This window comes from Brachycentrus maculatus, unplaced genomic scaffold (assembly GCF_059751285.1).
Source record: "Brachycentrus maculatus isolate JH-2025_06_01 unplaced genomic scaffold, ASM5975128v1 h1tg000324l, whole genome shotgun sequence".
In the NCBI taxonomy this organism is placed as follows: Eukaryota; Metazoa; Arthropoda; class Insecta; order Trichoptera; family Brachycentridae; genus Brachycentrus; species Brachycentrus maculatus.
Window position 1 is genome coordinate 826,926 of NW_028281073.1, and position 72,089 is coordinate 899,014.

Sequence of the window (72,089 nt, forward strand, 5' to 3'; positions counted from 1 at the left end):
TTGTATTAATTTTCTATAAAATCTATCAGCGGAAGCTAAACTGGCAGTACACAATGGAGTTTTGGTTCCAACCCTTATGTATGGAAGCGAAGGATGGAGTTGGCAAAAGAAGGATGAAAGCAGACTGAATGCAGTCGAAATGCGATCCCTCAGACGAATGTGTGGCAAAACGATTTTGATAGATGTTCGAATGATGAAATAACTAAAGAATGTAAGGCTGAGATAAGCATTATCGATAAAATTAAGAAAGGTGTGTTGAGATGGTTTGGACATGTGGAGCGTATGAGTGAAGAAAGAACGGCTGAACAAATTTATGAGGCGAATGACGACCGAGGAAAACTTGGCACAATCAGGAATGTCAAATACTTGAAAGCGGCCGGGTCAGGAGTCGTAATAATCGTCGGGTATGTATGAGGAGATGCATGAATGTAGAAGAGGCAAAGAATGAGTTGAGAATTGCAAAGACAGAGTGGTGTGGCGTTCGATTCTCTCTGCCTACCCCTGCGGGGAAGCGGCGTGATGGTTAGTTGGTTAGTTAGTTTTTAATTTTCTTTATTTTATTTATTGTTTCGGTATTCACTTTGTGGTATGACATGATAAAATTGTAAAAGAAAAACACTTGTTTTTTTAGAAGTATATTATATTGACTTGGTAAAAATGACTAACTGCATTGATGTTTATTTTCTTGCCAAGCAAAAGTGACTTAAATGGCCCTCCTGAACATTTTTAGTTTTGGTAGTTGGTCACTTTCTCCTATACGACTACGATATATTCTAAAAAACCAAAGAAATCAATATACATTCTTAAAAAAAAATCTGGGTATAATTAATTCTGTGTTTGCGAATATCGCCTTAATTAATCCGTATATATTATAGACCTGTAAAAGAGACGAAGAAACTCTGATATTATAAAGGGTGTTCGGGATTATTAAATACATACATACAAGTCACAAAAATCAATTTCTTTTTATTTCATCTTACAAATAATTTAAAATTACAATAAAAGTGAAATTTCCTGTACCGAGGGCACATTTTACGGTACTTTTTTTTTAAACTATTTGAAAGAAAATTGAAAATCATTTGCAAGAAAATTCGTCATGGCTGAATGATGCGATCAGTTTCAGATCTACCCGCTTCCATTATCCAATTTATGAATAGCTCTTTTACACTTGGTTATTTTTTTAATGACTTTATGGATGTTGATAGCAGGTTGTACAACTTTATTGCATAATAATAATAGTTCAAAGTTATTGGGATAATTTTTCCATCAATATCAGGATGGTGAACGTAACATAAGTCTATTATTTCGAGAAATAAAAATACTTTGCGTTTTGATCCACTCACATTTTTATTAACCAACTAGTTTCGGCAACAACCTGTTGCCCTCTTCAGGGTTTAATTTATATATAAATTAAACCCTGAGAAGGCAACAGGTTGTTGCCGAAACTAGTTGGTTAATAAAAATGTGAGTGGATCAAAACACAAATACTTTTTTATTTCTCGAAATAATATATCAATATGATCCACAAAATTAATGCTTTCAATATTCAAAACGTAACATAAGTCACTTACGTCGGCCGATGACAGTTCGTAAGCCTTATAAATGCAGAGAATTCCATTAATGTAAAAAATACTCCATCTACATTTTTTTTTAAAATATTCACATACTTAATTGAATAATTTTTAAATAATAATAATAATAATAAAACCCTTTTCCACACCCCAATGGTGCATAGGGCACTGCGTTATATAAACGCAGTGTTATCTTGATCGATTACAAATGAAGGAAAGGTGATCAGCCCTCCGCTTCAGGTACCAGTCCAGGGTAATATTGAATAAATATGACAGTGAAAAAATAACATATATTTATTTTACCCCCCTTGGGGATCGAACCCGGGACCTCCAGAACAAAAGCTGAGGGTGCTGACCATTACACTACGGAGGCGGACATAATTTTTAATATCTTTAAATTGTATTTCATTGTCCTAGGGGTTAATGGAAATAAAAACATATTTTGCTTCAACAGTAATTTATTTTTGGAGACAAATATTAGGTATATATATTTTTTAATTTTATTTTTTATTCATTTTTGTTGTTGGTTGTAGGAAATAAGTTGTGGCAGAGTGGAGGTCGAATCTAGACCCTCTAAATGTTGTCAATTTTATCTAACCTAACACATATTTAATTTTCATTCATTCAAACCCTTATCCGCACCCCAGTGGTGCTTAGGGCACAGCATCATGTAAACGCAGTGTTCCTTGATCGTTAACACGTGAAGGATAGGTATCAGCCCTCCGCTTCAGGTACCAGTCCAGGGTTATATCGAATAAATTATAAGGGTGAAAATATCTCTTATATTTATTTGACCCCTACCCCCCTGGCAGTCGAACCCGGGACCTCCAGTATGGTAGTCGAGCGTGCTGACCATTACACAACGGAGGTAGACTTAACGGAACACTTACATACGGTACTTAACTATTACTACTTTTCGTATTATTTTTTTGACATCTCATCAAAGATGAAGAAGAATATGGAAGTCTGGGCATTTCGACCGTCATAGGCCGGTTTAAGTGATCATTCACCAATTCATCTTTGACGAGATGTAATTGGAGATAATCCAGATTTCTGAACAAGTATTTATTACACTTTTATTTATAGTTTCGGCATTGACTTTGTGGTAAGATTAATAATGTTACAATGATTAAGGAAACACTTGTTTTTATACCACTTGAGTTTTATTAAAGACTTCTAGTTTCGGAAGCTAAACTTTCATTGCAGGTCTGAATAATAACTAAAATAAAATAAAAATGAAAATGTTATTTTCTGGCGTCTCTCATGTGTGTGATTATAATCCAAGATTCGGACCTCACATACTAATATAAGAGTTTCTGCTTAGTAAAAAGCTTCTTTACATCTCGCCAATAGATGTCTCTAGTGAAGTTCTAGTGATTCAAGAACAAGGTTTCTAAATTGGTTCATATATATAGAGCTTCCAAGAATTTAAGTAGTGTGGTTGTCAATAATGGGTAGAATTGGTGAATGTTACACGTGTGTAAAGTGATCACTTAAACTAGCCTATGACGGTCGTCACCCCCTAAATGCCCAGACTTCCATATTCTCCTTCATCTTTGATGAGATGTCTAAAAATAATAAGAAAATAACTAAAATATAAATTTGTTCTTTAAATAAAAAGAGGGGTAAGTTAGGGGGAGGGGGTTAGTCAAGGGGCGGAGTTTGAAAATAAAGAAAAAATGGAAAGCAAAGGTGAACAATTTTGAAACAATATATTATTTAATAAATTATTATTACACTTAGTTCTTATAACTAGTTAGCGTCCGGTGATACAAAACTTTAAAGACTTTTTTTTTGATGAACCAAATGCTGTGTAGACATGGTTACGTCACAAAATCCTGGGTGATGATTCAGCAGGACATCCAGTGACGTCATGAGGATTAGGTACGTCACAAGCCCTTATCAGTTCTCCGTCCAGTAGTAAGAGGCACACTGGGCGCAGAGAATGACAAGGGATCGGTGACGGTACAGGCAAGATGGATGCTGCGCAGCATACAGAGTACAGTGCGGGAGAGCCACTCTTCGTAAGGTCTTCGGTAGAGATGTGATGAATCGGAAGACTGATCGGGTTATTCGAATGATTTCATCCGATTGATTGATGACCTATTCAGAGGATATAATAAGACAAATCGCTCATTTCTTTGAACAACGTCATATATCAAAAAACTTGTACACATTAAACACAACTATATCTCTTAAAAAACGTTAGAAATGTCAAATCTTAACATTTATTATTATTACTATTAGTATAGGTATCTTAATTATATATGAAACATCCCTCGTTCATATATCGCTCACTCCTTTCAACAACGTCATATATCAAAAAACTTGATTATTCAGGACATCGTTTTTAAAGTTTAAATATATAATAAATGTATTGAAAATATATATATATATATATATATCAAGCCACTTATTGAACTTTTTACTGTGCAACAGAGATATTTTGAGGTAAAACCTGAATGTTTTTTCTCCATTTGAAAAATATTTAGTATATTTAAGAAAATAATTAAACGATACATTTTCTTAATAATGCAAAAACAACATTTTTTGCCCTGTAGCGGGTGAATATTAAGTTAAAAATATGCCTCTTTTAATGGGATATAGTACGTTTTCTGGGCATTCCGAAAACATGCACAACTGAAAATTTATAATTTTTTTATATATGACGTTCTTGAAAGGAGTGAGCGCAATGTTTATTTATAAAACTTCTTGCACATAATAAATATTTCGCATATTAAACAGGGTTATTGGTAACTCGATGTATGACATTAAACGTACAAATTACACAAAAACATCCTCGTTTCACAAGCTTTCCAAAAAGATATAAAAACCAATATTTTTATTAGAAAAACACATTAAAAACTAATTTTAACTAATACAGAAAATACAAAAAAAAACATAAACATGTATATTATTTGCTACATACACATATTATTATGTACTTAAAATTGTAGTGGTTATTCTCACCACAGGATTCATCTACAATCTTTTTGTCGAAGTCGCCACACATTAGTTTTGCATATTTTCCTTATTTGGTTAAATATTGCTAACGGTACATGAATATGTACAATAAAAGTGCGAGCGAGGTATTGCTTCAGGCTGAGGGTTGGGCACGACGAGATGAGGGACAGCTGTTTCGCCTGCCCGCAGTGGCCAGATGCGTTACGTCACAGGGACACTGGGCGGAGAAGTGGTTCCCAAACGTCGGCAGCCATCTGGAAATCGAATGGGGAAAATGTTAGCCGAAACTAGTTGGAAATGCATGACGGGCTTACATTTCGTTAATAAGACATTTTCGCTGACAGCTGACTCGAGAGAAAAAAATTATCTGATGACCGTCAAGAAATGTCCAGGATTACTGTCATTCTTGGATGCTTTCTTCTTCATTCATCTAACCCTTCGACTTGAGCGTTGATCTTTCCCTTTCCCCCCTTTCCTGCCTTTTTTCTCTATTCCAGGTATCTTAATTTTTTTTTATTTATTTCTTTAATTAGCTTATATTACCTACATTAATATAAACTATTATTTACACTAAATTTACATCTTTGTACAGTAAACAAAACATTTATTTTTAAATTCTCTTTTAAATACTCTTTTCATTCTTCATACATTCAGGCATCTCATCATACATTTTTAAACCCTAATTTCAAACCAAATGTTTACAAATTTACAAACTGGAATAGCACAAGTATTTCGTTCAACTCATTTATATTTTTTTAAATTTATATTATTTAATAAATTTACATTTTTAATAGAATTGAATACAGTTTCTATGTATAAATGATACAAATGGCAAACATATAATTTTAGTTTCGCTGTGCCTCTCCAAAAAAGAGACTGAGCTCTTGTGCTTGGAAAGGGACTTACACTTAAGGTTTATTGTTTTATTTGATTAATGGTATAATAGTCTCTTTCTTTTCTTTTATATATGTGAACTACTTGATTGATGTAACTATCATGTGAAATTCCCAAATAAAGAAAACATATTAAAATTAAAATAAACATAATACCTATTTCTTTTAACATATTGAGAACCTGTGTATTTCTAGTAGCTACTCGTGTCTACAAAAGGTCATCGCACAGTGGCTCATCAATATACAGTCTAGGCCCCATGCGGTCGCTACTAGGGGTCCGGCCACCCCGCTAGCGAAACCGGTAATTGATTATTTGGATATTGTTACTAAAAAAAAACACATATGAACGAAACTATCCCTCTTCGACATCTAGAATCTAGCTTGTATTGAATGGGCTGAATAGGGCCAACGATTTTTTAAAATTGTGTATTTAATTATTTCTTGGCATGACGCACGAAGGGTGGTTACTCTGTATAGTCAATGCTCGTTTTAAAACGAGATTTTAATTAGGAGGTATCGCGATATTGTATTGTACATTCATGCGTAAAATATTTATTATGTCATAAAAAAATGTTTTACTTTAATTAACATATATCGCTCACTCCTTTCAACAACGTCACGTTTCAAAAATCGTAAATTTTCAGGTGCATGTTTTCGGAATGCCCAGAAAATGTACTATATATCCCAGCAAAAGCGGCATATTTTAAACTTGATATTTACCCGCTACGGGACAGAAAGTGTTGTTTTTGCATTTTGAAGAAAAGGTATTGTTTATTTTTTTTTTTAATATACTAAATATTTTTCAAATGGAGAAAAAAACCTTCAGGTTTTACCTAAAAAGATCTGTTGCACAGTAAAAAGTTCAATAAGTGGCTTGATATTTATTTTTAATATAACTAACTAACTAACTAACCATCACGCCGCTTCCCCGCAGAGGTAGGCAGAGAGAATAGAACGCCACATCACTGTCTTTGCAAACATTATTCGCCTCTTCCACGTCCATGCATCTCCTCATACATACATACATGTAAAAATGGCACGATTAGGTATGCCAAATACTTGAAAGTGGTCAGGTTAGGAGTCGTAACAATCGGCGGGTATGTATTTTCAATATATTTTATTATATTCTTAAACTTTAAAAACGATATCCTGAAAAATCAAGTTTTTTGATACATTACGTTGTTGAAAGGAGTGAGCGATGTATGGGATTGATTTCATAATTGTTTACAGGGATATTTGCCAACGTAACTCCAGCCCGCATACGCACAATAGTCCGTATTAATGCCCCGGACTTCCCGGATCTAGCGGGTAGCCGGTATCGCACATGTACCCGGATAACAATGACGGCACCGCCTAAATCCCGGGTAGACAAATAATTGGTTTTAACAGGAAAATTATAACGTACGACGCTCCTGGGTGTCCTATTTCCTTGTAAATCCGCCAACATGCTATAGATGGTAATTTTTATAGTACACTGAACTCCATCTTTACGATTTTTTATACGATTTCAAAATGATTAAAGAAAACACTTGTTTTATAGCACTTGAGTTTTATTAAAGACTACATGTTTCAGAAGCTAAATTTCCATCATTCAGGTCTGCATAATAACATATTATTACTGTCAGTTATTATACAGACCTGAATGATGGAAGTTTAACTTCTGAAACATGTAGTCTTTAATAAAACTCAAGTGGTATAAAACAAGTGTTTTCTTTAATCATTGTAACATGTCTTACCACAAAGTTAATGCCGAAACAATAAATACGATTTCAAAATATCACATGTAAAAATAGTAAAAAAATAAATAAAAATTAATAGTAAATTGGAATTTCCTTCATCCCTCGTATATACTTACTACTCAATACTATGCGGATAATGTATTTTATAACCTTTGATTTTTCTACAAATTTATTTAATTATTTAGAAATTTTTTAAGTATTTTTTTTTATAAATAACATTAAGTCACAATAAAATAGTTACTCAGTTATGATAAACATTATTACTTTATATATTTAGATAAAACTTTGTATTGATCACAAAGAGTAAACCCACTCACAAGTAGGAACAGGCTATAAAACTTATAAAATTGGAGTCAAAGTGGGAATATTATACGTTGAGTCATTTAGGTTTCCTCGCGCAGCCGGTCGTGTACCGAATTGTATATTTGCGAGTACATCCTTAAACTACATGGACCAAAAAATCTCCTGCATGCGCTGTAGCAGATACGCCGAGTCGAAGGGAAGAGCGGTAGATAGAGTGGATGGAGACTGACCACGATGAAGAAAACCAATCATCATAAAGATTGTAACCCACGAAGAAGACGTTTAAAATAAAATTAAGACACCTATAAGTCCCAATGTACAAATCGCAACTTAATTTTTATTAAAGTCAAATAACATTTAATGCAAAAACACTGTTTTTGCATTGAAAAAAAAGTTTTTGTTAGAAATAAATATATTGTTTAAAAAATGAGAGTTAAATGTCAAGGGTTGAAAAATTATAAATATATTTTTACAATGTATAATAAAAAAAATCAAATTAGAATTCATATTATATACTATTTTTAAAAATGTATGCGGAGACACGTCTGACCCCGATCGCTCAATGAAACGTTTGTTTGCGAGTACCCCCTTAAATCCATCTGTTCCGAATTTTAACCGCGCCAACATTTCGACCGGAATCCGCCAGACCCGGTGGTATTATATATTCAGAATCGCAAATCAAAATATTACGCGATTACTAAGTGTTTTAATAAACCCGCATAAATCGCCCGAGGGGGGTGGGTAGGGGCCGCCTCCCTCAGGGCGGGATTTATTTATTTGATCCAAGGCGGGGGCGGTTAATAATATTTTGATTGCCGGCCGCGCCGGATTAAGGTTGCGGAACACCATCGAGCTAATCACGGCGGGGATTTCCCGACTGCTGGCGGGAAGACTGGGCCGCGGTTTTAAACATCAGAATTTAAAATATATAAAAAAAACAGGAGAACCTAGATCATGGGTGGCCAACGTTTTCAGTAGCCGGGCCAGATTTTAGATATGAGATATCCTACCGGGCCATACAACAAAATTAATAATTTATTATTCAAAGCAAATAAGATTTATATATATATTTATATTCTGTATATATATATATATATATATATATATATATATATATATATATATATATATATATATATATATATATATATATATATATATATATATATATATATATATATATATATATATATATATATATATATATATATATATATATATATATATATATATATATATATATATATATATATATATATATATATATATATATATATATATATATATATATATATATATATATATATATATATATATATATATATATATATATATATATATCTATATATATATATTTGTAGGAAGGTTATTGAAATATTTGATTACCAAATTATTTTATTGCATTTTTCTATTGTCAAGTCATTTTAGTATCCCGAAGATAAGCTGGTTATTCTGAAACCGGTCATGGAGCAGTGTTTTAAGCGGTATTACACAAAATGAACAATGAACGATGAAGAGAGTGAGAAAAAATTAAATAAATAAAACAGATTTCGCCGTTTACTCATCCGGTCTTCTTCAAAATCTCTTACTTATAACCCTTATCCGCACCCAATGGTGCAAAGAGCACTGCATCGAATTGACGCAGTGTTATCTTGATCATTACTTACATGAAGGCAAGGTGATCACTCTTGCGCTTCAAGATCCAGTCCAGGGTAATATGAAATAAATATTACAGTGTACAATCACTAATATTTATTTTCACCCCCCCTGGGAATCGAACCCGGGACCTCCAGCGCGGTAGCTGAACACGCTGACCATCACACCACGGAGGCGGACAAAATCAAATCAATATCTCAAGTCAGACAAAATATAAATACACATACTTACATACTTACTTGTATATTGTAAAATGTCAGTTACCCCTTAACGTGCTTAGTATGGCGGTATACCCAGCGCCGAGAGTGGACTTCACTCCGGCGAGGGTCGATGTAATATGAGACGAGGTGTCGAGAGAATAGTGGTAATAAAACTGAATTATTACCCGAGGAACGGGGAGGAGAACGAACACTTTACCCGGAAAATAGGAGAGTCCACAAAAGGAGCGGAGTGTACGAGAAATAATCAACGGGAGAATTGCGGAAATTAAATATTAAATAATACGGGAATATTTCGGGAGTGCGGTGCCATTGTTGTATGGGTCTATCTGCGAAAATGATTCATTTTTAAGGTAACTATCCGTTAGGGCAGGGGTTCCCAATCATTTACAACCCGCGGCGCACTTCCAAGTTTAGTGTTTTATCTACTTTAGCAAGCTATTTGGAATAGATAATGTGACCAAACACATATGTATATATATATTATAGTCGAAAGAAATAGGTCTCTACCTACAATAATAGAAGTTGGGTAGAAAGATGCTAGCTCTCAAAATAGAAATTGTTGCTTTACCCGTGAATATTTGTGGTTTCGGATAGTGATAAGAGGATCGACTCACGGCGCCCCTCTTGACTTTCTACGGCACACCAGGGCGCCGCGGCGCACACTTTGGGAACCCCTGCGTTAGGGCGTTTCTGCACTACCCGTAATTTTACCGTCCGACAGCCCGGTTTTGAAAAATGAAAGCGACTACGACTAAAAGTATATTTTACTATTCTTTCTTCACTCATTCGTTCCAATTCCACGAATCCAAACCATCTCAACACTCTTTTCTTAATTTCACCTATAATTCTTATCGGAACCTTGCATTATTTGCTTATTTCACCATTCGAAAATTGCGCGTGGAGAGACGTGTTGCCCTTAGGCTGCCGGTCGCTTACTGAATTCTATGGTTGCAAATAAGGCCTTAAAAAAAACTAGATAGTAAAATTGTCACCCCTGCAAAATTACCTTATTTGCAGTTAAGATAGTTCTGCGTTCATGTGACGATATTATAATTTAAACACAGATGTAGGTACTATATATAATTATAATATTCATGAATGTATTTTGATGTATTATGTATACACTCGGATTCGAGGGCCCACATAAGGTGAAAATGTTCCTTAAATTTGCGTCAAAAACAAAACAAACCCTTATAAAATTACGTTATGGGTTTTTCGCGCGAATAAACTTTCTCTCACAAGTCCACACGGTGACTAGCAATTAGAGGTGCAATGGAAATCGTAAAAAACAATACAAAAAATATGAGGAATGAACTGAAAAAAAAATACTAAAATTATGGGAAGATATTTGTGTTAGTGATTAGTTATGTTTTCTCTTTTTTTCTTTTAAACATGCTTCTTACCTGATGTTTTTATATGCCTATTTACTGTACCATTAATTGCTTTATATTTTACATTTTGCCCTGCGTTTTCTTGTTTGTTTCTTGATTATCTGTTGTCTGTCAGTCTTGTTAACCTTAATCAAATGTTCCAAAATGTGTGATGGAAATTACTCATCGGGAATTATTATACATATCGCTCACTCCTTTCAAGAACGTCATAAATAAAAAAACTTGATTTTTCAGGATAACGTTTTTAAAGTATGAAAATATAACACAATGTATTAAAAATAAATATTAAGCCACTTATTGAACGTTTTACTGTGCAACAGATTTTTTAGGTAAAACCTGAAGGTTTTTTCTCCATTTGAAAAATATTTAGGATATTTAAAAAAATAATTAAACCATACATTTTCTTAATAATGCAAAAACAACATTTTTTGCCCTGTAGCGGGTGAATATTAAGTTAAAAATATGCCTCTTTTAATGGGATATAGTACATTTTCTGGGCATTCCGAAAACGTACACAACTGAAAATTGACGAATTTTGATTTATGACGTTCTTGAAAGGAGTGAGCGATATGACTTATGTTCGTAATATGTTTAAATAAATAAATAAATACTGGTGTGGCGTTTTACTATTGGAAATAGTTCCAAGTACATTCGCATCGTAAATTTATTTTACCGTTGCTGGCTTACTCATTTGTTCCACATGCCAAAACCACACACTCCTTTCTTAATTATGCTTATCTCACAGCATTGCATTCCTTCCATATTTCACCATTCGGACATGTCGCTCACTCCTTTCAACAACGTCATGTATAAAAAAACTTGATTTTTCAGGATATCGTTTTTAAAGTTTAAAAATATAATAAAATGTATTGGAAATAAATATCAAGCTACTTATTGAACTTTTTACTGTGCAATTGATCTTTTTAGGTAAAACCTGGATGTTTTTTCTCCATTTGAAAAGTACTTAGTATATTTTAAAAATTAATTAAACAATACCTTTTCTTGAAAATGCAAAAACAACACTTTCTGCCCTGTAGCGGGTAAATATTAAGTTTAAAATATGCCGCCTTTGCTGGGATATAGTACATTTTTACACAACTGAAAATTTACGATTTTTGATATATGACGTTGTTGAAAGGAGTGAGCAATGTATCATACGTCGTTTTGCCGCACATTCCTCTGAGATCGCATTTCCACTGCATTCCACCCACTTTCATCCTTCTTTCGCTAACTCCATATTTCAATTCCATACATTGGGGTTGATACCAGGACTCCATTGTGTACTGCAAGTTTAGCTTTCCCGTTAAGCTTAATTTCGAAACTACTAATATTTATTTTGACTATTATTGGCAATCGTTTGCCCATGGCTGGGCAAAGGCAATGCCCTAATAAGGCAAATGAATCATTGGAAAGACTTCAACTAATTCAAGATTCCTATGACGCAAGAACCGCTTCGAAATGACCTAACCAAAAGGTAAAATAAACAGTCGTTGTTGTCTCAAAAAATCTATATTCCGATTATATACATACTAATGCGACACTCGAAATGTATTCACTGTTTTTATTCAAAGTTTGTTCAACCTTTGCATTACAATAAAGCGTTTACATAATTTCCGTTGAACATTGGTCACCTAAATTATTATTCGTTCGATCCACCAAAGGTTGACCTGGTGTAAAGTTCACTGGCAAGAATTGTATAATTTGTATCGGACCATTTGAGTTTAAAAAAAAAACAATTTTGGTAGTCGACGTGCAGGATGGAATACAGTAAAACCTCGATATAACGGACAAAAAATCCAAATAAACGTAATTTAAAAAAAAAAATCTGTTAATATTGCAATTCAAGAACAAGGTTTCTAAATTGGTTCATATATATATAGAACTTCCAAGAATTTGAGTAGTGTGGTTGTCAATAATGGGTTGAATTGGTGAATGTTACACGTGTGTAAAGTGATCACTTAAACCAGCCTATGACGGTCGTCAGCCCCGTAAATGCCCAGACTTCCATATTCTTGTTCATCTTTGATTAGATGTCAAAAAATAATATGAAAAATAACTCCTATAATTGGAGATAATCCAGATTTGTGAACAAGTATTTGGATACCCTCAAAATGTTTTTTTTTTATTATTATTATTGACGCATAATGTAAATACCTTCTAGTTTTGTCACACCGTGTACAATGAGAGTGTGTTTTGTATAGTGAACACAAAGTGTAGCATCGTCCAGTGTAAATATGTGCCGAAATCGTAAATTCTTTAATGGGCAAATAGAGCCGGGCCGGTGCGGTGGTGTCCAGGGTTGGCGGGTGGGGCGGGTGGAGCGGTTGGTGTTTGGGGAGGGGGTGAGGATTTAGGCGTTGCGTAAACACTAAGTCATCTCCTTTTATAATGCTCACATAATGTTAAGGCGGGCCGGTCTCATTAAGCCATAATGGCACATAGTACGGTATTGAGAATTATACTGAAAAATAACGAACGAGCGACACGGTGTTTCAATATGCGAGGAATGAAAATTTGGACGCACTCAAAATGTTAAAAATGCGAATCAAATAACTACAACATTTTGAGTGTGTCCAAATACTTGTTCACAAAATCTGGATTATCTCCAATTACAGGAGTTACATTCATATTGTTTTTTGACATCTCATCAAAGATGAAGAAGAATATGGAAGTCTGGGCATTTACGGGAAATGCCCAGACTTCCATATTCTTCTTCATCTTTGATGAGATGTCAAAAAATAAATCAAATAACTGGTCAAATTATACAATGTTTCTTCAAACCCTTATTCGCACTTCAATGGTGCATAGGGCACTGCATCATATAAACGCAGTGTTATCTTGATCATTAACACACGAAGGAAAGGTGATCAGTCCCCCGCTTCAGGTACCAGGTCCACATTGAATAAATATAAATAGTGAAAAAAATAAGTTCTAACTTACCCGCGTGGCATATAAAAACGCAACCAGTACCCACCCTACCTTACTAAATAATACCAGCTTACCTTACTACTTACCCTAGTAAGTAGTAGTTAGCTTACCTTACTACCTACCTGTACTGCCTACCCTTATTAATTCTCTGTGCACACCACTCCATACAGTCATACATGCCCTCCGATTGCGTAAACCACACTCTTCTGTCCCGACACACACTCCTAGCTTCCTTCACGTCCATACATCTAGTCACACATGCCCTCCGAAAGACGTATACTTACAACATTTTGAGTGTGTCCAAATACTTGTTCACAAAATCTGGATTATCTCCAATTACAGGAGTTATTTTCATATTATTTTTTGACATCTCGTCAAAGATGAAGAAGTATATGGAAGTCTGGGCATTTACGGGGCTGACGACCGTCATAGGCTGGTTTAAGTGATCATTTTACACACGTGTAACATTCACCAATTCTACCCATTAATGACAACCACACTACTTAAATTTTTGGAAATTCTATATAAGGTAAGTGTCTATAATACTGACCTAGTTTTTGTCTTAAGCCGGTCCATATTTTTAAAATATTTATTTAATATTAAAACGGCTTGATAATTTTTTAAATTTATTTTTATTTTTTAATGGGATAGTTTTATCCTTACAAAGTTAAAAAAATAATAGTCAAAAGTCAAGTGCATATATTAAAATCCACGCAATAAACAGTTAAAGGCTTTGTATTCAATACTGACCTATTCGAAATGGATTATTTCATAATACTGACCGCTGTTGCCTCTATTACTGACTATGAGTGAAAAAGACAACTAAATTCATATTTTAATATATTTTACCATATGTAAACTGGAGTAAGATATAAGTATTTGTAATGGAAATAAATGTAAAAGTAAGTACTTATGTGACAATTTATTATTTATTAAAAAAAAAAACATATTGGTTAAACAAAATGTATTGTTAATGTATTTTTTTAAGCTCACTATAAATAAGTAATTCTGGAATGGAATAATTTCCTCTAGCGTTTAGTCACACCGGTTCTGGAATTGTTTTTATGATTCCTTCTGAAGTATACTATATAGTATCCTGTTTTTCTGGCACTTCCAGTTCAGGCATACCACGACCTTGATCAAAGCGGAACCATCCTTTTTGGGATTTATTACAATTCCTAAAAAATTCCCCTTCCTACTTTACAATACAGGACTCATTTTATTTTAGTTTTTACGAGGAAGATTTTTTGAAGACCCTTGGTGATTTTCAGTTTTTTTTTCTTCTTTCTGCCACTTTATCTTCTGGCACACAGAGACTGCTTAATCTTTCCTGTCCAGAGTAAAAAAAAACAATGCGCGGGTTCCGAAGGGGGTACTGGCAATACCCCAAGTAAAATGCTAAAAATACAGGTTTTTCACAAATTCGACTAATGTCAAAATGTTTATCATGCTATTGTTATTCTATTTTTTCCATTTAAATTTGAATTTTCTGTAATAAACAATAATTTTCAAAAAAATGTAGTTGTGAAGAAGTTCTCTGCGGAAATGACATTCAATTCCGCCCAATGTTTAAGCATCACTGGACACTAGGCGCTTCGGCCGGAAACGATGCAAGCGAGAGGGGGTGAGGAGAGAAAGAGAGAGAGAGAAGCATACTACTCGGTACATACTAGCGGGTTTCTAATTTGTCGTATATTATGGTGAAAAAAAAACAAAGAATGGTAAAAAAATCAGATAGCGAGAAACAATACAAAAATGACATTACGTTGTATGAACAGTTTGGACTTGGGTTTGGGAATATCTATCCATCTGTAGCCTGATTTGGAAGTGAACAAATTTTCTTCATTTCTACTGTTGTCTACCATATCTACGGGCTTGACGCTGTTAGAGTCAGATTCATCAAGTTCTTGGATTATATAGTTATCTGAGTCGGCGTCGGAAGCATAATCTTTATTTTCTAACCCTAAATGGAATTCATCATCACTTATATACATACATCAGTGTCCGTATAGCTCAGAAGTTGCTCAATCATATAATCTGTCAATTATTTCTACTCATTGTTAGGGTAAAGTAAATATTAAAATTATGACAATTTAATTCGTGTAAAAAGGTAGATATTTATAAAATAAATATGAAAATGCAATTGCACCAAGAAATTTCAGTAGATAATTTAAATTAATAATAATTCTTATTAGAAACGAAAAAAAACACTCTGTATTTGCCAAATAACGCTTGCGTATTTGGCAAATACAGAGAACACGATTCACACGCGTGCAAATTTGAGGATCTACCGCCGATGGTTAAACTGTGGAAATAGATACAGCGCTAGTAAAGAAATTGATATCCCCTTCGGAACGGGAAGTTAAACGCTGTTAGAACATTTAAGATCGTGGGATTTGGAGGTTTACAAGGAGTAACCTCATTTGGGTGTGCAACATTAGAGCATGATGGTAGTGTGCCTGATATGTATATACATAAATATATATATATATATATATATATATATATATATATATATATATATATATATATATATATATATATATATATATATATATATATATATATATATATATATATATATATATATATATATATATATATATATATATATATATATATATATATATATATATATATATATTTATATTTATATTCTACTAACCCTTATCCGCACCCGATGGTGCACTGCATCTGCACTGATGTTGTATTGACGCAGTGTTATCTCGATGGTTACTTACATGAAGGCAAGGTGATCACTCATGCGAGTATAGTGGAATCAGTTTATGTTTGATAATAAACAAAGTTTTTTTTGTTGATATTATGTTAAAAAAGAAAAAATAAATTGTATTTTAACATAAGAAAAATCACAAAAAGATGGCTCAGAACGAAACTCCTTTTCTGAAATAGTATGTGTTTATAATACTGATCTAGATTGGTTGCTATTACTGACCGCTGAAACTATTTATTATAATTATAAAACCAAGCAAAAATATATAGGTCAGAATTAGGCCCCCATAATCCAAAAACTGTATGCTATCCAAAGCACGCAAGAAATTTACGTATTTAAGAATTTTCACAAATTTATGTAAACTTTAAAAATGCTCTCGTCTTACTCAATTACTGACCTATAGGTCAGTAAAGGAAACTAATGAAATTTCGGGTGAATGTAATACTGACAACTTTTATTTTATAAATGTATTGTATCAATCATATGGTTATTTCACAAATACTTTGTTTTTTGTAAATTCAATACACTAAACCAACTAACACATATAAAATATTAGTAAATATCAATCATATAAAAATAATACACCTTTAAAATAAAACTTGAAAGATTAGGCTTGTCTGTTAAGGATTTTCCTTGTGCGCGCGCTACTTGCCAGATGTCCAAACTTTAACTGATATTTCAAATATGAAAAATCAAAATATTGACTGTAAAACATTGTCATCACATAACACAAGCATGGCTGCAGTGTTGGTAATATTAAAAATTAGTAATAATTGAACCAGTGTCTTATTATCTGTTCTTTCTTTGAAATAGGTCAGCAATAGGGGCTAGGTCAGTTTTATAGACACTTACCTTATATATGAACCAATTTTGAAACATTATTCTTGAATCACTAGAACTTCACTAGAGACATCTATTGGTGAGATGAAAAGAAGCTTTTTTCATCTCACCAGACTTCCATATTCTTCTTCATCTTTGATGAGATGTCAAAAAATAATACATATACTTCGACTTTTGACACGACCTTTTTTTTATTATTTTAGGTTTTTCAATATTCACGTATTTAAAAAATGTCACCTCCATGTACTCGCGTTTCACCATTGGTCGCAGCTGCTAAAAGAAGATACATACACCTGTTTGTTGCACGGCCACTTGTGGTATTGTGCAGTGGGAGGGACTCGAACCTGGACCCGCCCCGCGACACTCGACTCGCTCGGCCACTCGAGGCAGGTAGCGGACGGAACAGGTAGATTTATTATTTATACATTGGTGGTATTATATACACCATAGCAGTTTGCGATTGGTCGGCCGGTATAATAACGAGAGTGTTGTAAGTACCTGTTCGTAGCAACGCGACGGTTGCCAACGACAACGGTTGTCACAACTGAACATAATCCCGGATAGTGCGCAAAGACAGTGTGGTCCTGATAACCGGCCTGCTTTTCACCGTTAACCCATTCAATATATCCTATCAATGTCTCGGGGACATATTGTCCCCGAGAATTTCTAACAATTACCAAAATAATTGAAATGCTTACAATTGCATTGGGATCTGGGATTTTAGTACTGTACGGTCATAGGTTCGTGGAAACAAGTCCAAAGGTGTCTGCTTTGTTGCTGTTTGTTGTCGGTTTTTTTTTTCTTTTTTATTATCATAAAATACTGTTGGGACACATACGACCCACTCACCAATACTATTGGGACAATATGTCCCAATTATTATTTTGCAAGAATCATTAAATAATACGATCATTTTTTTTTAATATTTGTATTTCCCGTCAAACTAAATTAGCAATAAATATTTCGTGCTATAAATATTACATGAATTATTAAAATAATAAAAAATCGTATTGAAAGGGTTAAAGCCCAATGTTCGTTAAATAGCAGATTAATTTTCTTGACATTTGACGTAAATATTTTTTTTTCGTTTTTGTAGAGTCGGACGGGGTAACTGTGCGCGCGGGGTAAGTTTGCGCAGTATCAATTGCAACGAAACTAGAGACAATAGTTATCCCCTCTACCTGTGTCGTCAGTCGCGTCATGCACGCCCCGCAAATAAGACGCCTACGGCTGCAGTGCTCCGCGCCACCTTGTTTGTACAGGTTAGAATGATTTTTATATCATTATTTTGTTTTTTATTTCAATTTTGCATCATGTGTGTCTTTCAAGCAATGCGATATAGCGTATTGGTTTGATTTGCACCGAAATATGTGTCTATTAAGGAGCTTAAACTGTATTAAGTGGAACAGATTTAGTCCGGTGTTTGGCATAAAACTGCCATTATTTTGGCTACAGGCTCTCGGGGTAAGTGTGCGGGGGTAAGTGTGCGCACGCGCACACTTACCCCGTTCCGCGTAAGCATACCCCAAGAGCTTGCAAGCTAAGCATGCCATTTTTACAGTTGCTTTTTCTTGTTCCCAGGTTAATTTAAAGGGACATAATGCCGCGCAACTATAAAAGGAAGGCTCCAAATAGGACAACTTGCACGGAAGAACAACTAAATGAAGCCAAAAGATTATTATCGGAAGGCAGACTCAGCAAAAGGTGTATAGCTGAAACAGTGGGTCTAAAGGAAAGCACGCTTCGGAAACGACTCAAAATGGGAAGCGTTGCCTCATCTATGGGCCGTTATTACCCCACCTTCACTACAGAGCAAGAGACAGAAATCTACGATTATTGTATTAAAACTGATCAGATGTTTTATGGACTTGATTTGAACGCTCTTCGTAAAATAGTTTTCGAGTTTGCAGAAGTCAACAGAATAAGGCACCGCTTTGACCAAGATCGCAAAATGGCCGGCCGAGATTGGGTATATGGTTTTCTAAAACGCCATCCAGATTTAAAAATGAGACAGTCAACACCAACTAGCATGGCTAGAGCAATAGGTTTTAATAAAAACCAAGTGAACACGTTCTACACCAACCTTGAGGACTTGCAAAAGAAATACAATTTTCCTCCCGGTCGTATTTATAATATGGACGAGACGGGGATGAGCACAGTACCCAAAAAAACTCATCTAGTAGTTTCTCGAAAAGGAAAGAAGAATGTGAATAGAATCGTGTCCGCAGAAAGAGGCCAAACTGTTACTGCAATTTGCTCCATGAGTGCGACTGGAAACTATATCCCTCCCGCTTTCATATTCCCAAGAAAACGATTGAAGGGAGAATTTCTTGACCACGGTCCTGCTGGTTGCATTGGAATGGTATCGGACTCCGGGTACATAAACTCGGATCTATATTTAGGGTATCTGCAACACTTCAAGGATCATGTCCAGCCTACTAGAGAAAATCCAGTTTTATTGATAATCGACAACCATTCCAGCCATATTAGTCTTAGAGCTGCAAACTACTGTCGAGAATACGGGATCCACGTCTTGACACTTCCACCTCACAGCAGTCATAAGATGCAACCATTGGACCGTAGTTTTTTTGGTCCGCTAAAGTCAAAATACGCACATGAATGCGATAAATGGATGGCCTCTCACCCTGGCCGGATTATTGGCCAAGCTCAAATTGCATTCCTCTTCAATGAAGCATTCAAAAAGTCTGCAACGGTGGGCAATGCTTCTGGAGGATTTGCTGTATCTGGTATTTATCCACTAGATAAAGATGTATTTTCTGAAGAAGATTTTGCTCCTGCGATTGTAACCGACGTATATGTAGGTCAGCAACCACCTCAACCTGCCAATCGACCGGCGTATAATGCTCCTACCACTGAACGAGCTCCATCTTTCTTAGAAGCACGAACGCAGGCAACTTCTGTTGGTCCTACTGAACTTGCTCAACCTGTTTTGGGTGAAAAAACTATTTCAACATCAGTTATTCTCGCTGAACCGTCAACCTCGGTAGAAGAATCATCGTCGACTATGGTAGTTACGAGCCAATTGGCACAATCTCTATCAAGAGAAGAAACACCGCAGACAGTCGTTAGACCCCTTGCACCAACTCAACCGAGACAAGAAGGAGCCAGTCACATTTCTCTGCTGTCAATAAGTCCTTTGCCGAAAGCTATCAATGTAGGTCCAAAAAAAAAGAGAGCAGGTTGTAAATCTGTTATAGTGACATCGAGCCCATTCAAAGCACAACTGGAAGAAAAGCAAAAAAAGGAAGACGAAAGTAAAAGAAAACAGGAAGAAAGAAAACATAAAAAGTTTAATAAAAATATATTCAAATCCCCAAAAATTCGCCGTCTTTTCGAAGAACCAGGTCCTTCTAAAAGTAAACAATGTAATCCAGTAAAACAAAAAGAGGAATTTTACTGCCCATTATGTAAGGAAAAATATGAAGATACAACATTTGATGAATGGATTAAATGTTCATTATGCCAAAAATGGTGGCACGAATTGTGCAGTAACTTTGAAAGGGGTGTTTTTATTTGTGACTCGTGTGTCTAAATTTTGTCTTGTTTTTATTTCATGTTAATTTTGAATTCTTCTTTTAAATTGTTTAATTTTTGTTTAATGTTAATGTCACATTGGGGTATGTGTACGCGCGCACACTTACCCTATAGTAGTGCGTACACTTACCCACACCGTGGGGTAAGTGTACGAAAATGTATGATGCTAGTTTTTTATTTAGAGTAATGAGATCTTCAGTTATTAAGGTTTTGTGTTCCTGTTTTATTATAACCTAATAAACACTTAAAATAACTACCATATTTTCATTTTAGTAAACCCTTTAGTTTTTCCACAGCACCAATCAGAGTTTAAACTGCGCACACTTGACCCGTATGACTCTATTGAAAAAATATGTTATTCATAGAAATAAATACATGGTTTTTAAAAGAAAAGAGTTATTGAAAGGTAATGAGAATATATATGAAGAGATGATGCATGAGCGTGCAAGAGGCGAATAATGTTTGCAAAGACAGAATGGTGTGGCGTTTTATTCTCTCTGACTACCCTCCTTCGGGGAAGCAGCGTGATGGTTAGTAAGTTAGTTAGTCAAACTTTAAAAAAAACTTATTTTGAAATTCGCGGGAATCGAGCCCGCGACGCCAGTTTCGCAGTCGAGCGTTTATCCAACTACGCCGCGGCGCCTGCTTGAGTGTTTATAATTTTTCGTGTGGCATTCTATTCAATCTGCTCATCCCTGCGGGGAAGCGACGCAATGGTTACTATAAAAAAAGTTTAATTCAAGCTTACGTTACCTGATATTTCCGTGTGATTATTTATGAAAAATATATCACTATCATCTTGATTGTTGTAAGAATTATCCCATTACGGTATCTGTAAAAAAATAAATAATAAAAATTAGGAAATGTTTTTTTCACAATAATATTTATTCAATATTACCCTGGACTGGTACCTGAAGCGGAGGGCTGATCACCTTCCCGTCGTGTGTTAACAACGATCAGGTTAATACTTCGTTTATATGATGCAGTGCCCTATGGACCATTGGGGTGGAGACAGGGGTTCATTATTATTTAGGAATATTATAGGTAAAATAATGAAGACAATTCTAAAGGGGAATATTATTGATTTTTTTAAAACATATTACATACATAAGTCATATGTACATATAATATTCCATATGAGTAATTTCTATTTATCATTATATTAAAATTACGTTCAACTACAAATATTATCTACCATTTAGGAGTTATTTTTACATTTAGACATCTCAACATAGAAGAAGAACCCAGATTTGTGAACAAAGAATTGGACACGCTTAAAAATGTTCTGAATAAAATCATCCGGTCAAATTAAAAGCTGCATAAAAATTTAAAATCAGTAAAAAGTTCCATAAGTGGCTTGATATTTATATTTAATACGTTTTATTATATTTTTAAACCTTAAAAACGATCTCCTGAAAAATCAAGTTTTTTGATATATGACGTTGTTGAAAGGAGTGAGCGATATGTAAACAAATATTTGGACACACTCAAAATGTTGCGAACCCAGATTTCTATTAAAAAAAATTCGATTACATTGGTTTACGTTTCCTGTGAAGTGGCTGAGTGCGCGCGCACAGGTTGAGCTCGCTAATGACCGATCAGAGTTCGAATTTTAGCCGAGCTGACGAGGCTGGCAAATGTGTTTATGATTCAAACTCGCCCCCCGACTTGCGTACCCCCGCGTGTGCGTACGTACGTACGGCACATGGACGAGCACGCACGTAATGCGGTAAAACGTACACGGCGCGATTGTTTAGCGCCGGAGCTGTTTTTAATCGGCCCGACACGTGGCCGTCGGCTCTATATGGCCATTCAGCAGGTAGAGCGTTCGGTTGGAGCGGATAACGAAGATAAATGCGGGTTTAAATAATGCCGAAATTTACATAACATTGTTGGAAAAAATATTGCCCAGAGCGAAAATGGGCGACTAACGTTTTTCGGGGTGTTTGTACGGTGTGGCGTGTATTTTTTTTACGGGTTTTGGATACATACTTAGGTACAGTAAAATTTATTTATATATGCATATATATTCTTTAAATATACTACTACTACTACCATCACGCCGTTTCCCCACAGGGGTAGGCAGAGAGGATGGAACGCCACACTCTTCTGTCCTGACATACACTCCTCGCCTCCTTCACATCCATACATCTAGTCATACATGCCCTCCGATTACGCAGACTTTTGACACCGCCAGATAAAATAAAATATTTTTTTTAAATATATACACAGAAAAAATCTTATTAGGTATTATTTGATCATATCAGTACCATCCGGCACTGAAAAAGGGTTACAGAAAATTAAATAATACGGAGATCTCGATAAATCTGTTTACATTTTCTTTACTTTTTTATTTGTGTTTGATTCTTGTGTATTGTTTAACTATTGCTCTGACTATGTTTTTTATATTTTTATTTTTATTTTTACTGTATTCCACTCTTATCTTGTTGTGATTTTACGTATCTTATTTACTTTGTTTCAAAATTTTGTTATTTTTGTAGGTACCCTACCCTGTTAACCTTGATCATAGAATGAATAATGGAAATTACTCTCGGGGAATATCTTCGCAGCAATAAGCCCACCAATGTACTTTTATTCTGTACTTGAAGTTAAAATAAATAAATAAACACATATTAATACATATATGACGGTCGTCAGCCCCGTAAATGCCCATATTCTTCTTCATCTTTGACGAGATTTAAAAAAAAATAATATGAAAAATAACTCCTATAATTGGAGATAATCCAGATTTGTATAGACAAGTATTAGTATTGTATATTAAGTACAAGTAGTCAGAGAAGTATTTGGACACACTCAAAATGTTGTAAATTAAATAAATAAATTTAATTATTTATTGATTCGGCATTAACTTTATGGAATGACATGATAATTTTATTAAAATTAAACACTTGAATAATCCACTTTATCGAGTTTAATTTTTATTTACGACTAGTTTCGAAAACGACAATTGTTTTCATCTTCTGGTACAAATTAAAACATGTTTTAATTTGTACCAGAAGATGAAAACAATTGTCGTTTTCGAAACTAGTCGTAAATAAAAATAAAACTCGATACAGTGGATTATTCAAGTGTTTAATTTTAATAAAATAATAAATTTAATGATGCGCTGAGAAGTTAGTCCAGATTCTACACCCTTGGATAAATTCTAGCAGGAGCTTAAATTTAAAAAAAGGCAACAACAAAATTTGCGAATTGTGTTTCAATTTACTTTCTAAGTGACCGGGGTACTGATTGATGGTTTCGGCTATGTAGGGGTGGGGGTGGCTGGCGACTAGTGGGGGGAGGGGGTGACATGGAAGAAATGTGTAAGTCACCCTGTGCGAGAGGGTCGTCACTGTGACCGGTACTGCATTACGTAGCGCATGTGTGAAGGAAGAAAGATCTACATAATTAATTAGACAAACTGACGCGTTAAGTCTTCAAGGGAGTATCCAAGAAATATTCTGAACTGAAAGTTAGTATTTGTGGGGGATGGATATTAAAACTAGCCTGAATTCAGTCTTAATTCGACAGTAGTATTAAGGGAGGAAAAAAATCACGTTCATAAATTTTTCGCATATTTTTTTGCAATATTTCAAATACCGCATTTAACACTCACAAAGGGTTGTTACTGAGACTCTATTGATACCTCAAACAAAGATAAAGAAATGATCGAAATGGATGAGTCTAAAAATTTCAACAAGGAAATTAACAGCACTGAGATTCGTATTCAAAATGTAAAATTTTCACGTCGAATGGGATATAAATAAAACTTTCATTCGTTACCAACTTACGAAAAACGTTGTTTTAGTAAGTTGGTAACAAATGATGTCACAGAAACGTATCCACAGTACTTTACAGCTCTATAAAGCAGATACATAACGGGATACGTCCCATAACACACCCGATGACGTAAAATTTGATGACGTATAGCGGTGTCCGTTTTTCGTTTTATTCAAATATCTAAAGTTTAAACCTTCATATCTACCTTACTTCTCTACAGATTTCAATAAGAATGTTACCGATAGTTTTGCGATTTTTCATATTAATTTATTAGCCAATAATAATGCATCACGAAATTGATCCGTGCACTCAATCGCTGTCGTAAATATATAGGTATTTTGCATACATTAGTGCCCGCGCGCGCGGGGTCTAATTGTACCCCGGCGGATTGCCTCGAGCCAGACGCGCCGTTTACTTCAATTTTGGCCGCGATTTCAATGGAAAGTAGTATTGGACAAGTGCCAAATTCGCCCGTCGCGCTTAGCATAGAACGCCAGTTAACCGAATTTCGTAATGGTCGCGCATTCAATAGCGAGAGATTGGATCAAATAGGTGTTTTTTTAAGACCAAAAATATTGGTTCGCTCTGATCATTGGATCGATCTGCCGTGTTCTCGCAATGAAAAAACACGTTGTTCCAGCGCAAAAAAACTATTGATATTGTAATTTAATTGTTTTTTTTTGTTTTATAACAGACTATTCGTTGATTCTCCGCAGAGGTAGGCAGAGTCAATAGAACGCCACACCAATATTTCTTTGCAAACAATCTTCGCCTTTGAAATTCTGAATCCTGCCAAGTTTTCCTCGGTCATCCTCTGCTTCTACTACCAATCACATTCGCCTCATAAATTTGTGTTACTGTTCTTTCTTCACTCATTCGATTCACATACCCAAACCATCTCAACACACCTTACTTAATTTGATAGACAATGCTCATCTCAGCCTTGCATTCTTTTGTAATATTTACACCATTCGGACATTTATCATACAAACAATATTAATATTGTATTTAAATTCAAGAAAGATTTATTTTCAATTGGTCTGGGTGATTGTGACGTATTTTTCATGTTTACCTTCCCTATCCTAACTATCCTACCTACAGACAAGCCTCTTATGGCTTTGCGGATTAAATAATAATAATGATTTTGGATGATTTATAAAGCGTCATTTTCGTAAACTCAAGGGCGCTTATACAGAATGGATTATGAAATAATAATGATACAAATATATATATTAAAGAAAAACGTCGTCAATCCGCTGAGTCTGAAGGGGGTATTCGGCTGTCCAAACTCAAAACACAGTAAGGGACATTTTTTGTAGTACGTTTTTTTTTGCATTTTTGGACTAAGTATATTCTACTTAGTCCAAAAATGCAAAAAAAACGTACTGCAAAAAAAAATGTCCCTTACTGTGTTTTAAGTTTGGACAGCCGTATTATTCCTTTACAAAAATTAATATCACACATTAGATAATTATCAGAAAGTGAGCGAAAATTTACATAATTATTACTAGACGCTTGGCACCCTCGCTTGAAGCAAGAAGTACCTTTGTAAAATACATGGTTATAAACGAACCCTTAGTCCTTGTCTAGAGTCGGTCGGTTTGGTGCAAACTTCAAGGGTTATAAACTGTGGAAAACACACACGTATAACTATTACATTGTTTGACTAGAATCTATACGGCCTGAGAGTTCGTCCGAGCGAGAGAGTTGGTTGCGAATCGGTTGCGCGGTTCCAACTTCATCTTTGTTTCTCTTTCGGACGTTTAGTACATATTATATATAATGCGGGGTAATTACTGCAGCTAGGTAACTCTTACATAAACCCCAGTAGTCGCAACATAATTTTCTCTAAATCCAGGTAACACTTTACTTAATTGTTTTTTTTTCTTCTTAAAACACCGTTTTTTCATTGAAAAAATAAGTTTTTCTTCGAAATAAATAGATGTTTTTGAAAACAAATGAGTTAATTTTTTTTTCAAAACATTCTAAAAAAATTATTTGTAACATTTTTTAAATCGCGTGCGGAGGTACGTCCAGGTTCTCGCGCAGCCGATCGCATAATGAATCATCCAGATTCCTCTTAAATAAAATGTGGTGGAAAACTTAAATGTAAAATTGTGAGCTATTTGATGATACAGTTTTTCAAATATTAATATTTTTTTTAAATCATGAAAAAAATCCTCGATTATTTCAACGGTTTTAATGTACATATATTTGACGCATATGCAGATCAAAAAATAAAGGTGGCTACCCCTAAAACATGGATTCCAAAGTAACCTAGTTGGAGTATATGAAACAGTTAATTAAAATATCGAAGAAACAGTAAAATATCAACATTTCAAGTGTGTCCAAATACTTGTTCGCAAATCTGGATTTCTCCACATAGGAGTTAGCTTAACAACATGAAAGTCTGGGTATTTTACAGGTCTTTCAGGTAATTTACAGGACTTATGACCTGTCATAGGCTGGTTAATCATGTTTTCAGGCATATCCCAGTATGTAGAATGTTCCTGTTAAGGTGGAGACTGACCTCCTCATTTCGTCGTAACATCGCTCGCCGCGAGCATCACCGAGCATCCGAAACTATGGATTGAGCGCTCGGCTCGCTGTACTGACTATGCGAATGCTCGCATCGTAATATGTTACGTTACAACCAAATGCTCCGGTCAGTCTTCGCCCTTAGGATATTGCATATATTTAAAATAAAGGGTCTACATTCTTCTTCATTTAAGTACGTTGAGATGTCAAAATGCAGGGAAACATTGATTATCCTTACATAATCGTATCTGTTTTTTGGTTATGCGATAGAAATGGTATTCTTTCCGTTTTCCCAGTTTATATTATGTAAAATCGTTCATATCAAATTGCCAATTACATCCGAAACTAGAATTATGCAATACGCAAATTTGTGCATTAATTAGCGCGATATCTTTAAGCGAACGAATTCAAAACCGAATTATTTCAAAGACATTCAATTCGGTGTTCTAATTCGAACGGCCATGTCTACAAATTAGTGGTATTATTTAGTCTCTTCAGACTTCCTCTCGAAGCAGATCAGGTGGGGAGGCAGGAAGCGAGCGAGGCGGGTATGCCTGTACCGTTTTTGCAGCGGATCCGGCTAGAGGTCTCCGAGGGGCCGGGGGAAGTTTGAAGATAAATGAAATGTGGGGGGAGGACCCCGCAGGGAGTTTAATGAGGCGTACCGTGACCCCCCCCCCCCTACCCGATGTAAACAGGAGCACCGTTTCTTCGGGTCATTTGTTGAATCTTCGCCAACTTTTGGTGTGATTAATTAAAGGACCAAACTTGCTATTGTTACTTCGGCGGGTACGTGTGTGATGCGAAAATAGGGTGTAAATCCGCTATTCGTTTTCCCGTCGGCGAGCGAAAAACGTTACTCGTCATTCGTACTGGATCGTGACTTAGCAGTAGGATATTTAAGATTTTTGTTTTTTTGTTTTTTTTTTTTTAAAATTATTTAAGTTTTACTTGGGAAATACCACTATTTCTTAAAATCGATTGTGACATCGACGTGCCCTACGTAAAGTGCTCTAACTACATTTTTCTCAATTTTGAGATATTTTGTATACGTTATCAACTGACCGTTATCTACAAATATGAAAAAACAAAAAAATATATAAAATAAATTACGCCTAGTTTCAGGCGTATTAGACGCTATCTACATCGAATTTTCGAAATGAACTGAACTCCTAAAACGCCAACTACTTAATTTTGATAAAGCATAAAGTTTTAAAACGATTGAATACATTATTTTCTCGTGTTTTTTAATGTATAATACTAGTTTAGAATTTCATATAAAACCGTTAGTTAAATTTAAAAAATACGTTGAAAAAATCTTCTAAGCTCTCTCCTGTAAAGTAACAGATTTGCAGAGTACTTTACGTAGGGGCCGTCGACATGTTCCGATGCATTCCGCATCATTATCAAACACCATTTGTGAAGGTAAATCTGAATTTTAGAGTTGTGTCTACAGATTTACGGAACTAACGACATGCCATAGGCTGATTTAAGAGAAACCCAGATTCCTGAACGGGGATTTGGACACACTCTAAACGTTGTGGACATTTCACTGAAACGACAATCACCGGGGTGGGTGGGTAATATTGCCACCACCCCTGATGAGGGTTTAATCAAACGCATTAATCACGGGGCGGCGGCTGGCGCTGCGCTTCGGCTGCCTCCGCGATGGATGGACGCGACAGCCGATTGGGAACAATATCATTTCATCATTTCATCGTTCATCGGAATTCTGACTACTCTGTTACTGTCATATGACGTCACGGATTGTCTATATATGCTCCGGGTCTACAATTAACTTAATATACTTGACACATTTGACATGGTGAAGTTTGTTTTGGAAAGTAATTTAACGCGAGCGATATTAGATCGATATATCGACCTATATTCAAAGAAAGACAATAAATTAGACGTCTTACAAGTGTCTTTTGTATATAAAGCTGAAGGTAACCGAAATGTGCGACCGGCTGCGCGAGAAGCCACACGTGTCTCCGCGCACATATATTTTTTAATGAATTTATATTGAAATATTATTGGTTTTTTTTTAGAATATAAATTGATTTTTTTAACTCGTTACCTTTCAATAACTCTTTTATTTTCAAAACCATATAATTAATTCTAAGAAAAGCTTATTTTTTCAATACCAAAACGGTTTTATAGGAAGAAAAAAAAACAATTACGTCAAATGTTACCTGGGTTTAAACCCTTATCCGAACCCAATGGTGCATAGGGCATTGCATCATATAAACGCAGTGTTATCTTGATCGTTAGTATGTAAAGGAAAGGTAATCAGCCCTCCGCTTCAGGTACCAGTCCGGGGTAATATTGAATAAATATTAGAGTGAAAAAAACACTTATATTTATTTGACCCCCCCTGGGAATTGAACCCGGAACCTCCAGTACGGTAGCCGAGCGTGCTGACCATTACACTACGGAGGTGGACTAATATTTTGTAAAAAAAAATTAAGTATGTCTGGTTACATCGTTTTCTGGCTCCGTTATATTTTAGAGTGTACGAGTATGTACGGTTACATCGTCCTCTGGCAGCGTTACATCATCCTCTCCCGTTCCTGCAGACTGCGTCTGCAGGACGTAATACAGTCGCGGGCTGCCAACGTCTGACGTAAATGGTGACGGGCGTGTGACGACAATGCCGACCGTCGTGACGTTAAATCACTGCCCGATATCAATCCCGTGTCGGTGCCAATGTGACGCGATGGCAGCCTCCAGCCCAGCTGCGCCTATTTATTTGTGACTTAGCAGTCACAGGGATCTCGAAGGTGTTAAAGTAAAACCTGGATATAACGGACTGGGGGGTGGGGAGGTGTCCGTTGAAGTCGAAGGACTATTATATGAGTTGACGGTCGTCAGCCACGTAAATGCCCAGACTTCCATATTCTTCTTAAACTTTGATGAGATGTCAAAAAAATAATATGAAAAATCCTCCTATAATTGGAGATAATCCAGATTTGTGAACAAGTATTTGGACTCAAAATGTTGTAAATAAATTGTCTTCGGACATTCGTCGCGAAGTGACGTTGCTGTTTGCTATTTTCTTCTTTTTCTTTTTAATGGCTTTTCACCCATCTTGGGTGTTATAGCCAGTGTCGAGTTATTGCTGTTTGCCGAATCAAGATCTGTTTGCTGTTTTGAAGTTTGCTAATCTTTTTCATAATCAAATCTAACGAAAGAAATAAAAGTATATTAAAGGCATTTCTCATCTCACCATAGATGGCTATTGTGCACTCGCGCATACTACGTTACTAGTTTGATCAATATATCTAGAATTTTCGAAAATTTGAGTAGTGTGATCGTCAACCATGAGGATGACTCAAGAATGAATGAGGAATCAGAGAGGATGGAACGTAGTGAATAGTATTGTGAACGTTGAGTAGTAAATTTAAAAGAAAACTCTTGTTTTTTTACCACTTCAGTTATACTTATTTTATTTTAACTAGTTTCGGAACCTATGCTTTCATCTTCAGGTCTAAATATAAACTGAGTAATGAAGTAACTAGCGTGAGGTGTAATGAAGATTCATATCGCTCACTCCTTTCCAAAAAACTTGATTTTTCAGGAGAACGTTTTTAAATTTTAAAAATATAATACAATGTATTAAAAATAAATATCAGGCCATTTATTGAACATTTTACTGTGTAACAGATCTTTTTAAGTAAAACCTGAAGGTTTAATCTCCATTTTAAAAATATTCAGTATATTTAAAAAAAATAATTTAACAATACCTTTTCTTTAAAATGCAAAAACAACACTTTCTGCCCTGTAGGGGGTAAATATTAAGATAAAAAAATGCCTCTTTTGCTGTGATATAGTACATTTTCTGGGCATTCCGAAAACATGCACAACTGAAAATTGACGATTTTTTATTATTTATGACATTCTTGAAAGGAGTGAGCGATATGTACGAATATCCCAAACCGGGCACAGCCGCCTGTATTCGCAGCGCCCTTGTCACACTACCACCGCACCCGCACGTCACACACGGAGCGGGTGCGGAGCGGTGCGGAGCGGGTGAGGAGCGGTGCGGAGCGTAAGCCAGGTGACGCGGGGTGACGGGCGACACCGCCAGATGGGGACACGGCGCGCTTTATTGGCCCGGGTTTATATTCATTAGGCCCCGCGCGCACGGGGTCGATTTATTTCCGCGACGCGCCGTCGGAAAAGCCGAGCAGCGACGTGCGAAAGGCGACAAGTATTGCGAGACATTTCTCATGGTTAGACGGTGGTAAAGACATTATTAACGCACTGTGATTTTCGGATCATACCTCGAATGTCTCAAATTGTAATATTTGAAAAATATATATTGTTGAGATAATAGATGATCAACAATAGATGTCTCTAGTGAAGTTCTAATGATTGAAGAACAACGTTTTGCAATTGGTTCATATATATAGAACTTCCGAGAATTTGAATAGTGTGGTTGTCAATAATGGGTAGAATTGGTGAACGTTACACGTGTGTAAAATGATCACTTAAACCAGCCTATGACGGTCGTCAGCCCCGTAAATGCCCAGACTTCCATATTCTTCTTCATCTTTGATGAGATGTCAAAAATAATATGAAAATAACTCACATATAATTGTAGATAATCCAGATTTTGTGAACTAGTATTTGGACACACTCAAAATGTTATTATAATTATTAACACAATATAGAAAAACTAATACAAATTTAGACATAGCAGGTTTAAAAAAAATACACACGATGTTGAAAGAGTTCGCAGTACTACATTATAAGAAATTGACATATCCATAGTTTAAGTATGAAAATATACGATTTCTAGGAATATGAAAATATAGAGAAAGACGTCGCAATGATACGGGGAATAGAGCGAAATGCCGACGGAAACACCGATAAAGGCAAAGCGTACAATCCTTTTCCGCGAACCGCCATTTTCCTCGTGTATCGCCCCATTCCCGAGTCGCGTGTGTCGCGTCGCAAACCGATGCCGCGCCGACACACGCGCTAATATCCGGCGTGGGCGTGTGCGTGTTCCCGTAGCCAAACTTAAACCTACCCGTTACGTAGCGATGTAGTGAGTAGGTAATGTGTACTTTGTAGGTAGGTACTTACCCGAGTACCTACGTGCGAGATGCTGCCTCTGCGGGCGTCAGATTCGCCCCAGAAGAGGCCTTAGTATATTTGGAAAACATAGCGCCAACAAACCTACTTCAGCGTTCTTCTTTCCGACCGAGTTTCTCCAGGGTATGCTTGGCTACAATAGTTTAGAGACTAGAAGGAATGTGTATTTGATTACGCATTTTTTTCGATTGTTGCGCGGTATGATCTATAATTCTGAAATTATCTGTAGCATTGGTCTGTATGTTCCCGATAGTTACCTTAGACAGCGTCGGCATAGATTGTTTCACATTCCTATACACAGGACCAACCTGCCGATGGTTAGTTATGCCTGTAGGAAGAGCTACCGCTATATTGAATAATATCACATTGGATATTGATATGTTCCATGTGTCCGAAGGAGTTTTCCGAAGCGGGATTCTTCTACACATTTAACAAGATTCTTCTAGCTTACTTTTTAATTTGTTTTTTTAATGTATACGCCTTAAATGTTAGTTTGTAATGTATATATTAATTATTGAATACATTTAATTGAATTCTTGCATTGAACAAAGGCCTCCCTCTTGGACTTGTTGGTATTAGAGGTAGCTCTTCCTACAGGATGGTTATGTCTGTAGGAAGAGCTACCGCTATGTTGAATAATATATTTAACTGTTCCATATGTCTGAAGGAGTTTTCCGAAGCGGGATTCTTCTACATCTTCGAGTCTTCTTGCTTACTTTTTAATGTATACGCCTTGAATATATTGTTTGTAATGTATATATGTATTAATTTTGAATAAAAAATTGAAAAATTGAAATAGAGCTTGCGATATTAGATTCACTGATGCGGATCTTCTAAATGATCGGATCATATGAACCTATATAAGTTTTATGTATGTATAAAATAAAAACTATTTCTCACACAAGGTATATGTATAATAGGACAAACAATATTGAGGGGCTACTCCCACTTTTTGGTAAAATCTATCTAACTAACTAACTAACCATCACGCCGCTTCCCCTCAGGGGTAGGCAGAGAGAATAGAACGCCACACCACTCTGTCTTTGCAAACATTCTTCGCCTCTTCCACGTTCATGCATCTCCTCATACATACCCGCCGATTGTTACGACTCCTAACCTGACCACTTTCAAGTATTTGGCATACCTGATCGTGCCATGTTTTTCTCGGTCTTCCTCTGCTCTTTTTTCCACTTACATTCGCCTCAAAATCTAAAATCTATCCATTTTAAATTAAAGTTTTACTTAGTAAATACTAATTGCTTTATATTTTAAATTTTGCCCAGTGTTTTCTTATTTGTTTTTCAGTCTTGTTAGCCTTTATCCCATGTCCCAAAATGAGTAATGGAAATTACTCAAAGGGAATATTAAATAGTGTATGTAACATATTTAAATAAATAAATAAAATATTAATAAAGTCCGGGCCTGACCCCTGCCCCAGTCCAACGTTCATGACAAAGTACGAAGTCGCTTTTCCGAAATAATACATCGTAAATTTGGCCCAATCGTGTGTTTGCTGTTTCGGCGGGTTGCGTCACCAACGATATTGATGACTGGCCATCGTACGCTATCGCATTTTAATAAAACAATGAGACCTCTGGTGAAATTTGTCATTTTAACAAGTAATGACCTTATCGAATACAACCAGTACAAATCAAATCAAATGGATGACTGAAAATTCTGTATATAAACGCGTGAATTCTTCAATGCTGATTGACGATCGCTTTCTAACATAATGAATATACGGAAAGTAGACTGAATGCAGTCGAAATGCGATCTCTCAGAAGAATGTGCGACAAAACGATGTATGATAGATGTTCGAATAGTGAAATAAGGAAGGAATGCAAAGCTGAGACAAGCATTATCGATAAAATTAAGAAAGGCGTGTTGAGATGGTTTGGACATGTAGAACGAATGAGTGAGGAAAGAACGGTTAAACAAATTTATGAGGCGAATGTAATTGGGAAAAGGAGCAGAGGAAGACAGAGAAAAACATGGCACGAACAGGTATGCCAAATACTTGAAAGTGGTCAGTTTAGGAGTCGTAACAATCGGCGGGTATGTATGTGGAGATGCATGAACGTGGAAGAGGCGAAGAATGTTTGCAAAGACAGAATGGTGTGGCGTTCTATTCTCTCTGCCTACCCCTGCGGGGAAGCGGCGTGATGGTTAGTTAGTTAGTTAGTTTTTATTAAGGTAGAAGTGGTCGGGTATTCGCGTCTCTGATTGTATAATATTAATGTTAGGAAATCTAGTTAGTCAAGTCATGAGCGGGCGCACTTCCCCGTAGCGCCCTGCGTCATTATTAAATCATATTCCGCCACTAACTATTTTCACCCAAACCCGGCGTTGTGCTCTAGCGGGTGAGTTATTTGTTATTGTTTTAATAACCACCCGGTACCGTATTTATCGTCGACGCGAATCCGAGAAGGTGGCAGGAGACGTTCGTCTGACGAAGACTGACGAGATGTGTTAAAAAATTATTACTTCTATTAATTATTATTATTACATATAAATTTTTAGGAAATAGTGGTACTAATTAAAATGGGTAGATTTTATTACAAAAAATATGTTTAGTGCTAAATGAGTTAATATATTATTTCATTAATGGATTCAGCAGTCACTTTGTGGTAAAATCTATCCATTTTAATTCATGTTTTACATGGTAAATACCCCTATTTCTTAAAATCTACTGCGACACGTGTTTCGATGTATTCCGCATCATTTTCAACGGTGTTTGAAAATGCTGCGGAATGCTTGAAAACACATGTCACAGTAGATTTTAAGAAATAGTGGTATTTACATAGTAAAACATTTATTAAAAATATATTATTTACCTATACTTATTTTTTCATAATAGAATGTTTTGGCATGTTAATAGCGTGTTAAGAATTAACTTAAATTAAGAATTAGTAATATCAAATTATTTCTCATATGAGAGATACATGGAAATAAAAGAGATCTCTAAAAAAGCGAAAAAATCCGTTACTTTGGGCTATATATTGCATCGAGGTTCGACTGTATTTGTGTGAGGGTGCTTATTCTATATACTGACTCGAAATATGGTTTACAGATTTTTATTTTATTTTGATAACACAAATTACACATAACACAAAGACGATTTTTTAATAAATTTCATATGCATATGCCTTTAGCTGTTTGCGAGTGATTTACGCTATAATAAACAAAATACGTTATAATAATAAAAAAGAATGTGAGAATTGATAGAGAAATGAAAAAAACATATGAACAATTAGCTGCAATTAAAGAAAATATAAAATAAATTATTCGATCAACATTAATTAAGTCACATTAAAATGTGGTCATTAAAAGTGGTTAAATTAAATGTAACTATGAAATATGGATCATTTTCATATTCACACACATACATACACACATGTATACACATACACATACATACATAACACAGCAACATTTTGAGTATGTCCAAATACTTGTTCACACATCGCTCACTCCTTTCAATAACGTCATAAATCAAAAATCGTCAATTTTTAGTTGTGCATGTTTTCGGAATGCCCAGAAAACGTAGCAAATAGGCATATTTTTAACTTAATATTTACCCGCTACAGGGCAGAAAATGTTGTTTTTGCATTTTGAAGAAAAGGTATTGTTTATTATTTTTTTTTAAATGTACTTAACATTTTTAAAATGGAGAAAAAACCTTCAGGTTTTACCTAAACAGATCTGTTGCACAGTAAAAAGTTCAATAAATGGCTTGATATTTATTTTTTAAAACATTGTGTTATATTTTTAAACTTTAAAAACGTTCTCCTGAAAAATAAGTTTTTTAATTTATGACGTCCTTGGAAGGAGTGAACGAAATCTGGGTTTTCCCCACAGATGGGATTCTATTCTCTCTGCCTACCCTAACAAGGAAGCAACATGAATACACGCATACATTAATAGACTCTAAAAGGAGGCATTCCGAATGTTGTAGAAACATTATAAAGACGGTTAGATGTCAGAATTATCTTCCATATAATATACAAAGTTGCGCTTCTAACCAAGTTCGAGCCGACTTATAATTTCGCCGTCATATCGCCGTGTGCAAGGGGGTTTACACATATGTACGTATACATACGTGCGTTCGTAATCCGGTTACCGAATTCGCTATTCACCGCCTCGAGCAGTGAATACGCTACCCGCAATTGGATACGAAGCAGGATCCTTCCGTCTGCTGCTGTGAGACCTTTCACAACTCGGCCACATTTCGCTAACAACGTACACCGATATTTGAAATACAGTAAAACTTCGATATAACAGACTGATTGGGGGGAGGGGGTGTACGCTGAAGCCGAAAGTTTGTTATATAAACATAGGTTTTAAATATATCATTTCTTGTTGTTGAAAATATGAACATTGTATTTAGATATATATGAACAAAACAAAATTATATTTTTGGTCTTGGGACACTCGTCGTGAAGTAACATTGCTGTTTGATATCGATGTGCTTGCTTTCGGTAATCCTGTCTTGAACAAGGAATGTTTGCGCTTTTGAAGTTTGTGTTTTTTATTTAAATATCAACTCTCTAAATTTTTTAAAAACTTTCTTATTGGTGTTTCGGTCTTGTTAATCTTAACTCCATGTCCCAAAATGAATAATGGAAATTACTCATCGAGAATATTATATGTGACTTGTGTGTTATATGTTTTAAAAATAAATATATTATTTATTGATTCGGCATTAACTTTGTGGAATGACATGATTATTTTATTAAAATTAAACACTTGAACATACCACTTCAATGAATTTTATTTTTATTTACGACTAGTTTCGAAAACGACAGATGTTTTCGAAACTAGTCGTAAATAAAAATAAAACTCATTAAAGTGGTATATTCAAGTGTTTAATTTTAATAAAATAAATTAATCATTTTATTAATTAATTTGGCAGTCACTTTGTGGTACAATCTATCCATTTTAATTCAAGTTTCTATTAAAAATGGATATATTTTACTACATAAACAATATAGTTGAACTTCGTTATCTGACGAATAGTAAAAAAATTACAGAATTTTTTGTCCGTTAAATACAGGTCCGTCATATCGAAGTTTTACTGTATTTACGTCAATCCCATGTGCGGCGGTGGAGTTATCGCGCGTTGCACGCGGTTGCGGTCGCGCACACTAAGTCAGTCTCCATGTTTCGCGAAACTTATTAGCAATACCAGCTCGCGTGTGAGGGAACAATACCACTTCTGGTTTTGCGGCGTTTTCTGCTTCATCGTGCAAATTTCTAATGCAATTATCCGATGTCACCCGAACCGTTGATGAAAGAGATCGCGGTGGACGCCAGGGAGAATCACTTATCGGGTTGTTCAATCTGACGTAGAAGCGATTTCGTTCAATCCATAAATTCCTACTTCATATTATTTTTTGACATCTTTTATTTATTTAAACTTCATGTACAGAAAATAAAAAGTACATTGGCGGGCTTATTGCTAAAAAGCAATATCTTCCAACCGACCAAAGACGGACTAGTGATATTGATCAAAACGTTTGATACCATATATAGCCGTTTGCAATCAGTGGGCAGATAGTACTTGAACATTTAAAAAAACATAAATTACAAATTGACATTTAAAAAGAAACATAAATTAACAAAAGACGATAATAAGAAGGGCAAAGGAAGAAGGGAGTTTAGGGAAGGAGGTAGAGGGAGGAGGTTTGATCGACAGTTAGGATTCTAATGACAGATAGTAATGTCTCAGACGTTTTTAAAAGTTAATACATATTATTGTCTGATGTAATAGATTTTATCAAAAAACTAAAAAACAATTATTAACAATTAGACAAAAAAGTATTCTAGGATTCTAATGATATATAGGTAGAATCAGGTAGCAAGTTTAAGAAAGAGAGGAGGGGTCATGGGAGGAGGAGATGGACAGTTAGGGTTCTAAGGTAAGATAATGACGTTTCAGGCGTTTTTTGAAGGTTAAGATAGAAGGTGCATTTTTTACGTGTAGAGGTAGTTCATTCCAGAGTCTAGCCGCTTGGACAGTAAAGGAATTACTGAGGAATGCTGTGTTGTGGCAAGGAATGGAGAGTGTTCTCTCTTGGGAAGAGCGAAGCGATAGACCATGATCAGAAAGGTAAACGAAGTTTTCTACAAGATAAATTGGTGCATTGGGGTCGTGAAGAATGTTATATAGTAGGGCGAGAGATTGTGAATTTATGCGTTGTTTGAAATGAAGCCATTTTAATTCAGTGCGACAGGGTGAAACATGGTCATATTTCCTTAAGTTAAAAATAAAGCGAATACCATGATTCTGAAGACGCTCCAGACATCTCATCTAAGATGAAGAAGAATATGGAAGTCTGGGCATTTACGGGGCTGACGACCGTCATAGGCTGGTTTGGTTGACTTCATAGGCTGGTAATTGGTAGCCCCGTAAATGCCCAGACTTCCATATTATTCTTCATCTTTGATGAGATGTCAAAAAATGATAGGAAAAAATCCTCCTATAATTGGAGGTAATCCAGATTAGTGAACAAGTATTTGGACACACTCAAAATGTTGTAATTCCTACTTCTGTAACAACATCGACGAAGTTAGTACAAAAGTCCAAGTGCCACTGTGCGAAGGAAAGAAAAATAAGGGAGTAAGAATATTAAATTGGTCAGGTCATGAGTCGAAATAATCGGCGGGAATATTCAGGCAAGTAAGGTCCAATGCCTTGTGGCAGAACCGCCGCGGTATTAAACTGTGCCTTCTGCAATGATTATTCTACTACTGACCCTTATCCGCACCCTATGGTGCATAGGGCACTGCATCAAATTGACGCAATGTTTATTATATGAAAGCGAGATGATCAGTCCTGCGCTTTAGGTATCATTCCAGGGTAATAATAATGATTAATCTTCACCTCCTTCCAACCCTCATCCGCACCCCAATGGTGCAAAGGGCAATTCATCATATAAACGTAGTTTTATCTTGATCGTTAACACATAAAGGAAAGATGATCATCCCTGCGATCCAGGGTAAAATAGAATAAATATTAAGAGTGAAAAAAATCACAAGGGAATCAAAGCAGGGACCTGTAAGAGCGTGTTGACCATCACACTACGGATGCAGACAAATTAAATATACCAAATAATAATTATAATGAGCAATTTAAATAGCGATTCATGGAAAAACACTTTAAAAAAGCTTTATAGTGTATTTAACATTTTTCAAATAAGACATTTACGTATAGATAGTTACGCAATGCATGTACCTCATCATCTAATGTAAATTTACATAAACGTACATTTTACATTTGAGGAAACATTTCGTAACATTTCCGCTAGCACAAAAATCCACCACAGCAGTTAAACGAATCGCTTCCGATGTTTTCTACAATCCGTATTTTTTTTCATATAAAACGGATTTAAAGCCCAGAAACGTCACGTCTCCCGAATCAACTCTGGCGTGCTATTGTTTAGATAGGAGGGGGGGAGGCTTTGAAGGCAAAATACGCGACGGGGTCGGGAAATAAACGGAATGATACAAAAAAGAGAGTAAAAGAAACACAGCGTCGGAGCTGATGGGGATTCGATCGTGATGGATGCGCGCGGGTCGGGTACGGAACGCGGAGGCGCCCGGGGCTAACATGCGCGGGTGCGGAAACCGACGCGGGAGAGGAAAAACGAATTGAAAGCTCAAATAAAAAAAAAATACAAAAAAACACTTATCGGAGGATTAATCCGCAAAGTGTCCAACTCCGGCCGGGCTTACTTTGCAAAGAGGAGTAAAAAAAATTAAACACCAAACGGTATTTAACATTTCCAAAAATGGACTTCATTGTAAATAATACATTTATCAAATACTAATAATAGGATAAGGGTAAGGAGAAGAAATATACTTTACTTCAGAAATATACTCACTACTACAGTATGGCATTTTTGCATGGGGAGGCTCATACAACAACATACTGAACTCAGTGAAAATAGTACAGAAAACCATAATTAAAGTTATTTTGAAAAAAAAAACATATCCCAGTCCAAAAAAACAAGTCCCAAATATAGAATCCATTTATAAAAAAAAATCGCAATTTTTCAAATACTAAAAGGTGACAACTATTTAAATTTAACAAAAAATTTATCATCGAGATTCTCAAACGATTTTTCTACTCCAAAATGCAATACCAAGCAATTTCAGCAAAACTTCAAATATTCGGCAATCCAACATTTCAATAAACTCCCTAAAGAAATTTAAAAAAAATAGATGATATAAAAATACTTTAGAAAAAAATTAAAGCTCTATACATTTAAATCTCGAAAAAATATAATAAAAAAAACTATTATATCTTTTATTATATAGCATTAAACCACGAGTGTAAGTCCCTCTCCAAGCACAAGAGCACAGTCTCTTTTATGGAGAGGCACAGCGAATCGAAATATAAAAGTTCTCCATATGTATAAATGATTAAAATGTATTATGTTATAAATAAAAATGTAAATATATTAAATTAATAAAATTAAAAAATTAAAAAAAACTTCTCTTTGGCTCCGAATGCTGGACGATGTATAACACCTATTCTATGCAACTAGAAACTGCTGAAATGCGAATGATGGAGTGTCCCTTAGAGACAAAATAAAGAGTTCACGCAATCGTGGAAGCCTGCCTGTAACAGGCATCAATAGTAAGGTAGAGGAAAGGCAATTCAGATGGTATGAGCACATAGGACGCAGAGAACCTGAACATATTGTATACCAGGCGATCGACATGGATCTTCCTCGAAAGACATCTAGAGGAAGACCAAAATATTCATGAATGCTACAGAAAGATAACATGATTCGAAGGCATGGCCTAGGTGACGTTGTAAATGATAGAAGGACCTACAACCTGAGGACGAGGAGAGCTGACTCCAACAATCTACAAAGACGATAAGTTGGGATGGAGCTAGGAAGAAGAAGATGTTTCTTACCGAATACAAGTAAAGTTAAAGATATCTATCTACATCACGCGTTATCTTCCAAATGCGATTGATCTTCAAAATGGAGTTCAAAAGATTCTTGAGATCTTCTTCACTTCTTCAAACCCTTATCCACACCCCAATGGTGCATAGGGCACTGCATCATATAAACGCAGTGTTATCTTGATCGTTAACATATGCAGGAAAGATGATCAGTCCTCCGCTTGAGGTAGATTTTTCAGGCAGTTACGATAATTTATTCGAAAACAAAGTACTGAATATTTGTAGCTTAAAGATTGAATGAAGAGAAACCGCGTTTACTTTTAGTGATTTATTTTACAGAGAAGAACTAGAGATGCAAAATCAAACACGTCCCATTCATGGGCACTCTCCCCTACCATTCCAGGCTAATATTGAATAATCTTGAAATCAGATACGAAAAACATCGGAGTAAAAAAAAAATGCTTTTTTTGAGTGACCGAAATCATATAAAATATTTTTCAGTTATAACAGGTTTGGAATAGCCCTTACCGATGCACAGTGAGTGGCAATTCAGTGAATAAAATATGGAATCGCGCAAGGCAATTTCACTCTGTATAATATGGGCTGTATTAGTAGTACCTACTGTAGCTTCGAGTGGAGTGTGGCGACGGAAAAAATATATACATTGGAAAAACCTGGTACGTTTTTTAAACATCACTTTAATTTATTAGTGCGAACACCGAAAAAAAAACTCTCAATTCATTGGATATTTATGGGATTTAAAAGGTCTAAGTGCTTTATGTACCTGTATTTCTACGTAAACGTAACACACAAATATGTATACTCGTTATGCCGACAGAAAGGTCTCTTTTTATGCGTATTTTTTAACGCGATTTTATAGTTACGCGGTGTATATTTCGCGCTAATAATTGAGCCGAATATAATTTGTCCGCCTCCGTAGTGTAATGGTCAGCATGCTCGGCTACCGTTCTGGAGGTCCCGGGTTCGATTCCCAGGGGGGTTTAATAAATATAAGTGATTTTTTCACTCTAATATTTATTCAATATTACACTGGACTGGTACCTGAAGTGGAGGGCTGATCACCTTTCCTTCATGTGTAATCGATCGAGAAAATACTGCGTTTATATGAAGCAGTGCCCTATGCACCATTGGGGTGCAGTAAGGGTTTTATTTTATTATATAATTTAGAATAATAATTTTCGGCTTACGAAAGTATTCATAAATTTTAACATTCGTGTATAGTTATAATAATAATATAAATATGTCTCTTTAAAAATAAAACTGATTGTTCAAAGTTGAGAGATGAGTATTTGAATTATTTGATTCGATTTGTTTACGCAAAAAAATCCTGCTGTACAATTTCCGCTTCCATTGTGTGATGGTCAGCGTGTTTGGCTAAGTCCCGGGATCGATTCCCAGGGGGGGGAGGGAGATCAAAATAAATGTAAGTGTTTTTTGATGATTTTTCGCTCTAATATTTATTTAATATTACCCTGGAGCGCGGTAGCGCACCAATGATCATCTTGGCTTCATGTGATAAACTATCAACTTAGCAATGCCCTGTGCACCATTGGGTGGGGATAAGAGTAAATAGTAGTGCAATAGTAGACTTTTGTATGTATCCTGTTAAAACAGAAAATCAAGTATTTACAAAACCTAGTAAAAAAAAAAGATATTAAAACCAATGTATTGTTTTTCAAGTAGGTACCTTTTTAAAGTATATATTAACTATTTATGCGCAAAAAATTACATATTTACATAAATAATACAAAAGACGATTTATATGAAAAAAAATATTCTAAAATCTTTGGTTCAACAACTTAAGTTCTAAGCGATACCGCCCCCCGTTGAGCATTGGAAAGATATTCTAAGAGATACAAGAAGTCCTAGGACACACATAATAGAAATAATAACTTTTTCATCTTTTTTATTTTTTAAGTATTTAATTTAATTTTTTATTATAATTTTTTTTTGTTTTCTGCTAGTCAAGTATTTTGTATTTTTTGTATTTTATATTAACACTTTTATTCTAGTTCTACTTATAATACCCATACCCTTATACCCTTTACTATGACCTAAAATATATTGTATACCCACACACATATATATTATATTAGTATTTATATTATGCTGTTTGATGCAAAAAAATATATATCAAAGAAACAAAAAGGAAGTGGGCAGTATATTTGTATTCCTTCCATCTCTGTACAAGGGGTGTCTGTCCTGAATCGACGTAACACTTTAGCGGAGGTTCCCGACTAGAAAAAGTTTGAGAACCCGTGGTCTACGATATATGTATGTAATCGTATTTTAAAGTGCAAGCGATGTGAAATGACCGCCCAGCGACGAGTGCAGAGTTCAGAGATCGAGTAATTGAATTGGAAATACGGAACATATTTATTTGAAACGGGAAAAATACACATATAGAACCAATTGATTTCGTTTTTATTTTTTACATAAAAAGAATATTAAATCGGCATTAATTAAACCCTTTCGATAAAATGGGCAAAGTGTGTTTCCTTGATGGGCGCTTCAAACACTTAAATTAACATAGAGTTTTGAAATGGTTAAAAGGTTAGCGAACGGCGTATAAAAATATGCATGTTTTTTAATGTATCCGATTGGAGGTCAGAAATAGAAATAAAAATAATAATGAAAACACCATTTTCGTAAAATACTCACTACCTCAAGGGCACTTCGCTATGTTATTATATGATGCATTGTTTATTCCTGAACAAAATAAAAATTATGTTTATATTATCCACTGACACTTCGTGATGGAATTGCATTTTAACATATTATTAGATTAAAACCAATATTTTTAGCTTTTCCACTTTATTTTTATTTGAGCAGCGACCGCGTTTCGTCGTTACCGACATCATCAGACTGGTGGGAGGCTATACAAATTGTTATGTTATATATAAAACAAGGCAGGAGTTGATAATATCAACATTATAACATAACAATTTGTATAGCCTCCCACCAGTCTGATGATGTCGGTAACGACGAAACCCGGTTGCTGGTCGAATAAGAATAAAGTGGAAAAGCTAAAAATATTGGTTTTAATCTAATAATACACTAAAAATTATGGTTAAAATCGAATGCTTACTTTGCTTTATAGCGTCAGACTACCTAGTAAATTTGTCGCATCTGGCACATCTACTCGGGCACATCCGTAAGTGTCGTATAATCATCGGATGCTCTTGTAATTTTTTTAATAAATATAGTAAGGAGGATTGATAGAACATAGCTAATTCGAGTCAATTCGGAGTGAAATTAAATTGGTTAGTTGGCATTAAAACTTACTTAGTTTATTTCAAAAATTTTGATGGGGTTTGGTTCTCAAATAATATTTGTATTTATGTGAAAGATCTTACCTTATATTCGAGTAGGCCAATATAAAAACCCACATATCCTGGGCACCTTGCTGAGATTCAAAGGATGACGAGATGAAAATCTGTAAATGAAAATATATAATTATTAACAAAACAATCAAAATACACAAAACGCTCACTCCTTTCAAGAACGTCATAAATAAAAAATTGTCAATTTTCAGTTGTGCATGTTTTCGGAATGCCCAAAAAATGTACTATATCCCAGCAAAACAGGCATATTTTTAACTTAATCTTTACCCGCTACAGGGCAGAAACTATTGTTTTTGCATTTTGAAGAAAAGGTATTGTTTAATTATTTTTTATAATGTATATAAAATTTTCAAATGGAGAGAAAAAACCTTCAGGTTTAACCTAAAAAGATCTGTTGCACAGTAAAAAAAGTTCAAAAAGTGGCTTGATATTTATTTTTACTGCATTGTATTTTATTTTAAAACTTTATTTTTAAACGTTCTCCTAAAGAATCAAGTTTTTTTTTATTTGTGACGTTCTTGAAAGGAGTGAGCGAAAAGACACATTTTGGTTGTGTTTTTGTCCACGTCACATCGGATTTTCCTCGCGAAGATGTATTTTAAAAATAAAAATCCTTACGTACGCGATTCAATAGTGGCTTTATTCGGGTGCAACCTCCGCAGACTTGCCAGGGGGCACACTTAAAAGCGCTGACGAGAGCTCATTCACCGACGCAGGCGAGATTCGACCCTAAGGGTGGGAACGGAGATTACTCGGCGCCCCTATTTCATATTTCCACCCCGACAAGAGCGATCCGCAGCTTCAGGAGCTCGCCTCGATCGAGTCTTTGATGTATGGAAATATATTCATGGACGTATGACACCATGAAGTGTGTGTATTATACATCTTCTGACTTCTTCTCTGTAGGTAGGTACAAAAAGACTTTGAATATATGATAAAATCATAGCGGTAGAGAAACAGCAACGTCACTTCACGACGAGTGTCCGAAGACAATAAATACATCTATTTATTGATTTGGCGTTTAATTTGTGGAACTCCATTTTAATTTATGTATTAATTTTAAATCAAACACAGATTTTTTGAGTCTACTAGGTTGTATTTTACTAACAAAAACACATAAAAAATAATATTGTGACAATTTTTAATGTGTTTTTGTTAATAAAATACAACTTAGTAGCCTCAAACAATCTGTGTTTGATTTAAATTGATATATAAATACATAAATTTTTCAATTTAAGATTTACATGGTTAAAAAAAAAACTGTGTGTCATAAAATCTATTATGACACACGTTTCGATGCATTTCGCATCATTTTCAAACACCGTATGTGAAGGTAAGTCTAAATTTTAGAATTTTTCATTAATCGATTCGGCAGTCACTTTGTGGTAAAATCAATATTTTTAATTCAAGTAAATACTACTATTTCTTATTGCATTCAGCATCGTTTTCAGTGTTTGAAAGTGATGCTGAATGAATCTTAACAAGTATCACAATAGATTTGAAGAAAATGTGGTATTTACTAAGTAAAACTAAAATTAAAAATGGCAAAATTCTACAGTTGTGTCCTTGGTACGTTGAAGGTTGAAGAAATAGCGGTACTTAGTAAAAAACACAATTTCTTCAACCTTAATTTATGGTTTAAACCCTTACCCGCACCAAAATGGTGCATAGGGCACTGCATCATATAAACGCAGTGTTATCTTGATCGTCAACACACGAAGGAAAGCTGATCAGCCCTCCGCTTCAGGTAATAATATTGAATAAATGTTACAGTGAAAAAATTCACTTATATTTATTTTACCCCCCTTGGGAATCGAACCCGGGACCTCCAGAACGGTAGCCGAGCGTGCTGACCATTACACTACGAAGGCGGACATTCCTCCATTACTGCGAATAATAATTTTACTTCCACCGATAGCATCGGGAGAAGATTTCAAACAAACGAAATTGTTCAAATCAGACATAGACAATGGCTGTAGGACCTTCAGATAATCAAAGGACATAACAACAGCCAAGCCCAAACTATAGAAATATTCCACAATAAGTTTTTTTTTCTTTTCATCGGGATAGCATCGGGAACCATGGGACCAACTTGAGAGGCGGTTTAAAGGAAATGGGATTATCTTAGAAAAAAGGTGTTCCATAAATATCAATAGAAATCTAAATACAATAAAATAATTATCTTCACCTTCTTCGTTTACCCTTATCCGCGCCCCAATAGTGCATACGGCACTGCATCGTATAAATGCAGTGTTATCTTGATCGTTGTTAACACATGAAGGAAATGTGATCAGCCCTCCGATTCAGGTACCAGTCCAAGGTAATATTGAATAAATATTAGAGTAAAAATATGTATATATTTTTATATATTTGACCCCCCCCTGGGAAGGTAGCCATACGTGCTGATCATAACACTATGGAGGTAGACAATCATAGCAATTATAAACTCTTTTATTCGCATTTTTCGGGCATCAAAACGGATAGTTTACACTTGTATGAAAGTGAAGCATGGAGTTGGCAAAAAAAATGAAAGTAGACTGAATGCAGTCGAAATGATGTAAGGAAATAATACAAGACAGTTATAACCGTTATCGACAAAATTAAGAAAGGTTTGGACAATTGAATCGAATGAGTCATGAGGCGAATGTGGTAGGTAATAGAAGCAGAAGACCAAAGAAAACTTGGCCCGATCGAGAATTTCAAATTCTTGAATGTGGTCAAGTCAGGAGTCGTAATAATCGGCAGGTATGTATGAGGAGATGCATGACTGTGGAAGAGGGTAAGATAGTTTTCAAAGACAGATTAGTGTGGCATTGTATTCTCTCTGCCTTCCCCTGCGGGGAAGCGGCGCGAAGGGGTTATAATTCCATAATTTGTTATAAATGAAAAAATATTCGTGATTCTATTGTCTTTTTTTGTTACAGCTGTTTCGCTTTACGAGTAAGTGCATTGTCAAATTGCATAAACAAAATGGAGTTCTAGATTTTTTCATTTGAATATACTTACATATATGGAAATATGTAAATATCTTATTTAAAAAAATACATATAACAAAAGCAAATATTCATTATCCGTTATCATTTAAAATGCCGTTGGATAATTGTTAGTAAACTGATATTGATTCATGCGACAGAAACAGGACGTAATTTTAAAAATATTTTCACAATCTTATCTGGGACATCCTGTAGGTGAATACGAGTAACATATAATCTGTATATTTATATACATTCCCATATTTGTATATTTTATGAACAGATTGTATTGTATATTGCAAGTAAAAGTGAGGGCAGACTTCGCCCCATACACCCACACCACAAATAAAATATTCCACCACATAATCTTAAAATACCATTCACTTTAATCAAAGCTTTTTTACAACAAGAAAAATAATATTCTTCAAGCCCCTACCCTCGAAGTTAAGTGGCTAATATGTATGACTACCGTGAATTTGGTTCCGGAATCGTATCCTGGGATGATCAAATTAAATAAAAACTAATTATTTATGAAAATAAATAAATTATGTAATTAAGGAATCATGGACTGATACCTGAGGCAAATGGTTATTTGTGGTAAAGCACCTTTGAGGTAATAATATAAGAAAATGGTGTAATATAAATTATAGAAAGATTCTTAATTTTAATAATAATTATCTCTAATTTATTATTAGATTAAAACCAATATTTTTAGCTTTTCCACTTTTTTATTTGACCAGCGACCGGGTTTCGTCGTTACCGACATCATCAGACTGGTCTGATGATGTCGGTAACGACGAAACCCGGTCGCTGGTCAAATAAAAAAGTGGAAAAGCTAAAAATATCGGTTTTAATCTAATAATAAATTGAAAATGCAATTCCATCACGAAGTGTCAGTGGATAATATAAATCTATTAAATAATTATCTCGCCTTTTAATTTACGGTCAACCTGGTAATGCAGCCATCAAATGCAATGCGCTACGAATCTTTGCATGTATGTAGATAAGGGTTAGATGTGAAGAAAAATATGGAATTCTGGGTATTTACAGGAATATGGCCTAAGTGTAAATCATGTTTTCAGGCGTTTCCCAGTATGTAAAAATCCGGGGTTGCATACGAATAAAAAAGGGTCTCGGCTGAATAAAAGCTTTCCAACATAGGTGGCTGTTGTGAACTCGTATGTACAATGTCATAAGATAGATCAATATACCTAGGAGTTACAAAGATTTGAGTAGTGTGGTTGTCAATCATAGGTAGGTTGGTGAATGTTGCACGCGTGTAAAGTGATCACTTAACCAGCCCATAAGTCATGAATAAATACCTACACTTCCATATTCTTCTTCATCTATGTTGAGATGTCAAAATAAGTTAAAATAAGTAATAATAAAGTAGAGAATTGTTTGGACACACTCAAAATGTTGATATTTTATTGGTTCTTCGATATTTCATACAATGTGTTGTAGTGTTATATACAATGTTGTGAACTGTATTTAATATTTTTTTTCAAAAGTGTAGTGAAAATTAGTAAAACTTACGTTCTTCCTTTGTTGAAATTTCAGTCACACAAATATTTTCAGTATATAACCGTATATTTTACCCAAAATTGTAACTTTTACATTCGGTGACTATTTCATACACTGGGGAAAAAATATTTCCCATTCTCAAAAAAGATTTTCGCGACACTTTCAGTAGAAATCGGACACAAAAAAACACAACGACACAACCAGTTCTCCACAACGTCTTCTAAAGGTGGAGACTGACCGGAGTATTTTGTCGTAACATAACGTCGTAACATAACGTCGTAACATCGCTCGCGGCGAGCATCAGCGAGCATCTGAAACTATGGATGGAGCGCTCGGCTCGCTGTACTGACTGCCTGAATGCTCGCATCGTAACGTGAAAATTCAGTTTTTTCCACAACATTCGGCGACGAAACCACTAAACCGATTGATAAATTAAACACAGCTAGGCTTGATCCGCGATCGGCGATATTTTAATTCTCGGTGCGGCCGTCTCACTCTCATCACTAGCGGTGAAGAGGGATGCACGACTCGATTTGGGAGTATGTACCATATGTATATCGGCTTGTCGGACAAACATGGCAATAGATAAAGATGGAGAACGCCAGATAGCTGTTCAGGACAGCGCGGTGTGTACACAACAATAAGGGCTCGTTCGCACGGTCGAAAATTGAACGCGCGTTTTCCGAAATCGCACGACAAATCGAAAGAAATACCTATTTGCAATCAATACAATTTTGATAGTAGATTTTAGTTAATTACTGACATTTCTTGGTGGAACTGCATTTTATACAATAAAATAACAACTGTGTGATTTATTCCACTTTTTTATTTGACCAATGACCAGATTTTGACGTTACTGACATCATCAGATTGGTGTTATATAGATGTTGTTGTATTATTTAACTATGATAGTACTCACAATAATTTTAATTTATATTTTATTGACATCTTAACATAGATGAATATAGATGTCTGGGCATTTAAAGGGCTTACGACCGTCATAGCCTGGTTTAAGTGTTCACTTTACACACGTGTTTACACAGGAATTCTAGCTTGTAAAATTGTTACGTTTTGGTGCGATTTAACGGTTTCATATTGGTTTAAAACAGGATTGGTCACGTTTTGTCGCAACTTTAACTAAGATTTCGATAGAATACAGTAAACAACAGATTTGCATTTAAAGGATTTTTTTGTGCAATACTGGAAATGTAACTTTTTGGTGAGGACCTCCACAAATATAGTAGTACGTCATTTAGTAGATCCGAGATCGTGCGAGCGAGCCCCCACGACGCGACGCGACAACGCAGAGTGGTGGCCGCTGCGATAACGCCAGATAACGGATAGCTACAGATAACAGTGTCAGTATTCGGCGCTAACCGCCAACATGGGCCCAGTAAGTGATATATGTACCACGCATCATAATGTTTGTATACATCACTGTATAGTATGTAACATGTGATCGGTGTCGCACATTGAAACGAGGGAACACGGGCGGGTACTTGATGACTCGGCAAAATGGAAATGTTAGCACTGAATATTAACACGCTCCTTATTTTTTTTTACATCTCAACATAGACGAAGAATATAAAAGTCTGGTATTTACGGGGCTTACGACCGTCATATTTGGTTTAGGAGATCACTTTACACGCGTGTAACATTCACCAATTCTACCCATTATTGACAACCACACTACTCAAATTCTTGGAAGTTCTAAATAGATGAACCAATTTTGAAACATTGTTCTTGAATCATTAGAACTTCACTGGAGATATCTATTAGTGAGAAGAAAAGAAGCTTTTTATGAAAGCAGAAACTCTTTTATTAGTATGTGAGGTCTGAATCCTGGATTATAATAACACACATGAGAAACGCCAGAAAATCTCATTTTCATTTGTATTATTTAAGCTTATTATTTGACCAGATAATTTATTTACAACATTTTGAGTGTCCAAAATGAAATTATTGAAGATAATCCAGATTTTATTAACAAGTATTTGGACACACTCAAAATGTTGTAAACAAGGAAAGTATGTAAGGCGGAGATAAGCATTTTCGATAAAATTAAGAAATGTGGATTGAGATGGTTTGGACACGTGGAACGAATGCGTGAGGAAAGAACGGTAAAAATGTGATCAATTAACCAAGCCTATGACGGTCGTGAGGCCTGTATTTACAGGCACCCAGACTTCCATATTCTTCTTCACTAATGTCTTATTCTTCTTCTTCTGCATCTTGTTGTAGGCCTTGTGGCCTGTTTTTAAGAGGGATTAGCCTCCTGCGATGTCGATTCCCAGCTATCGACCCATCTCTCTGGTGGTCTGCCCGGGAGTCGTCTACAACGGGGTTGGCCGTACAGTGCGATGTGGGGGAGTCTGGATGGAGTCTTCACCAATGTGATGTAAAAAAACTCCTAATTGGAGATAATCCAGATTTATGAACATTATTTGGACACACTCAAAACGTTGTAAATTTATTATTTTTAGCAAAAAATATCAAAGCCTCGAATCCTTCTCCTCACTGCAAAAGTCCGACCGGGCCACAGCCTTCTAGACGTACTCATAACACACGCATACCAATATAACAAGCACAATAAAGTCCCACGACGAAAAAGTGAAATGACGTCAGGCGGAATGGCCACAGTATCAAATGAATGTCAAAGTTGAAAATCATCCCCCAATGTGGAGTCGTGACGTCAGCGGGGCGGGGTCGCCGACCTCGCGAGTGGACCATAATGATGTCACATACACACACGTGCACCGAGGACTGGGCACCTACTGTCCGGTCAGGGTTGGCGCATTTTCCGACCGGACGTTCCGAAGGGACACATCATATTGAAAGATTTATGAGGAAAAAAAAATATTAGAGCGTAAAAAATTTACATATATATATATATATATATATATATATATATATATATATATATATATATATATATATGTATATATATATATATATATATATATATATATATATATATATATATATATATATATATATATATATATATATATATATATATATATATATATATATATATATATATATATATATATATATATATATATATATATATATATATATATATATATATATATATATATATATATTGTATATATAAAATAATATTTGAAATTGAACTACATTACTTTCTTTTTCTTCTAAAAAAATCGCCAAAAATGCAGTCTATTATGTAGAATATTCTGATGCAGGACACCGCTTAACATATATTCCTGGTAACTGTAATGGGATTACGAGTACTTTTGAAGTAAGCAGTCTTGGATTTAATATTCAAATTATAATGAATTATAAAAAATGAATTAAATACATTAAAAAAACAATTTAGAATATGTAAACTTGTATATATTTTTTACTGTATATCAATTGAACATTCCTTTCAAAGGCAATCTTTTGGCATCCTTTGAGGACCAAGAGATAATCATCTTCTGTGGTCTCAATATTGTAGATTGGTCATACGCCACCTTCTTCGGCTCCCCTTTATGAAGAGATTATATATCAAGCCCTTATCTGCACCCCAATGATGCATAGGACGCTGCATCATATAAACACAGTGTTATCTGGATCGTAAACACACGAAGGAAAGGTGATCAGCCCTCCGCTTTAGGTACCAGTCCAGGGTTATATTGAATAAATATTAGGGTGAAAAAAATCACTTTATTTATTTGACCCAAACTCTGGGAATTGCACCCGGGACCTCCAGAACGGTAACCGAGTGTACTGACCATTACACTACGGAGCTGGACAAGATTGTAGGCGATGTACTAAAGCATATTTACAACTAACTAAAAAAAAACTAACTAACCATCACGCCGCTTCCCCGCAGAGGTAGGCACAGAGAATCGAACGCCACACCACTCTGTCTTTGCAAACATTCTTCGCCTCTTCTACATTCATGAACACACTCGACGATTATTACGACTCCTGACCCGGCCGCTTTCAAGTATTTGACATCCTTAAATCAATGATTAAGGAAAACACTTGTTTTATACCACTTGAGTTTTATTAGACTACATGTTTCAGAAGTTAAACTTCTATCATTCAGGTCTGTATAATAATAATGATGGAAGTTTAATTTCTGAAACATGTGGTCTTTAATAAAACTCAAGTGGTAAAAAAACAAGTGTTTTCTTTAATCATTGTAACATGTCTTACCACAAAGTTAACGCCGAAACAATAAATAAAATATCCTTAAATCGCATGTAATTTCTTTTATTGCAACATCTAATATTGGCAACCCTGATCGTGTACATATGGTATCTACATACGGGCATGGGGAGGCGGTAATACGCCATGCGGCACTTGATGTGTCATTTCTCATTTCCTAATATAGATGGTTCGGCAGACCGGCCAGTGTATGACATGTATGTTACATGCAACACGAGTGCATGTGTGTAGTGTACCCGCGCTGCTCATGTCGCGGTCATGTCATCATTCAGTTAACAGGATTGCGCTGCAGTCGAAGCTGCCATACATACTTGATTTGTTGATGAAGTCAGAATCAATGGGCGGAATATGTTGCAAGACCCTACAAGGTTGTCCCCTAAAATGTTGAGATGGAGACCTTTGGAGAATAAAGGAGACATCGGAAGACCTCAAAAAAGATGGTCGGACGACATGGCCGCTGATTAGAAATTGGCTGCAAGCAGCAACAGATCGAAAAAAAATGGAAGGCTACGGAAGAGGCCTATATCCAGCAGTGGAGAACTGAAGCTTATCATTCTTTCGCTTCAGGGACCAGTTCAGGGTCATATTAAATACATATTTAAGTATATTTGTTGTTACTGCAGACAGTTGGTAAAATTCCATATTGAATTGTTGGGTAATATATACAAAATTTAACACGGTAATTGGATTGAATTCTACTTTTATTTACATATACGCTATGTAACGCGTTTCGTCTTATTATCGCGTGTTTGATAATGTCTTCATAAGACGAAACGCGTCACATACCATATATGTAAATAAAAGTAGAATTCAATGCAATAACCGTTTTTAATTTTGGATATTACCGAACAATTTACATACATACATTAAAACAATTTTTTTTGGTCGTTAGCCCTGTAAATGCCCATTTTATTTTATTTTTATATATTTTCATATTATTTTTTGACATCTCATCAAAGATGAAGAAGAATATGGAATTCTTCTTCATCTTTGATGAGATGTCAAAAAATAATATGAAAATAACTCCTGTAATTGGAGATAATCCAGATTTGTGAACAAGTATTTGGACACAATCAAAATGTTGTAAATATTTTTTTACCCCCACCCTGGGAATCGAACCCGGGACCTCCAGAACGGTAGCTAAACACTTCAACCATTACACCACGGAGGCGGACAAAAAATTGTAATTACTGTATAATTTAAAGAATGAAATATTTACGTCCATTTTTCATACTTTTAATCCGCTATTTTCCCAACAGCTACCGACTGGGTAGCGAGAAAAAATTAAAAGCTTCCAAGTCCACAAAGGTAGGTAGGTACCCACACGCATTGTTCTGCGTCTAATACAGGCCCGGGAGGGAGGTGGGGGCGGATGAGGTTGGTGACATTATTTATTATTATTTTCCCGCGCTAGCTACTAATGCACGACTTCCTAATTTAAATTTGCCGGCGGCGATGTAGAGCGCATATTTACGTTTCGGTATAAGCGCGCGAGGGCGACGGAGCTTCGCTATTCGTCCGCCTTTCGAGATGTGCACGAATGGGGATTCGTGCACATCTCGAAGGGCAAACTTTTTTTTTTGGGAACTTTTATTTACAATGCGGAAGTTTTAAAATGGCGAAACAATAAGATTTTTAATTGTAGACATTTAGAATTAGAAAGTTAACGCGTTATCGATGCCCGAATGTGAGGCTTAAGGTCTATGTGTTGAATGCTTAAAACTGATAATATCTGCAGAAGTTCTCTCCAAGCGTTAATATTTGATCATATTTTTTTTCGTAAGACAGTAAAGCTAATTAAAAACATATTTTTCTCCATTAAAAAAACTTTAAAAAAAATCAATTACTGAAGTATTTTTTTTATGAGTCAGTTTCATAATTCATTAATCAAAATTAGCCAAACCCACTAAGAATAAACCAGAAAAAAACTTATTTTTTGTTACAGGTACAAAAAACTTTGAAATTAATTTACTTGTTTTCATTTTTTTAATAGTTCTTTTTTCTCATTATTTACGGCCTTAGCCAATTATACCAACAAAAAAATATATAAAAGTGAAAAGATATAGAGATACAAAGTATATATAGCGTTGATTTTGTGAAAATTTTGAAAGTGTAGTCAACAATTCATTTTTGAAATTGAAGAAATATAAAAGAAAAGTGATTTATAATGCTGTTCATCGTCGAGTTATCAAAAAGTCGGTAGGGATATTGGTCTGCAAAGGGTTTGATTTTGTGAAAAATATGAAAGTGTAGTCAACAATTCATTTTTGAAATTGAAGAAATATAAAAGAAAAGTGATTTATAATGCTGTTCATCGTCGAGTTATCAAAAAGTCGGTAGGGATATTGGTCTGCAAAGGGTTTGATTTTGTGAAAAATATGAAAGTGTAGTCAACAATTCATTTTTGAAATTGAAGAAATATAAAAGAAAAGTGATTTATAATGCTGTTCATCGTCGAGTTATCAAAAAGTCGGTAGGGATATTGGTCTGCAAAGGGTAGTACGTGTATGTAATTACGATTGCTGTAAAGAATTCACAAGTATATTTATTATAGACACGTGTATCGGAATCCTATTTTTGTATTAAAAAATGTCCCCATTATTATTTCTTTTTACTTACGACATAATCATACAATAGATTTTTGACAGTTTTTTGAAAATATACAATTAAACAAACAAAAAAAAACAAAAATGAGGACATGGGTCCTTTGAAAATGAAAGGACGCCAAAAACGATTTTGTTTTTCAGCAAACCATTAAAAATTAGATATAATATATACGAACATATATCGCTCACTCCTTTCCACAATTTTTTATTTAAGTTTTATTTAGTGAATAGCACTACCGAATCATTTTGTCATATATCGCTGACTCCTTTCAACAACGTCAAATAGAAAAAATCGTCAATTTTCAGTTGTGCATGTTTTCCGAATGCCCAGAAAATGTACTATATCCCAGCAAAGGGGCATATTTTTTTACTTAATATTTACCCGCTACAGGGCAGATGTGTTGTTTTTGCATTTTGAAGAAAATGTATTGTTTAATTATTTTTTTTAATATACTCAATATTTTTCAAATGGAGAAAAAACCTTATGATTTTACCTCAAAAGATCTGCTGCATAGTAAAAAGTTCAATAAGTGGCTTGATATTTATTTTTAATACATTTTATTATATTCTTGAACTTTAAAAACGATCTCCTGAAAAATCAAGTTTGACGTTGTTGAAAGGAGTGCGCGATATACGAGACACAATGCACGATCCGTGGATATGCATAGGCATCCTGCATAACCCGGCCGTAATCAGCTGAGAGGTTTTTCTCCAGCGTAGTGGATTTTCATTTTAATGAAAGAAAATGTCATGCTTCCCGGGCGGTTTAATTAGAGGGGGAAGTTCTCTGAAGGAAAATTGTCTCCCGCGGTACTAAATATATTCAGTGTGCAAATTAAAATTGTTCAACGCGGTAAAAACTGTTTACGGGGGGCATCACGTTTAATTAAAATGGCGTAATTTTGATACATTATGCATTTTTCACTTCAGCGTAGGGCGAGATCGTTTGGCCGCGTGGAGAGAATAGATCGCGAGAGAGCGATATATATTTTTTAAAGCGTGTACGAAGCGACACAGTTAAACCTCGATATAACGGACTAATTTAGGAAAGGGGGGTGTACGTTTCATATTTATTTATTAATTAATTGAACGGCTAAAGCCTTTAACAGAATACATATATAAAGTAACTAATATAAAAATACACTAAAAGAGAAACAAAAAGTCTCATAACAAATAGACTTATAACATAAAATAATAATAAAATAACAAAAAGTAAGCACTGGTCAATACACGTCTCCTTCACACACTATCAGCGAGCAGCGAGAGAGACTGAAACACAACGCTTAAATTTATCCGTTATAACATGGAGAAGAAATGCTGAGAAAGTACAGATTTCAAGGTGGATAACAATATATTAAATAAATCTATACTTTCAAAAGCGTTGGAAAACATGTATTTGTATACATATATGGCATGTGTTAATGATATAAAATATCTTCTCTAAAGTGGTATGGACATGTGGAGCGAATGGATAACGAGAGAATGACAAAAAAATACATGTGGCAAATATGAGCGAGATAACAGAACGAGGACGATCGAAAAAGACACGAACAGATCAATCAGAACCTAAAATCTGGTGTTGTCAAAATCTGCGAAATCGGAAGGCATGTACGACTAGATGTATGGATGTGAAGTAGGCGAGGAGTGTATGTCAGGACAGAAGAGTGTGGCGTTCCATCCACTTGAATTTTAACTGATTTTAGTCGATATTTTAATATGATGGAAAATTCTATCTTTGAGTGGAGTTCCATTCTTCCTGCGGGAAACGGGGTGATGGTAGTAGTAGTAGTAGTATATTAATAAATAAATAAAAAAAAAACTGATATGCGGATGGGTTAAAATCCAGTAGCTACCCGGTGAAATTCCACACTGCCGAAACACTCGACAAAATTCGTCATACATTATTTCACAGATGGGTCGTTCAACAAAGAACTCCGCGCTCTCAATTATATCAGGGCAGTGGAGGGGATAGGAGATCGGCCGAGTGGGGGGGGGGGGGCGGGAGGAGGAATGCTGTGTTGTGTAACTTTTTAATTGGAGAGTGGGGTCCAGCTGACCCCTGCCGCTGCGGCTAATACAGTGAGGTCACAAGTCAAGAGAAACGCACGAGAAACGGCGTAATCTCTGGTAGTGTAGGACGCAAAGTGGACCCGTAACGAGCACGCGTCGTTCCGTGTGTCTGTCAACCGTCACGACATCTCGCCGAAGGAGTAAGCAGAAAGGACAACATGTCACAAGTTTTTTAATCTGTTCAGGAGTATTTCTTTCTTATTTTATCTTGATCGGGTCCGTTAGAGCGCTTGTGCACTTCACGGAATTTTACTCTCCGGCAGTGCACAAGCGGGTTTTAGGGTCGCATAACCATCGAACTAACTTTTTGACACATTTAACGCCAAACTCGCATTAATAAAACTCAGTTGGCTTCCGGCAACGCACAGAGCCGGTCGTCGGGTCACGCCCAACTTTCTTTTAGAATACATATTGGATTTTTTTGTAACGATAATAATTATATATATAATTATATTTTTAAGTAAAGCATAATATTTTCTAGCAAATCTCAAGTTTTTTTCCACGTTAACTAAGGCTTAAATTATTTTTGAAGAATAAATAAACTGAAGAAGAAATGTTTTGTAATATATAAATTAATACAATCGGATTCTCGTTTATTTTTTTCTTTCTTTTGCAGAGCAGGTTAAAAGAAAATCAGAGTGCCTGGATTTTAGAATTTCTCGAATCTCTATAAACGAATTTTCACAAAAATAAAATATTTTTGTAAATCAGTCCAAATACAGTTGACAAGGTGACAAAAAAATGCATTTAATTTGTACATATTTTCAAAAAACGAGAGCATATTTTCTAAACGTTACAATCGCTTGAAACATATTAGAATGAAAAAGATTTACCAATTTTTAAGACGGAAAGATTTTACTAATGATCAGTATTGCAGAGGGTTACTGATTTTTTTTCTTTACATTTTTTGTGGTAGCAATGACCAAAACACGTGTTGATAGTTAATAGCTTCCATAACTAGCGTCCTGGTACGTATATCGTGACATCAGCCATTCGGTTTCGGGGCATTAACAGACGCCGTCTTGTAATGGCCGTGTCGAGTGACGATAAATATCCGGGGAACTAACTCGTCTACCACGTGGGAAGAATCGTATTTCAGACAAAAGTGTACCCAATTTCTTTTAAAAAATGTTGGTAATCTATGTATATAGTGTCATTTTCAAAAATGCTACAAGTTATTTTGGTGGTTAGGAGATTATTGCAAGTTAGTCGTACACAATTGAACTGTAGAGTTGTGACTAATGGCAATTTTTTTGCTTTTCGATTACACATTTCTCGTCTTTTAACGTCCCAAAGGCATCGCAAACGATATTTGATACCTATTGTATATTTTAATACTAAAACCAAACACACATTTTTTAGGGTGAACAAAGTTGTATGATGTATTTTTTAAAACATAAAAATATATAAAATAAAAATACGTCGTAACAATTGTTTCGCCTTGTTATGGCATTATCAAACTAAATGCCCTAACAAGGCGAAACAATTGTCACGACTTATATTTATTTATTAATGTTTAAAAAATAAAATGTACAACTTAGTAGACCCTAAGGGTGGTGGGACTGATCGGAGCATTTCGTCGTAATGTAACGTCGCAACATCGCTCGCGGCGAGCATCAGCGAGCATCCGAAACTATGGATGGAGCGCTCTGCTCGCTGTCTGACTATACGAATGCTCGCATCGTAACGTGTTACGTTACGACCAAATGGTTCCGGTCAGTCACCACCCTAAGAATAAATGTATGATTTTGATATTTAATATATCGTAGTCGTACAGGAGTAAGTGACCAACTAACAAAAGGTAAATGTTCAGGAGGGCCATTTAAGTCACTTTTGCTTGGCAACGAAATAAACATCAATGCAGTTATTAATTTTTACCAAGTCAATGTATTATACTTCCAAGTTTAAAATCCTTTGGGATGTTTTCAGGGCAATATTAAGCTAGTAAGATGTCAAATAGTCGATGATCAGGTTTTTGTAAAAAAAAAATGCACTTTATCACTTTCTCCTGTATGACTACGATATAAATTATGAAGTTCTGCAAATTAAACGCCCAATCAATCAATAAAAATTCACATTCAGTTTATATGTCTTTAAAATGATAGTACATGTGTTTAGTTAATAATAAATTAGTAAAATTGATCCCTAAAAACAATATGAAAGATATACAACAATACAATATACAATGGATTCGATATCTTATATCAATCAAGATCTGTCAGATATGTAGTAAATTGTCATATTTTCTTAATAAGGTACCATTAAATATTAAAGATCTTTATATCCTTTTGCCTGCTGAATTTATTAGGTCCTAATATTTGACAAAAAGGTAACGAAAAACTATACAATCCCATTCGGTTAACAGTCACCCATCAGTCACATCTCTATATCAGAAGATATATATTTTTTTTAATGTTATCCCAGTATTCAGCTTATAAAAGGTGTGCAGCAAAAGCCTGTAATTTCTACGAAACGCATTTTTCTCCAATAGCGACAAATAAATCCATATTAAAATAGCATCCCGGCACATAATCATAAATCATTTTTTTATTGACTGCTATAGATTTATTTTACATACCGCTCACTCCCTTCAACAACGTCATATATAAAAATTCGTCAATTTTCAGTTGTGTATGTTTTCAGAATGCCCAGAAAATGTAATATATCCCAGCAAAAGCGGCATATTTTTTACTTAATATCTACCCGCTACAGGGCAGAAAGTGTTGTTTTTGCATTTTGAAGAAAAGGTAATGTTTAATTTTTTTTAAATATACTAAATATTTTTCAAATGGAAAAAAAACATTCAGGTTTTACCTAAAAAGATCTGCTGCACAGTAAAAAGTTCAATAAGTGGCATGATATTTATTTTTAACACATTTTATTATATTTTTAAACTTTAAAAACGATCTCCCGAAAAATCAAGGTTTTTGAAATACCATATGACGTTGTTGAAAGGAGTGAGCGATATAAAGGACCAATTGCAGTACGCCAAAAGAACGCCTGTTGGCATTGGGTGTTATCTGAGCTCGTCTTAAACCAGATAACTCTTTTATCTAACAAAAATATGAGTGTATTGCACCCTTCTGAAAATATGCCACATATTATACACGAATTTAGTAATAATGCACATTTTATGTTTGTATGCTTCAGTTTATCGCTTTGAATTAAGGACACGTGGAACGAATAAACAGAGAATGATATCGGCTGTCCAAACTCAAAACACAGTAAGGGACATTTTTTTGTAGTACGTTTTTTTGCATTTTTGGACTAAGTAGCTTCTAATTAGTCCAAAAATGCAAAAAAAAACATACTACATAAAACATGTTCCTTACTGTGTTTTAAGTTTGGACAGACGATATGTCTCTTAGGATAGTACATGATCGGTCAAGAAAGACTTGACGCGACCAAATCAACTACTACTATTACATCACGCCGATTTCCAGCAGGGGTAGGCAGAAAGGATGGAACGCCACACTCTTCTGTCCTGACATACACTCCTCGCCTCCTTCGCATCCATACATCTAGTCATACATGCCCTCTGATTACGCAGACTTTTGACACCACCAGATTTTAGGTTCCGATTGATCTGATCGTGCCAAGTCTTTTTCGGTCGTGCTCGTTCTGCTTTGCCGCTCACATTCGCCAAATGTTTTTTTGTCATTCTCTCGTTATCCATTCGCTCCACATGTCCATGCACAAGAACTCTTCCTAATCTTTTCAATTATTCCTCGTTTAGCCAGAAAAACAAGTTGCGACTTAACGAATACTGGGCCTCAAGTCAATATTGTAAGTGAAAAATCACATTTATTTTGACCACAAACTAGTCAAATTGATCGTAAAATTAAATCATAACATTGTTACACGTATACTACAACCGGGTACATAAAGGGTTGCAGCACACAAAGCGATAATGCTAACGGCAAACCCGAAACCACGAGTAATAACCCCTTTTAATATGATCCATAACTCAGTCCCATAGCTGAAATTTCGCTAGGTAGCCGCTCAGGAGGGGATTATCGAAACGATTGCCTATACATATTTATCGTTATTGAATTTCCACCCCAGGCCGGCACATATAAATTATACGAGACTGGCATATTGTTCCGCCAGACGTGGCGTGACCTTGGCGGAGAATCCCTGTACCGCCACGCATGTATGCGACTACACCAGCGGTCGGCAAACTTATTAGCCAAATATGCACATTGCAACGGTTAATTTTTTTCTCGAGTCAAATATGTTTGCAGCGTGTATGGCACTATCGAGTATGGAACTACACCAGCAGTCGTCAAACTTATTACCCAAAGAGCTCAACATGCAAGTTATAACGGTTAACTTTTTTCTTGATAGCCAAATCTGATGAAGCATGTATGGGACTATTGAATATAGGACTACACCAGCGGTCGGCAAACTTATTAGGCAAAGAGCCAAATATGCATATTACACCTATACAAATTTATCTTGAGAGACAAATCGGTTTAGAATTCTAGTATGTACATCTTTATTGTAATTTTTTATCTTTATTGAATTACGGGTACACCCAATAAATAAGACTTGATTACATACTTAATAAAGATTCATTGGTAAAAATCTTAAGAAAGTAAGGTGTCCTAGCAGCGGTGGGCTGCAGGGGGCTCGGAGGGGCTCGCGCGAGCCCCTTGTCAAATTAGGGGAAACCAATATTCTCGTATTATTTTTTTAAAATAATACGAGAATATTTATGAAAATAACTCCTGTAATTGGAGGTAATTCAGATTTTGTGAACAAGTATTTGGACACACTTGTTATCAATATTCTCGGATTAAATCTGTACATAAATGCAATTTCAGTGATTGGTTTAAATGTATTATGAAACATACAATTTTATATTACTTGAAAAAATATTTAGTATTACATATTTGAATTATTATGTATTTTGGATAGTCGTAACAAAATTATACACCTCCCCCCTCCCCCCACCCCTACAAACCGCAAGCCCCTTGCTAAAAAAAAGGCAGCCCACCCCTGTATCCAAGTCAGGTTTGCATGTCGTTAATTATAGCACGTTTACATGTTCTCGTCAATAAGACGATTTTAATAACGTTCATGGTTGATAAAGATTGTCCGCATGGATACGTAGAGTCGAAGAGCCTTCCCGCGGATATGTGTGCCGGAGTAGCACTTAAGGGTAAAAGAGCCGCGTGCGGCTCCCGAGCCACACTTTGCCGACCTATGGAGTAGGGTACTCCTACTGAACTCTACTACCCCTGTTGACGGGCCAGAGATCCCGAAAATGCAGCTCGGTTCACTATAATAATAATAAATTTGGATAATTTATAGAGCGCCATTTTCGTAAAATACTACCTCAAGGGCATTTTATTACCTTTATTTAGATTAATATTTTTTGATATAGTAATTAAACACAATTACATACTATATCCACAAATATTAATCTAAATACATAAATATGAATCTAAATATATCTCTGTCTCTGCATTGCAATCTTCGCCTCTTCCGCATTCATGCATCTCCTCATACTTATCCGTTGATAGTTCCAACTCATATACGATGATCGAAAATGATGCGGAATACGTGAAAACAAGTGCCATAATAGATTTTAAGAAATAGTAGTATTTTCGAAGTGAAATTTAAATTAAAAATACATAAATATTCCGAGTTTTATATAAGGCTATATTTTGACTAAAGCGAGTCTTATAATTTCACAGCGTCTTGTACGGTGCGGGTATGCATCCCCGAGTGCCCTAGCCATTTGTTTCTATTCCTTCCCCACAAGCAGTTAGATCCTACACCTAATTCGATTGCATCATCTGTATCCGTTCAAATATATTCCACCACTACATGGGTTGTCCGCCTCCACGTTGCAGTGGTTAGCACATTTGACTATCATCCTGGAGATCCCGGGTTCGATTCCCAGAGGTGTCAAAAGTAAATATAACTAACTAACTAACTAAACATCACGCCACTTCTCCGCAGGGGTAGGCAGAGAGAATCGAACGCCACACCACTCTGTCTTTGCAAACATTCTTCGCCTCTTCTACATTCATGCATCTCCTCATACATACCCGACGATTATTAAGACTCCTGACCCGGCCGCTTTCGAGTATTTGACATACCTGATTGTGCGAGGTTTTCCTCGGTCTTCCTCTGCTTCTTTTTCCAACTAAATTCGCCTATGGAGGCGGACAATTTAAAAAATATGCGGATTACAATAATAGGTCTATATACTCGTATATTATCCTCAATATTATTCATATTTAAAGTTTATTATGTAATAAGTCAGTTTTACTTTTATATTTTATTTTTTTTACAAAAATATTAGTACAGTATTATGTATTATATATTCAGGGATCACCCAAAATTGGGTGCTTTGCCAGTAAATTAAAAAAAATGTATTACATAACGAAATCTCGGACACCTGAGGTACATGGCTATTTATGGTGAAGTCCTCGTGAGGTAGTGTCATTATTATTAGTTTTAATCACCTCGCAGTATTCGTTTCAGTATCAGTTTCGACTATTCAGTTAGACGAGCAAATAAGGCCCCGCGCCACATTTTGAGAGCCGCCGAACACGTGACAAGCCCGTCGGAGGCACAATGCGCGCGCACACACGGCCGCACGAACAAACAGCACTCGATCCCCGCGCAGATGTCCGATCGTTCAGCAAACAGGGCGACTAGGAGAGCGGCACAATACAGCGCAGTGGAGGGATAAAGGATAGTGTATAAAGGGAAGAAAGGAAGAATGGGAAAGCGCAGGGGGGGCGCTCATTGAGAGGATAAACAGATGTTTCTTATCCCGGTAGCGACAACTAGCTATCGAGACGTATTGCTGTGGGACTGCTCAAAGGGAGATCGAATCTGTTGCCATGCCGCGACAAACAAAATAGTCGTCAATGACTCATTTCAATTTTCAAGGCCTTTTAGAGTGACTAGCTGACTAGACCATCACGCCGCTTCCCCGCAGGGGTAGGTAGGCAGAGAATAAAACGTTATATAGGTAGAACTTACTAGTATTTGAGTAGTGTGGTTGTCAATAATGGGTAGAATTCGTGAATGTTACACGCGTGTAAAGTGATCACTTAAAAACCAGCTTCCATATTCTTCTTCATCTTTGATGAGATTTCATAAATAATAAGTTGACAAGCACCATATGCCCTATGCTCCATTGCGCGAAGAGCGAGAGGCCGCAAAATAAAAACGTCCTAATTTCAATCGATGGCCAACTACCCCCTCCACTTCCGCAAACAATTAAGATTTCTCCGGAATCGTGGATTTTTTCCTCACCCGACACGTACCCTGTCTGATGGTGATAAATTGGCCGGTGGGGTCCGGACGGGTGGAGTCCGGACGGGTGGGGTCCGAGACACCCCGACACGGGAATCCAATTTGTGGCCCAGAATTGAGAGTAATAGACAGCTGGTCTTCAAGTGTTTGCGTGTGCGATTAGCGGAGAATCGTTGCGTTTAGTCGTGTGCGAAAATTGAGTGAGTGCGATCCTGGGGACGCGCGTGTGGTGAGAAGATGAGAATATATGTGTGCACAAGAGGATTAGCGCGGGAATAAGAGCAAAAAGGTTCACGGTTTATCCAGTATCACCAGTCTGTTTATAGTTGATTGGAAGATATTGCTTCTTAGCAATAAGCCCGCCAACGTACCTACATATATACTGTACAAAAAGAAGTTTAATAAATGAATAAATAATAAAATGTAAATATGCTTGTTCAAAATCTTAAAATCATCACCGACGGCTTTAAAATGATGCATTAGAATACGCGCGTGTTTTTATGCAATTGCAAATGTTTTTTTTAAAAACTGTTACAGGAAAAAAAAATGCTTTGTTATAATTTTAAGCTTTATACCGCAATGGCAGCGCCAACTGTTGAACTTAACAGCGACATACGCAATACTGCACATTGCTCATAGCGGACGGCTTGCTTCTTGACAGCTGCTGTCACATAGCATTTTTTATTTTTGCGTTGTCGTTTCGAACCATTTTTTTTTTCATTTTCATTGCTCTTACAATGCTCTAAGGATTGAGAAATTAAACATATTAGTAATGTGTGCTTTTTATTTTTTTTATTTTCCATTTAACCAGTCCATTGAGCCACGGCGACGCGAGTACGAGCACACCAAGTAATATAAATAAATGGTACGGGTTACAAACGCCAGTCTCTACCTATTTTTTTTAATACTCGGTCTTGCAGCAGACGTAGGGGGGATAAACTCGAAACGACTCTAAAGCCATGTCGCAAAATAATATAAAAATCGAGATCGGGTCTTGCTACATGCCGATAGACGATACGACCCGCAGACGCTAAGGTTCGGGGGTGGATTAGCGATTTTATAACCCTAAACATGTGTGTGCATACGGGAATTCGAGGGGGTGAGTTGCAGATACACAATAACCTGCCGAGGGTAAGTTTTACGGCCCGTCTCCGCGAAGGGATGACGTATGTGAATAAAGAAATCGAAATAGGTACGCGCAGTAGGTACATCCTTGATTATCCGAGGTAAATTAGTTCATTAGTTCAAAAAAATACACAAAGTGAACGGTGTGACCAAAACACGCGTCACGATAGATTTTAAGAAAAAGTGGTATTTACTAAGTAAATCTTACATTCAAAATGGATAAATTTTTACCATAAGATGTCTTCCGAATCAATTGATGAAATGATTTTTAGGCATAAATAATTATTTCCATTAATTTATTTATTTAATCATCCATACAAAAATGTACAAATATCAATTAACAATACTGTGAGCACTCTGGGTAGTGCTGAATGCGCGGCACAATAGCCCGAATGAACACTATCAGCAATGCAACTGTTTTGAATTCATATTAAAATGCAAAATACCATATCGACGGCCCCTACGTAAAGTACTCTATGTGCAAATCTGTTACTTTACAGGAGAGAGCTTACAAGATTTTTTCAACGTATTTTTTTATTATTAATTAACGGTTTTATCTGAAATTCTAAACTATTATTATAAATTAAAAACACGATAAAATAATGTATTAAATCGTTTTAAAACTTTGTGCTTTGTCAAAATTAAGTAGTTAGCGTTTTAGGAGTTCAGTTCATTTCGAAAATTCGATGTAGATAGCGTCTTATACTCCTGAAAACTAGGCGTAATTTTTTTATTTATTTATATTTGTAGATTACGGTCAGTTGATAACGTACACCAAATATCTCAAAATTGACAAAATGCAGTTAGAGTACTTTACGTAGGGCACGTCTATATGACATTGCTCTATCATCAAGATTAGAGGTCAGGCAATTAAAATCAACGTGACCGCAGAATACCGGAAACGGATAATACTGTTCGTTGTATTTATTTTCAGTGCTTATCGCTCTGATAAAAAATATTATTTATTTATAATTATGAATTACATATTTATTTATTTTAACATATAAAATTAGCCATATAATAATTTAGCATATAAAACAGCCTTCCTGGAAGACCATCGAAGAGATGGAAGGATAGCTGGGCATTAACATCACAGGAGGAGTCACTATCTTTAGAAAAAAAAAACAGATCTTCAGATCCAATATAAGGAAATTGGTGAGAAGCGTTTTCATCAATACTTGGTAGGAAATAATTTTTATTTCATTTGAAAAATATTAAAAGGGTCTTTAAGAACATTTTTAAACGAAATAATGTAGGTAAGAGGTAGCATTTTAAAATACATAAAACATTTAAACCGGTAGTCACGTTGTAGTGTTTTTAAAGTGGTATTACACAATGTGAACGATGATTGATAAGGAGTGTTAAAACATTTAAACTTACCAGTCGTTAGGACGTCTGCATTAGAGTTTGAAGAAGACCTAGAACAAAAAAAAGATATTATAATTTTACACATTTTAATACTACGCTTAATTCTACCTATATATACATTAAAATTTTGCATGACTTAAGTTAATCAACCAATATAGGAGAACCACATATCCGCTCACTCCTTTCAAGAACGTCATAAATCAAAAATCGTTAATTTTCAGTTGTGCATGTTTTCGGAATGCCCAGAAAATGTACCACTTCCCAGCAAAAGAGGCATATTTTTAACTTAATATTTATGCGCTACAGGGCAGAATGTGTTGTTTTTGGTATTGTTTAATCATTTTTTTAAATAAACTAAATATTTTTCAAATGGAGAAATAACCTTCAGATTTTACCTAAAAAGAACTGTTACACAGTAAAAAGTTCAATAAGTGGCTTGATATATATTTTTAATACATTTGTATTATATTCTTTAACTTTAAAAACGTTCTCCTGAAAAATCAAGTTTTTATTTATTTATGACGTTCTTGAAAGTAGTGAGCGATATGCATCTTCGTTCAGAGATATCCTATGCTACGATTAGCATTTTAGGTAACAACAATGCATTTCAATTATAAAATAATGTTTTTAAATGAACACTTGAATTTTAGTATAAAACATATCTATGTCGCTCGTTTGCATTATTTGGTAAATATGTACAAAAAATCATATGTTCGATCCTGGAGGGACGTACAAGCTATTTGGTATTGCATATATAATACGAACTTTTATCTAAAATTTATCAACTTTTTGGATGGTTTTTTGGAGCGTTTAAACGACAGAAAAAAATCATTTTAATAATAATTGCGCTTTTGAAGTTTTGAGACATTTTTTGAGACACAGAATTTGTGATTATCGTGGCCGCTAAAAACTGTTTACATGCGGCGACACCAAAATTTAATCATATATAATATTAACAGGACATTTTAAATTTGTTAACATTTAATAGGATTTTTTGTCCGTTATATCCGAAGTGCGTTAAAAAGAGGTCCGTTATATTGAGGTTTTACAAAAGGTTTTGCACGTACAGTGTTTTTCATGAAAAAACCACAATTTAACAATTTGTATTTTAAAAATTTAAATATGATGAGGTATGTATTTGTACAAGTAAGAACGAATCCTACTTATAATTAAAATATAACTTTTTTTTAAATCACCATAAATATTTTACTATAACTTCATTATAATGTCTACCGGTTTCAAAGCAAACCGCGTCTTTTTCAAGTCTTAAAAAGAAACGGTTAGCTCCGAAACCGGTGAACATTATAATTAAGTTATGATAAAATATTTATCGTGTTTTTAAAACTAAGTTATACTTTAATTATAAAATGGAAAAGCATAAAGTTATTGCTTCAAATATAACCATATAACTATCACGCCGCTTCCCCGCAGGGATAGGCAGAGAGAATAGAGCGCCACACCTTTCTGTCTTTGCAACCATTCTTCGCCTCTTCCACGTTCATCCATCTCCTTGCAAATACAAATTATATAGAATCCTACTTAAGTCTATAGAATGGTATTTTCGCTTTAGATCGTCTGAATCCAGAAAGGATAGAAAGCCAGTGCAAAACACAAGGACAGAATGGCCGGGAAGACGGGAGGACTTCCCATTTCCCGCTCATCCCACTTCCGGTTTGTTCGGTGACGTAACGGAAGGGGAGGGATTGATGTAACAAGGAGTATTCGGCTGGGAGACCCGAAAATATTATACGGGTATATAAGATGTATGAATATTATAATAATTTTTAATATATAATAAATATATAAAATAAGTATCGCATGTTGCAAGAATACCGTAAAGAAGGGTGTCAAAATTATGATCATTGAACCCAGTCCAAGACAGGTCGTAAACCCTGTTAATACCCAGACATTCATATTCTTTATCTATGTTGAGATGTTAAAATGTAAAATAGACCCTTTTTTGGAAAAAAATGATTATCTGAATCGGAGGGCATGTATGACTAGATGTATGGATGTGAAGGAGGCGAGGAGTGTATGTCAGGACAGAAGAGTGTGGCGTTCCATCCTCTCTGCCTACCCCTTCGGGGAAACGGCGTGATGGTAGTAGTAGTAGTAGTAGAATAGGGTCTGATCCCAATTGTTTCAAATAATAAGAGTTCAACTGAACGTATAGGATTTTATTATATAAATGAGTTTTTGCAGCTATATTCAAATAAAGTATCTGAAACCGTTGGTTGACACCTCATTCCACTACACACTTCGCTCACTCCTTTCAAGAACGTCATAAATAAAAAAAACTTGATTTTTCAGGAGAACGTTTAAAGTTTAAAAATACAACACAATATATCACAAACAAATATCAAGCCAATTATTGAACTTTTTACTTTGCAACAGATCTTTTTAGGTAAAACCTGAAGGTTTTTTCTCCATTTGAAAAATATTTACATAGTTTATTTAAAATAATAAATTAAACAATACCTTTTCTTCAAAATGCAAAAACAACATTTTCTGCCCTGTAGCGGGTAAATATTAAGTTAAAAATATGCCTTTTTTGCTGGGATATAGTACATTTTCTGAGCATTCCGAAAACATGCACAACTGAAAATTGACGATTTTTTATTTATGACGTTCTTGAAAGGAGTGAGCGACTTGTCAAATACCGAGTACAGTCTGTTCACAGTTGTTTGACATCTAGTTTTTTTTTTATTCTTATTTATACTGCCAAATAAATCATTAAAAAATAAACTAGAGGTATAATAACTGTGAACAGACTGTACCTCTACATATATAAGACAATGAGAACAGCACGATGTTTACAAAATATCTCCCGATAAAGCCGAATTCACTTTCACGAATGATTACTACGAAAAAAATCTCAAAAATCCACGCAGAGGGAGAAAAAAAGGTCCTTTAAAATAGTCCTCGAGCTCATCTTACCTACATTTTATACTTCGAGTGCCCCCTTCCTACCCGCTTCGCCCCCCGCGCTCGCCATTGTTCTGTCCCTTCCCCCCGGCCTTCTATCCTCTCGGGCATTGTGAGCGCCGAACGAGGGCTAATTTCAATGGAATCCCCGTCCAAAGGATGTTTCCTCGGCGCACACGTGTAGATGAGATACCGGGAGATTAAGAAGACGCGTTCGCATCCGGAAGGCGTATATTACGGGGGACCCTATTCTTGAATCCGGCGATGAATGGATGTCGGTCAAACGATCTCAATTCCTATTATGATACAGAGATAATACATGTTATGAACTAATTTTTCGATTAATTCACAATAATATAACTAGTAAATATTCGCGATATTTTGAGTGTGTCCAGATTTATTCACAATTTTTGCGTTTGTGAATGTTATGAATAAATAACTGGTCAAAAATACTAGCAAATAAAAACAGGTTCAATTGAAGCATAAATATAACATCCGAAATTTAGTAGTACACGTGTATAAAGTGAGTTTGAGAGAATTAAAACCTTTTCTCAATCAAACATAGATGGCTGTTGTGAACTCATATGTAGTGTGCCATGATTGATGATACTCTATTTAGGAGTTTATCTAGAAGTTTCGAAAATTTGAGTAGTGTGGTTGTCAATCATGGGTAGAATGATGAATATTGCACTGTGTAAAGTGATCACTTAACAGCATATGACAGGTTATAAACCCTGTAAATAGCTAGACTTCCATATACATACATCCATACAATTATGCTGAGATGTCAAAAAGAAAAAAATCCTAGTTAAATTTCGATAAAACAATTTTTTTTACATTACCGCTACAGACCCTTATCATAGAGTGCATAGGGCACTGTATCAAATTGACGCAATGTTTATTCGATCGTTAATTTTATGCAGGCAAGATGATCAGTCCTGCGCTTCAATTACAAGTTAATAATAAATAAATGGTAATGTGAAAAAAACATATTATTTTTAGACATCTCATCAAAGATGAAGAAGAATATGGAAGTTTAAGCATTTACGGGGCTGACGACCGGCATAGGCTGGTTTAAGTTATCACTTTACACACGTGTAACATTCACCAATTCTACCCATTATTGACAACCACACTATATATTTACATATATGAGATGATCTTTAGAAAAAGACTAAAAACACATTTGTTTGCTAAATCATTTCCACCATAATATTTTCCCCAATTCATTCACCGTGAAGCGCCCTTGAGGTATTTTTTTACGAAAATGGCGCTATATAAGTTATCCAATTTTATTATTATTATTATTATTTATGAACCAAATTAGAAACCTTGTTCTAGAATCACTAGAACTTCTTCCATATTCTTCTTCATCTTCGATGAGATGTCTAAAAATAATATGAAAATAACTCCTGCAATTGAAGATAATCCAGATTTTGTGAACAAGTATTTGGACACACTCAAAATGTTGAAAAAACACATTAATTTTGACCCACCTGGGAATCTTTTAATAAGTTTTCGCAAACCTAACACCATTTGAT

General features: G+C 35.3%; 1 protein-coding gene and 1 long non-coding RNA gene across 2 annotated transcripts; one reads left to right on the forward strand and one right to left on the reverse strand.

Moving 5' to 3' along the window:
• Positions 1 to 4,311: 4,311 nt before the first annotated feature.
• LOC148304361 (uncharacterized) lies at positions 4,312 to 44,561 on the reverse strand. The gene is made up of 3 exons (XR_015838358.1): positions 44,508 to 44,561; positions 21,546 to 21,624; positions 4,312 to 4,789 (listed from the first exon to the last, which is right to left on the reverse strand). It is a non-coding gene; the product is annotated as an uncharacterized LOC148304361 (long non-coding RNA).
• LOC148304362 (uncharacterized) lies at positions 18,838 to 20,134 on the forward strand. Its single transcript, XM_088268455.1, has 2 exons — positions 18,838 to 19,950; positions 20,060 to 20,134. Exons 1-2 carry the CDS (start codon positions 18,838 to 18,840, stop codon positions 20,132 to 20,134), a joined length of 1,188 nt encoding a protein of 395 aa, XP_088124581.1.
• Positions 44,562 to 72,089: the final 27,528 nt, after the last annotated feature.

Coding starts and splice junctions, on each gene's coding strand:
- LOC148304362 (XM_088268455.1), top strand. CDS start 18,838: ATGCCGCGCAACTATAAAAGGAAGGCTCCAAATAGGACAACTTGCACG. Junction 19,951..20,059: donor CATTCAAAAAGTCTGCAACG/GTGGGCAATGCT, acceptor ACGTATATGTAG/GTCAGCAACCACCTCAACCT.